The sequence below is a fragment of the Carcharhinus amblyrhynchos genome, chromosome 27 (genome assembly GCF_965287045.1).
Source record: "Carcharhinus amblyrhynchos chromosome 27, sCarAmb.v2.hapA, whole genome shotgun sequence".
Taxonomy (NCBI): domain Eukaryota; kingdom Metazoa; phylum Chordata; class Chondrichthyes; order Carcharhiniformes; family Carcharhinidae; genus Carcharhinus; species Carcharhinus amblyrhynchos.
In genome coordinates, this window is record NC_137350.1 from 38,132,115 (window position 1) to 38,204,203 (window position 72,089).

Below are 72,089 nucleotides of genomic sequence, written 5' to 3' on the forward strand. Positions count from 1 at the left end.
CCAGTCTGGTTGAGACTTCCTCGAAAAACTCTATTAGTCAGGCATAATTTCCCTTCCATGAAGCTGTGCTGACTTTGCTTGATAAGATCATGATTTATCAAATGTGCTGTTATTACTTCCTTAATTGATTTTCAAGAATAGATGTGAGGCTGACTGACTTAGAGTTACCTATTTTTTGGCTTCTCCCTTTTTGAATAGGAGTGTCACATTGGCAGTTCTGCAATTCTCTGCTACTCCCTTGATATTCAAGGATTTTTGGAAAATTACAATCAATGGATCCACTCTTTCTATAGCTATTGCTTTTAGGATTCTAGGATGCAAGCTATTGGGGCAGGGACTTATCTGCCTTTAACCCCATTAGTTTGTCTAATACTATTTATACTACTACATACATATTATTTAAATGCAGTTAAATTCATAACAACCACCACCACCACCACCACCCACCCTGCGCTGTTTAATGGTAGAACTGTGGTGTGTCAGGATGGAATCCAATCTCCCAAATTCTAGTATCCCTTGGAGCAAAGAAGATTTAAATTACACACCCCACCCACATCCTCCCAAACGACACTGGCTGCAATAGGTTAATTCCTCATAGGCTGGGTATTCAAGCTGTCTGACTCAGTTTCAGTGTCCCTGGGATTATGCCACAGTACGATACTTGAGGGTGAGTGAGAGATGATAGTTCTTTTAAAAGCATAGATAAGGTTGAAAAGGATTCTTGAGGTAGTTTTATTGAACCAAGGCTCCATGTGCACGTGTCTGTCTCTTTGTATCTTTCCTGTTTCAGATGAATATGGATCAATCTTACAAACTGCAAGCAGTCCAGTGGTGAGTACCAAGAACTCTAGTTGGCCTCTGCTGTGACATTTCTGTTTTCTTCCTTGTCGGAAACATTCCGGCACTACAACTTACAGTTTTGACCTCAGCTTAAAACACAATCCAAGACGTTTCCTGCTGGTTTGCTGTGTAAATATCTTTTCCAAGACTAAGCAATGTTCACCTGAAAACTCCTTCATTTGAGTTCCATCGTGTGCTGAACAGGCTGATCTATCAGGTGAAGTGCTGGAATTTGGGTTGGCAATATGGAGACACCCTAGGTGGGAAGTTAGGGAGCAGAAATTTTCAGCAATTATTCCATGGATGCTGTGGTCCTGAAAACTAAATACAAGATCATCTCTCATTTCTTTCTTGTGGGTCAGGAGTTACATATCAGCCAGACATTAGTGAACCAGATGGATTTTTACAACAGTTTCATGGTCATCCAGGGTTTTCATTAAATTCAAATTTCACCACCTGCTGTGGTGGGATTTGAACCTGAGTCTTTGGATTGCTAGTCCAGTGACAATACCACTACGCCACCACCTCCCCTCAGTAACACATCCCTCAGTAATACTCTCACTTTTCTAAAAACAGCTGATTCATTCTGAGATGCAATTCCATACTTTAAGAAGGATGTCAATGCCTTCAACAGGTTACAGAGGAGATTTACCAGAATGATGCCAGGGATGTGGGTCTTTAGTGAGGGGAGTGCTACCGAGGGGAGGCGGTGGCATAAGGGTAATGTTGCTGGACTAGCAATCCAGGGACCCAACTTTGAGATGAAACTCCAGCAGAAGTTGGGATTATTCTCCTTGAAACAAGGTAGTCCGTTAGAGCTGTTTAGAACCGTAAAGGCATAGTGTAAATAGGAGGAACTATTTTCAGTGACAGAAGCATCAGTAACCTGAAGAAATGGACTTAAAGTGATTGGCGACGGAAAAAATGGTGAGATGAGATGAATTATTTTTTACGCAGCCATTTGTTGCAGACTGGAATGCGCTGACTGAAAGAGAGATTCCAAACAAACCTCTCAAAGTGGAATTCAATAAATATTTAAAGAGAAAACATTTAGGTCTTTGGGAAAGATGAGGGGGAGTGGGGATAATTGGATAGCTCTTTTGAAGAGCCAGCACAGGTCTAATGGGCTGAATGACCTCCTTCTATACTGTACTATTCTATGATTCTATAAACACCAACTGTTCCCTATCGGTGAGCCGAGTTGGTGGAAGATTTAGTTATGGGGGGGGGGGAGGACCCTGAGAGCTGAATTCAATGCTGCTTTCAACTGATCTCTGAGGCATTTTCCAGGCACTGACTAATAATCAGTAATAAGAACTGTGTTTGATTCTCCTCCCTATGTCCTCTAACCCCCGCCTCCCCACATCCCCCCCACCCCGCATCCCCCCACCCTGCCCCCATGCTGCCCTCTCCCAATTCAAGGGCAGTAAAGCTTAGTGCTTTCTCTCATTGGCCTCCCAGGATGAGATTAATTAACTGAACACAGGTCATGGATTGAACAAAGGGCCTTATATGTCCATAAGGGTTAGTTTGACACTGAATGGGCTGGAGTTTCATCCTAAAGATTGGTCCCTGAATTGTTAGTCCAGCAACTTTACCAGTATGCCACTGCCTCCCCACAGTAGCAAACCCACAGTGGCACTCACACTTTTCTGAATTATTTCTGGGTGGCATGGTGGCACAGTGGTTAGCGTTGCTGCCTCACAGCACCAGGAATCTGGGTTCAACTCCCAGCTTGAGCCATTGTCTGTGCAGAGTCTGCGCATTCTCCCTCTGTCGCATTGGGTTTCCTTTGGGTGCTCTGGTTTCCTCCCACAGTCCAAAAGATGTGCTGATTAGGTACATTGGCCATGCTAAATTCCCCCTCAATGTACCTGAACAGGTGTCAGAGTGTGGCGATTGGGGAATTTTCATAGTAACTTCACTATGGTGTTAATGTAAGCCTACTTGTGGCACTAAAACATAAACTTTAGATGTGGATCATGTATAGCTGGAAAGGAACTTGGAAGCAATGGTATTCACATTGCCTTTTGTCCTTGTCCCCTTGTTGTGGAGGTTGTGGCTTTGGGAGATGCTATTCAAAAAATATTACAAAAAGCTTTGTATTGTCAACTCGTGTCTATAAAAATAACTACCTCGATAAGCTATCTTAATTAAAACTATAAACTGTGAACATGTTAATTCTGATTTCCTTAATTGTCTGTTCTCTTATTCTCTCTTCATCTGTAAAATTCATGATTTTTAATAATACTTTTCTTTGCCTAACCTAACCATGCTTTCAATCTGCTTGTTTGATTCCCCTGCAGTTAGTGGCACCTTCAGATGAATGATTTTTTAAACATTTGTGTTATGTCCCAATCAAATTTTGATAACATCTGGGGCAACTGAACCTGTTTACATTTAACATTTAAATATTAAAAATGTCCCAGAGACCCATGCAAATACAGAAATGCCCCCAGGGACCACCTTTACATATTGAAAACCCATTAGGGATGTCCTATATATAGAACACACTCCTCAGACCCTCAAACACTAAGGAATTCCTGCAAATGTTTGCCAATTGGAAGATTGAACAGGTCAATCTTATTTCCCTATTTCAGAAGTGGAAGAACAAGTATGCTCATTGGAGACTTGCAAAAAGTTACAAAAGTTAAAAACTATCCTTGCAAGTTGTTAATTAAATGATTGAACTTTTGGAAAGTCCACAAGTCCAGTTGGAGATGACAAATTGTTAATATTCAGCTCATAGTTTAGAAACATAGGAGAAAGAAAAGGGAACCTAGCCCCATGACTCTGTTCCACCATTGATCTGTATCTTAATTCCACTCTGCTACCTTGGCTCCATATCTCTTAGTAACCTTGGCTAACAGCAGTCTCACATTTAGAGTTATGGAGTTAGCAGCTACTGCTTTTTGTTTTTTGTAGTTCGTCGGGCAGCCGCTCAGTTTGGGTTGAAGGAGGTGGGTGACGATGAGGAATGGACTCTGTTCTGGACTGATTATTCAGTCTCATTGGACAAAGCCATGGAACTGAAACGCTACCAGGTAATCAGCCAACTGTTTATCTGAGAAGGAGAAATGACCATTTCACAGGGAGACCCAACATTTACATTTCAGTCTGTGGATGGCTCAGTTGATAAATAGAATAACAGTGTGACTTTGGGTGAGAGTTGTGAGCTGTGGATTTGTTGGGAACACTTTTTACTTCTTGGGGCAGAATGTTATGGGTTCAAATCTCACTCCAGAGACTTGAGCACATAACCAGGTGCCAGGACTGAGGGAGATGTTAAACTAAAACTTTAGTCAGGCAGACATAAAAGATCCTATTTAGAGAAGAGTAGCACTATTCTCCCCATTGTCAATTGGAAAGTTAATCCTCGACTTAATAACCAAACCACAGATTATCTAGAACATTATTGTTTGTGGGATTTTGCTGTGTACACTTCCTACACCATACAAAGTACTTAACAGGACACAAAACACTTTGGGATGTGCTGTGATTGTGAAAGGTGCTACAGAAATTGGAGTCACAAAGAAGTAACAAGATCTTAATCAGTAAGTCTCAACAATGACACCAGTGAGACTAAATTGGCCACAGAACCTCTTGCTTTAGGTGAACTACAACATTCCAGGTTCCAGCTCTGGAAATGAAATGACTGCTGCTGAAAGGATAAGAGGTTAGATATAGGATCGCAGCCCCCGCCATGATAAATTAACTGGCTGGGAGAGTCATTGATGAGGTGCTGGAGGGCGGCCAGCAGCTGTTGGACCTTCACCCGAATTAGTCAGTAGAGCAAAAACTATGACACGTGTTATATGCAACCTGTGTGCCATCAAAGAGGACTGATAACCTTTATCATTATACAGAAAATTAATCATTTTCCTGGAATGAATGAGATCTGCAGGAAGGATTTGCTGGCTCGCAACCTAAATCGGATGTTAAAGCTATACCCAAAGGATTACAACATTTTCCCCAAAACGTGGTGTCTGCCATCTGAGTAAGTTCAATACAGGCCAAGGAGTGAAAGTACTTCATGGCACAGTAATAATAAACTAAAGCTATAATGACAGGACATGGAAACAGATACTGGGCATTGCAATGGGTTAGAAGCTGAATTCTCACCTCTGGGACTTGCATTCAAGTTCAAATGAAATGATGATTCCTCTGCCTGTTCCCCACAAGATCCCAAGTGTTTGGAATGTCTGAGTCTAGTTCTTCTTAGATTAGAATCCAAAAAAAATCACAAACTTACTCTGAGAGATCATCATCTGGACATTTTTGGAGCTAGAAAACAAATGGTTATATTAATGCAGTAGTAGTATTAATGGTCTTCTATGGTTGTGGTTAAGGAACATTGTTGGAGTAGATTAAGTGCAGTAGAACATTCCAGATGTTAATGGGCTTTGCCAGTTACTTATGTACCTGCCGGAACCCTACCAAAGATTCCAAATGATAAACGTGGTTATCTTCACCTCTGAATACGGACAACAGAAACTTTACAGCACAGAAGGAGGCCATTTGGCCCACTGTGTCTGTGGCATCAATGAAAGAGATATCCAGCCTAATCCTATTTTTTGCTCATTGTCTGGTGCCTTTTAGTTTACTTCAAGTGCATATCCAAGTATTTTTTAAAATGCAATGAAAGTTTCCACCATTATGACCCTTTTCAAGCAGTGCGTTCCAGACCCCTGCCATCCTCTAAATAAAAACATTTCTCCTCAACTCCTCTCTAATGATTGGATTCGGAAAGACATGCTGGTTAGGTGCATTGACAGAAACAGGCGCTGGAGTGTGGTGACTAGGGGAATTTCACAGTAACTTCATTGCAGTGTCAATATAAGCCTTATTTGTAACAAATAAATAAACATTATTTTACTCCTTAATCCCTCCTACAATTACTTTAAATCCTTGTCTCTTGGTTATTAACATCTAACTAGGTTGTGGTGTTAAATTCTGCTCCACAAAAGCCAGGCTGACACTCCCAGTGCAGTATGGAAATGGCCCTGCGCTATCAGAGGTTCCACCTGTGACATTACACTTTGAACTGGAGCCCTGGCTGGCCTCTCAGATGAAGTGAAAAGATCCCACTGCTGCCACATTGAAGAACAGTTGGGTTGTTCTCTCCAGGGTCCTGGCCAATATTTACCCCTCAACCAGCCTCACTAAAAACAAATTGTCTGATCAACACTGTTGCTTGTGGAAGCTTGGGGCAGAATTTAATGCCCACACCGTGGCAAGTTTAGTGCCTATAAGACTGGGGAATTAGAGGGGGGGGCAGTGCAGCATTTAGTCAGGATGGTGGGAAGGGACCCATCCATCTTCTGCCTCTACCCCAAATTAAATCCCTAGCAGGAAGGCCCCATTGCCAAGTCCAAAGATGTGCGGTTTAGGTTGATTGGCCATGCTAAGAAATTGCCCCTTAGTGTCCAGGGATGTGTAGGTTAGAGGGATTAGTGGGTATAATATGTGGGGGTAGGGCCTGGGTGGGATTGTGTTCAGTGCAGACTCAATGGGCCGAAGGGCCTCTTTCTGCACTGTAGGGTTCTATGATTCTAAGTGGCCACTCAAAGCTTCATTTCACTGCTGCTGGCTTTAATCCAGCAATAGGAAGTTGGCTCGCTGTGTGATAATCTTAACCAGCAACCCCATGTCGAGTTACACGGGGACTCCCAGGGATGTACCTCATGTCAGGCTGCTCGGTGCTTGATCAAGTGACCTGGCATTGGGAAGTGCGGAGTGAGGGGGGTACTTGCTGAGAGCCACCCCCTGCCTTTCTTGCCAACCTCCCTCCTATGCGACAACCACCCTCCTTCCCTGTCCACCAATCTGCCATAACTCATCTGTGGCCTGGGATCCAAATATAATCCTGGGAGGGGCGGGGGGGAGGAGTTTTCCTGTCCCACCTACCACGGAGTGAGGGGTGGATCATGGAGAGGTCCGCTGACCTCGGGCGGAAGTTTCCAGTTTCAGGGCGAACACGGTTGAAAAACTCCACCCTCGGTCTCAGGTGGGTATCATTCTGCCAACAACCACCATCTCTCTAGCGGCACTGTTATTTAACAGAGCTGCTAGTTTCTGGTCAGTAGCTCCCAGTGGGTGGGACTTTCACCACAGACTCCTTGATCATGGGGAAGGCCCACCAATTCCAGTTAACTAGGAAGGCTTCGGGCCTCCCTGAAATTAGGGGATGTGGGGCTCTGGCCAGTTCTCCAGCCAGCGGGCAACAATCCCCATCACCTCCATTAAATACCGCGATTGCTGCAGACAAATTATGGGCACTTTTCCGACATGACAAAAGTGTGTAAGCTCCAAAAATACTTAATTGGCTGTAAGTTTGCATCACATGGTTGTGAAAGGTGGTTAGAAGTGCAAGTTTTTTCTTTTATATGCTCTCTAGTTTGTCTGAAAAATGCTTCTTTTTGCAGGTATCATGAGTTTATGGTCTACAGCAGAGCGAGGAAATCCAAGACTTTTATTTGCAAACCTGATTCTGAATGTCAGGGACGTGGCATCTTTTTGACCAGGAACACAAGTGAAGTTAAACCAGGGGAAGACATGGTTTGCCAAGTGTACATTCCAAAGGTATTTTATCCAATGCCACACAGTTTCCTGTTACATTCATGTTAATACATGGACATTCATAAAGGAAAATTCTAACTTTATGACATTGGTTTGGATAAAGAACTCCACTATAAACATGATTTGACAAGAGGATTGAAAAAAGCCATTGCTAGGACCTTTGTTCTGCAACAAATCCCTTCCGCATTTTAAGAACTCTGCCAGGTTAGATCTGGACATAGTCTGCTGGTGTAAATTAAGCCAATTTTCATCTCTCCCCATCTTTATCCACCTTGACCTTTAAGTCCCAGGAAATTCACAACATATATTCCTCGCTATTCACATGATGATTAAAACTTCAAGGTGTCTCCGCATCATTCCTGCTCATTCCACAACCTGCAATCAATTAGTTTTCAGCTTTTAATGCAGTGTCAGAAAAGTATATTCAAATAAACAGAGATAAAAAGGATGACTTTTATAAAAGATTGAGGAAATTTGGGCACAGCATAATTATCATCATTATACATATGAACTCTACCTTGATTTTGACGGTGGGGTTTTGCCTTGTTCCTCGATTGTTGTGCCTCAAATTTTACCCCATTTGGCAATAATTGTTTGAACGAAACACTATCAAAATGGGGAGTTGGGTCATCAAGTTGAAGCCAGAATTTGGCTTGGCTGTGATGCACTGTGTGGCTGAATATCCATCCTGTTTACTGCCCAGGCCTCAGGCATGAAAGGAGAGCATCACTTGGTTAGCATACCCCAGCGGGATTCCATCCATGCATGGTTTGCCAGGTGTACATTCCAACAGTATCATCTTATGCCACACTATTTCCTGTCATATATTAACTTCAATATGTGGACATTTGTAAAGGAAAATTCTTACCTTTATGACATTGGTTTGGATAAGGAACTCCATTATGAACATCTGACTGGGAGAGAGCCATTACTAGGACTTTGCATGTCATTAACACAGCATCATATTATCTCCTGTGAGAGGCAAAAATAACACAGACAAAATCTGCCCCAACCCCACCAAAACTAGATACTGTGCCCAATGTTCCTCCTAAGCTGTACGAGTGCACATCTGTACAGCAATCTGAAATGTCCAGCAGCAGTGCAACAAACAGGGCAAACAAAATGAAATAAATCCTCGGGCTGGTGTCCCTTCACCAGGCTCCCTTTATTTGCAAACTCTATTTGACTCCTAAAAGTGGAATAGTACAAAGTCAGAATCTAGATTGGACAGGCAATCGTTACCAATCCTTTTGGCCAACCAAATCAAATTAATAAGGGGCAAATTAAAAGGGGCGGCTCCCAAAAGGAGGGGAACTGCCCAAAACAAAGATCAAAGTGGAAAAGAAACTTAAAACATCAAATCATAATGTGTACCTGCCCAGCAGGTACAGAAGGCACTAACAGTGCCCTCAGACACTGCATGCTCCCTCTCCAGGGATACCTGGCCATGTGGAGGGACAGACATTCAGGTTTGATGACCGCAGGCAATCATTATCTCAACCAGGGAGCTCATACTCAAAGAGCCAGTCTCATCGGCCTCATTGAGGTCATTACACAAAACAAACAAAGGTTAAGGGAATATTGACCATAAGCCTACAATCTGTAAAGATGCAACAGCAATGTTTACGATGCATTTAATCACCCTTGACTTCCTGTGCAGCCTTTCATCTTGGATGGGTTCAAGTTTGACCTAAGACTCTATGTTTTGATTACTTCCTGTGACCCTCTACGAATATATTTCTACGACGAGGGCCTGATCCGTTTTGCCACCACAAAGTACGCTGAACCCACTGATAGGAATCTGGTAAGTAACCCTGTTGGTTTGTTAGTTAAAGCTGAAAGAAAATTGAAATGTTAAATTGTATAAAAATATATAATATGTTTAATTTCCAATGGGATGATTTTAACCCAATTTGTCACGTGATGATCCCAAAAGTTTAAGTGAAATGTTGGTTTTGCATCTTCAAAAAGGATTGTCAACCATCCAGCATTGTACTGGAGTCTCCAGCAATTGAAGGTGGGTATTGTGGACAATGCTGCCAACATCTTATGAGAGTGTTAACATGGAATTCTGTGTTTTATTCCCATTTTGAACATTTGTGTTTATTCGCAATGCTAATACTTGAGATGATCAGAAAATGCTGTTTGACTGGAATGGTCAAAAACAAAGCAAAATACACATCCTATTCATCTGCCATCCCTTTATTTTCCATCATGTGAAGTTACCAGCGTTGGATTGGAGTGGGTACAGTAAGAAATCTCACAACACCAGGTTAAAGTCCAACAGGTTTATTTGGTAGCACGAGCTTTTGGAGCACTGCCCCTCCCCCAGGTGAGATAATTTTCCATTATTATCTCCCCTGACTCACTTTCTATAGGAACAATGCTTTGTTAATTCTTTTCTTATTTCAATCGATATAGAAGCTCCTACAGTCTATTTCTATATTCATAGCTAGTTTTCTCTCATACTCTGTTTCATCCCTTAATAGTCTTTTTATCATTCTTTGCTGTTCTTTATATGCTGTCCAATATTAAGTGAGTACTGATAGGCTGGTTTAAGATGCATCACAGACAAGCTCAGTCCTGTTCCTGGCCATTCACAATCAGAGGTAGGACACTGGGTGATGAAAGCTCTAGGATTATTTGCAACCAGGGTTTGCAATCCTGCAGGCTGCTCAATAATAATCTTCCTTGAATTCAAGATTGCACAGAGGATAATATAGCATTACACCTGATTCATCAGCTTCCTGCTCAGAGGGTTAGGCTGAGGTTGCCACCTCACTATGTCACTGATTCCATCTTTCATTTGCACTTTTTAAAAATGGGAACACAATAAATCAATGTTCCTGTGCTTGGGAAGATTAAAATCACCCAGGGTTCCCAGACAAGTGATCTCAATGGAACATTCTTGTGTGGGAACAGCTTATCTGTGATGCACCTTATGGTAAACCAGCTTATCAGTACTCATAGAATTTTGGACAGCATATAGAGTACAGCAAAGAATGACAAAAAGATTACTAAGGGATGAAACGTTCGAGTATGAGAGAAAAGTAGCTACAAATATAGAAATGGACTGTAGGAGTTTCAATATTGATTAAAATAAGAAAAAGTGTTAACAAAGTGAATGTTGGTCCTATAGAAAGTGAGTCTGGCGGAATAATAATGGAAAATAAAGGGATGACAGATGACTTTAGATGTTTTGTATCTCCTCTGCACCCCCTCCAGTGCCAGTATATCCTTTCTCAAGTAAGGAGATCAAAACTATACACAATACTTAAGGTATGGCCTCATCAGCACCTTATACAGCTGCAACATAACCTCACTGTTTTTAAACGCCATCCCTCTAGCAATGAAGGACAAAATTCCATTTGCCTTCTTAATTATTTGCTGCATCTGCAAACCAAGTTACAACATTGGCAACACTCAAACAGTACTTCATTGTTAGTAGAGTACTTTGGGAAGTCCTGAGGAGAAGGGAGCTACAAAATCGCAACCATTCTTCTTTTCTAACCACTGTTCATTCCCCAGTTACACATACCTCAGCACCTGTGAGTCTATTTCTCCTCTCTGCTCATAGTGAAGTTGTGTTAATAGCAATTGCATTGTGACACTCAATGTAGCTGCAATTCAATATCATGACTGAAGGTTATTTCACTGAGAGACCAAATCTTTTGCCTTCTGTTGCTCACAGGAGGATATCTGTATGCACCTCACCAACTACTCTATCAACAAGCACAGCAAGAACTTCGTCCGGGATGAAAACAAAGGTAGTAAAAGGTGAGGCACACGGCAGCAGAATACCTGTATATGGTTTTCTTATGATGCAGAATGGGCATCCCTTTGTAAAAGTGCAGTAGATGCGAAAGATGGTCAGTGCAGCAGGAGAGATGGTACAGCCCTTATTCCTTATCACAATAGCTCATTACCTCCTCCTGTTCCCCCTCTTTTTTAAGACGTTTTATTTTTTTCCCATTTTTAGGTCTCTCTTTGCCACTAGCCATCTCCCAAGCCAAGATGGCTGTCAGGCAATTCGCTTCCAGGCCTCTATTAAGCTGTCTGTGAGGAGGTCTATATCAGCCTGAGGTGAGTTGCCCATTCAATTTCTAATTTTTACACCACTCCACTCCGCCCCTGTTGCAGGAGATGCATGATCTTCTGAGTTTTTGAAGTCAGAATGATTATGGGTATTTAAACCCTACAAATTATTCCCTCACCACCTCCCAACCATTGAACATTCTGAGTCCTCATCAGACTTAAAGTTTCCCATGACCTACAAGATCTCCCTGTCAGTTGCTTGTTCTACTCTTCAGTGACCACCCTCCCCCACCGCCCAGTTTTCCTCTTCTGTCAACCCAGATTAGGGCAATGTTGCAACCCCAAAAATACATTATTTGGAGAAAGGATTCATCCTTCAAAACTCCTGTGATGTGTCCCATCCTTGAAAGATTGAAGGGAATCAGTGGATCAAGTATTCCAGAAAGTGACCAGCTGTGAATCTTAGTCCCATGGGATCCAATGCTAAAACCTATTGGATTGTCTCACTCAGATTTTTCAGGAAAGATTCTATGAAGGGAAAACTCAGCCATGTACTGAGAAGAAGAAGAGTCATCTTTGACTACAACCGTTAACTCAGTTTCTCTCTCCACAGATGCTGCCCGACCTGCTGAGTTTTTCCAGCATTTTCAGTTTTTATATTTAAAAAATGTGTGTTTATAAGTTTTATTTGAATATTTCCATGCATTAGTTATAAATTATTGATGATGGTAAATTATGACTGACAATAAGAGCCATCCACTTGGGGAATAGAGAGCCTGTTGACTTCCTAATTAAATGTAGGTTGGTGTTGTCTCACATGACTAACATGTTGGGTGAATGTGGGAGGTTGGGGAGTGGAGGAGGGTTGGCGAGGGGGTGGGTGGAGGATGGTCGGCAGGGGCTGGGGGGGGTACATGTGATGAAACCTCAGTCTAGGGAAGGGAACAGACAAAGTTGGCACCCTAAGATCCTGAGGTAAGTCTTCAAGAGGGTTGGACAGGCATTCCAGTGGGAGGATGGAAGGGAAACTCAGCACAAAGAAGGCCCAAGCTTCCCACGTGGTGCCCAGAGCAGCACTTCTGACCCACAGGGAAGTTCATAAAGAGAGGAAAAAATGAAATTTAGCTTTCTAGATTCTTTCTGACTCTGGAACCACTTCCCACTTGGCTTGGTAGGAACACCACCAATGTTCACCACTCAGACCTCACTTTAATATTCCAGACAAGCCACGATGATGGCAAATATGTAAACTTAAGAAGGATCCCATTGACTTCAGTTTAAAACTGCCCTCCTCTGAACACAAAGCATGGCCAGAGCCCAAAAGAATGCTGGTGCTCATGGGACTAACAAGGATTCAGAACAGAGAAGAAAAATTGTAACTATCGATCACTGCAGTAATAAAGGTGAAAATGTGATAGCCTCTTTAATCGATTCACTCTACTTTTGACTGTGTGCGCTCTCACATGGATACAAATTAATTATGCTTCAAATTAGATAAGACCATCTGACAAATAAATAATGATTTACAAAAGTTTATTGCTGATTGGTTTGTAAAATATTTTCTTCTAGAAAGCTATCTTTCTTTAACAAGTACATGGAGAATAACGCCTATGATTTGGAGAGGTTGTGGAACAGCATTGAAGACGTGATCATCAAAACTATCCTGGCGGCATATCCAGTTCTGAAACACAATTATCTCACGTGCTTCCCCAACCATATTTCTGGCAGTGCTTGCTTTGAGATCCTTGGCTTTGATATCCTACTGGACCAAACTTTGAAACCCTGGCTGCTGGAGGTACAAAGATCTTTGAGATAAATGTACATGCATTAAGCAGATATTCCGTCAATTGCATAGAACAAGTAATCATACAATCATACAGCGGAAAAGGAGGCCATTCAGCCCAATGTGCTGTATGAGCTCTTTGGAAGAACAATCCTGTTAGTTTTACCTCTTGTTCTCTCCACATTGTGGAGATGCCGGTGTTAGACTGGGGTGGGCACAGTAAGAAGTCTCATAAACCAGCTTAAAGTCCAACAGGTTTATTTGGTAGCACAAGCTTTCAGAGCACTGCTCACCTAATGAAGGGGCAATGCTCCAAAAGCTCTTGCCACCAAATAAACCATTGGACTTTAACCTGGTGTTGTGAGACTTCTTACTGTGCTTTCCACATTGACCAGCTAATTCTCTCTCAAGCCTTTATCCAAAATCACAATTGAATCAGCTTTCGCCATCTTTCCTCATGTGCATCTCAGATCACAATAACTTGTTGCCACTTGTTGGGGTGGCAGAGTGGCATAGTGGTTAGCACTGCTGCCTCACAGCGCCAGAGACCCGGGTTCGATTCCCGACTTGGGTTACTGTCCATGTGGAATTTGCACATTCTCCCCGTGTCTGTGTGGGTTTCCTCCGGGTGCTCCGGTTTCCTCCCACAGCCCAAAAGTGTGCTGGTTAGGATGCATTGGCCATGCTAAATTCTCACTCAGTGTACCCGAACAGGCGCCAGAGTGTGGTGACTTGGAGATTTTCACAGTAACTTCATTGCAATGTTAATGTAAGCCTACTTGTGACACTAATAAATAAACTTTAAAAATAAATTCTCATCTCCCCGCGGGCTATTGTGCCAATTATTTTAAACCTGTGTTCTCTGTGTAGGTATCTGCTTATTCTAGGTGTAAGTGAGAATTTATTCAGTCAAAGTGTCCCTTTAGCAGTAATTTTTTTTAAACCAGTGTGCTTCTAACTTGAACTACAAAGATGATTGCATTAGCTGCATTTCTTCTCCTATTTATTCTCAGATGTATTTTACTGTGACTATTTTACAAAGATGATTGCATTAGCTGCATTTCTTCTCCTATTTATTCTCAGATGTATTTTACTGTGACTATTTTAGGTAAACCATTCTCCAAGTTTTACCACTGACTCCAAACTTGATCAAGAAGTGAAAGATAACCTTCTTTACGATACTTTATGCATGATAAATCTTGGTGCTTGTGACCGGCGGAAAGTTCAAGAAGAAGAGAGGCGTAGAACAAATGAACGACTTCTTCACATCTACAAATCCCGGGAGGACAGGTACTGTGCGGTGGAGAGACAGTGTGAAATATTTCAATGAACCAGTGGAATATAGAATATAGGAACTGGAGTAGGCCATTTAGCTTCTCGAGTCTGTAACACCAAGCCAAGATTATGGCTGATCTGTGACTATAAATTTATACACCTCCCTATGTCCCATATCTGTAAAAGCTTTTTGTTAGCAAAATTCTATCAATTTCATATACAAAATTGACAATTGATCTAATATAAATTGCCACTGATACAACAGGGGGAATTTTCCCATCCCCGGCCATGGGCATCATGGTGAGTTGGGGGTGGGGTGGACCATGCAAAGGTCCATTGACCTCAAGTAGGATTTTCCAGTTTTTGGGGTGAGTGCAGCTGGAAAATCCTTCCCAACAAGTTCCAAACCTCCCTTACATTTTGCATATAGAATTGTTTTCAAATTTCACTGTCGCAGAGATTACAAACCTAGTTTGTAATCTCTGTTTATGCTTTAATCTCTGGATTCCAGCTATCTAAGGGGAAGCAATGACCTAGTGGTATTATTGCTAGACTATAAATCCAGAAACTCAGCTAATGTTCTGGGGACCCGGGTCAAATCCCACCATGGCAGATGGTGGAATTTGAATTCCTTAAAAAATGGAATTAAGAATCTACTAATGACCATGAAACCATTGTCGATTGTCATAAAAACCCATCTTGTCCACTAATATCCTTTAGGGAAGGAAATCTGCCATCCTTACCTGGTCGGGCCTACATGTGACTCCAGAGCCACAGCAATGTGGTTGACTCTCAACTGCCCCCTGAACAAGGGCAACTAGGGATGGGCAAAAAGTGCTGGGCAGCCAGTGACGCCCATGGCCCCGAATGAAAAATATGTCTTGTATACCTACATTGCATTCCCTCCAAGGCCACTTGAAGAATGGTATCCAGAACTGAACACAATACTTTGACCAAGGCTTTGAGTGAAGAGTGATCAATGATAGAAGTGTGAGCATTCGTTTGTTAGAAATGTAAGGTCCCAGAATAGGTCTAACCCCGGTTTATTACTATTTGTCCATTATTTTGAAAGAATTGAAAAGTTTGTACTTTTGACCCTCAGCTCTCTGTGACACTGCTTCACACCCAGAGAGAGAATGAAGAAACAAGGGCCCAATTCTAAAATCAGAGCTAGGCGGAAACAAATTCAGGAAGCACTTTCCTCACATGACCCATGGTAGAAGTTTGGAATTCTCTCCCTCAAAATGTTCTGTGAGCCTTCAAGACTGAGATTTTGTTAGTTAAGAGTATCAAGGGACATGGAGCAAATGTAGATGAATAGTTTTGAGATGGAGATCAGCCAGAATCTATTTGAATGATGGAGAATCTCAAAAGGCTCAATAGGTACTCCAATTTCTAATGTTGCTATGTGTGAAAGTTTGCAGAATGATAAAGTAATACTTCAGTAACAGCTAAATTATCAAGAAGGCCACTTGACTCAACTGGTTTGTGTATTTTTATGCTCCGCACAAGCCTCCTCCCACCTGTTACATCCAATCCTATTTACATAAAATCTCTACAGTGCAGAAAGAGGTCATTCGGCTCATCAAGTCTGCAGCAACTCTCCATAAAAGCCAGGCGACCCACCCTTTCCCCGTAACTCAGTGCACTTACCATGACTAGTCCAGCTGACCTACACACCTTGGACACTAAGTGGCAATTTAGCATTGCAGGTCTACCTGACCTGCTTATCATATCAGAACATATCATTCTACCCTTTCTCCCTCATGTTTTTATCCAGCTTTCCCTTAAATATATCTCTATTATTCTCCTCAACCATTGCCTGTGGTTTCAAGTTCCAAATTCTCGCCACTTGTTGGCTAACGAGGTTTCTCCTGAAATCTTCATTGTAGCTGAAGAAGGAGGAAAGGGCAGAGATTGGATAGTAATAAGCAGCTGATTCAAGAACAATAAGTCTAAAGATTGCCTCGAGAGTAAAGCACAAAGGTAATAATTGGTGCCTTTCTTTTCTAATTAGGGCTGATGAAATAAAAAGTAACCAGGCTGCCTGGGTGGAACAGATGGAAAAATATGAAGATGAAAATATGGGAAACTTCAGAAGAATTTATCCTATTACTGGTTCAGAAAAATATGACAAATTCTTGAAATGCAAACATTCCCTTTTCCAGGAAACTATTGCTTCCAAGGCCCGAGAAGAATGTGCCAGGTAGATTTTATTTGGGTTTATGACAGTCTTCTTTATTTCTGGAATAAAATGGATATTTCACTGCCCCTCCAGTGGCACTCCACTGCCCTGCTAGTCCCCCTGCATTGTCCCTTCAGGGTCCCTCCAGTGCCCCTCTCCCTTTATATTATTTAGATTCCTGGAGTCATCTTATTTTGTTCAAAAGAGAACACTGGGTTCCTTGAAAGTCTCTCTGGCTAAATGTGCCACCTGAGCTGGAACTGAACCATGCAGACAAGACAGATTCACAAATGAATTTGTGTTCTGTACTGAGTTAGCTGAACTTGATTGGGCAGTGCTAATTGTCCCAGTGGCCAGGTATCATGTACTAGTGGAAAACTTAACAAGGTTCCCGGCCTCCAATCTCTACCATGCTACCTGTGAAAACTGTGGGAGTGTGGACATCGGAACAAAGCAGGATTCGGATCTGTTCTGATGCTCTGTCTCTCCCACCAGCCATTAGCACACTAGCACTCATTCACTGTAGGGCCTCACACTTCATTATAGGGTGAACTAACAGTCGAGTTGCCTGTGCCCAGGGTCAGGGGAGGTGGGGAGCACTCCTTTCAGAACAAAAGGGTAGAAAATTGAAAGGCTGTGGTGGGAAAATATTCTTACTGAGCAATTTTCACCTCTTGATAATAGGCAGATGCGCCAGGAGATCCGACAGAAGCAGGAGCAGAAGGAGTTACTGCTGAAAGGGCGGAAATACCCGGAGAAAAACCTGAGGGGAGAGTTCCAGAACCAGAAGAGTCTCTCGTCAGCAGTTTTGATGAAGCAGAAGCTGCAAACATCTTCACCCTTAGTTCCTGTAACTACCTCACTTTGCTTGCTGTGCTATTTTGTTTTAAGACTAAAATCAATTCACTAATAAACCACTGGGTCTCTGCATGGTTCAGTGGAATAGGCCCTTACCTTTACGTCAGGATCTCGGGGGGTCAAGCAACCCTCCAGAGACAAAAATCCAGGCTGACACTTCAAGTGCCAGCAGTGTGTTAAAGGTGCTGACTTTTGGATGACAGGTTAAACTGAGGCACCATCTGTCCTCTCAGGTGGAAATGAATGGATCCATGGCATTGCAGAAGAACAATAGGGAAGTTGTCCTAATGTTTGCCCAATATTTATCCCTCAACCAATATTCCTAAAAAAACACATGAATAACGATCATTATCATATTGCTGTCTGCGCAAGCTTGCTATATGCAAATTGTCTTGCTTTAGTTCCTAAATTTACAACAGTGGCAATGTTTCAAAATCTATTTAATTGACTGAATAGTGCTTTGCTCTGTCCCGAGGTTATGAAAGGGGCTGTCTGTGAAAGCCCTTTGTGAAAGTGGTGAGTTCATAGTGTTTTAGGGATAGTCTCTTAGTTTTGGAGCCTACAAGAGAACAGGTTATACTGAACCTGGTATTGTGCAATGAGAGAAGATTAACAAATGATTGTAGAGTCAAGGCATCTCTAGGTATCAGTGATCATAATATGATTTAATTTAACATTCAGTTTGAAGGAGAGAAGAATAGTTCCAAGATTATATTAAACTTAAATATGGACAGTTGAGAGGGCAGAAAAAGTCTGAACTAGCTAAAGTGAATGAGCAAATGAAGTTAAAGGTATGTCAATATAACACTTAAACAAATATTTTACAACACTCAGAAGAAAAATTCCAAGGGGCAGATCAACCAACTGTGGTTAACAAAAAACATTAAGATGATATCAAACTTAAAGAACAAGTATATCATTGCACAAGGATGGGTGGCAGGTAGAAGACTGGACAGATTATAAAAAATAACAAAGAAAGACCAGAAGAGGGAAAAATGAGAGAGAAAACCAGCTAGAAATATAAAAAACAGTAAGAGTTTCAATAGGTATTTAAGTAAAAAAAGAGTTAGTAAAATGAGTGTTGATCTGATAGAAAGTGAGTCTGGAAATTAATAATAGAAAATAAGGAGATGGTGGATGAATTGAACAGGTATTTTGCATTGGTTTCACTATGACAGATACAACTACCATACCAGAAGTAGCTGTAAATCAGGAATTGGAAGAGAGAGAGGAACTTCGGAAAATTATAATTACCAAGGAGATGGGATTTAGCAAACTGTTGGAACTCCAAGCTGACAAATCCCGGGTTCTGATGGACTTCATCCTAGGGTCTTAAAAGAAGTGGCTAGCGAGATAGTAAATGTGTTGGTTTTAATTTTCCAAAATTCGCTAGTTTTGGGGAAGTTGCCATTCGACTGAAAAATAGAAAATGTAACTCTTTTATTTAAAAAGGGAGGGAGAAAGACAGCAGGAAACTACAGGCCATTTGGCTTAATATCTGTCATTGGCAAAGTGTAGAAAAGGAAGAGTGTGAAATATTAGATACAATAGGCACAATGAGAAAGGAGGTACAAGAGTGACTGGCATCTGGAGTACTGTGTACAGTATTGGTCTTATTTAAGGAAAGATGTAAAGATGTTAGAAGCCGTTCAGAGAAGGTTTACTAGACTAATACCAGGAAGACGTGCATTGTCTTATGAGGAAAGGTTGGGTAGGTTAGGCTTGTATCCACTAGATTTTAGAAGATTAAGAGGTGACATGCGTGGAACCTTTAAACTCTTGAGGAGTATTAACAGGGTTGATGTGGAGGGGATGGTTACACTTATGGGAGAATCTAGAAGAAGGGAGTTTAAAAATAAGGTTTCTCCTTTAAGACTGGGTTGAGGACAAATTTTTCTTGGTCCTCCCTCATTAAGCCTATTGTATCTCACACTCCTACTCTTTAATCATAATATCCAAAATATCCCCCTCCTTAGTGAAGGTAAAGACAAGGTGTTCAATGAGAACCCTTCCCACATCTTCTGAATCAATACATAAGTTACCATGTACACATTTTTCCTTAATTATTCTGTTGCTGTTAATGTATTGGTAAAATATCTTAGTGTTTTCTTTGGTTTAACCTGCTAATAGTTTTTCCTGAGTCTTTGAAATTCCCTTCCTCAAAAGGTGGTGGAAGCAGAATCTTTGAATATTTTTAAGTAGACGTAGGTAAATTCAGGATGAACAAGAGGGTGAAAGGTAACCAGGAATAGGTGGAAGGCTCCAGTCAGATCAAACATGATCTTATTGAATGGCAGAACAGATTCCTGTTCCTAATTTGTATATACGAATATAAATGTAAATTGCAAGTGGCAAGGTACCTGCCTAATATCAGCATGGGACCTCTTTAAATTAAAATATGATGGGTCCTGACCTACTAATTCAGTGTTAAGCCTGAGTGGGGGAGATCATTAATGGCTTCCTCACCAGGATCAAATCTGCCAGGATCTGAAGAGGGGTAAACTTTCAGAATGTTATTTTTTTTATTCATTCATGGAATGTGAGCATTGCTGCAAGTTCGGCATTTATTGTCTGTCGCCAATTGCCCTTGAGAAAGGTGATGAACTGTTATCTTGAGCCTATGCAGTCCATCTAGTGCAGGTGCACCCACAGTGCTGTTAGGGAAGATCGTGACCCAGTGATAGCGAGGGAACAGTAATATAGTTCCTCATCTGAATGGTGTTTGACGTAAAGGGGAACTTACAGTTGGTGGTGTTCCTATGCATCTGCTGCCTTTGTCCTTCTGGGTGTCACTGGTAAAAGTCACAGATTTGGAAGTTAATGTGGAAGGAACCCTGGCGAACAGCTGCAATATATCTTATAGATGGTACGATATGTATTGTTTTGATTGGCATGTAGGCACCAAAAGAAGGAGGAGTGGATTCTTTGGGCCTCCCTGACTCCCAGTCTTTTCTTGTCTTAATTCTTCCACCCAATACCTCACCTTGCTTTCTGGAATCTTGTGCCAGGCCCCAAAACTCTAGAGACCTCCCAACAGTCACCTGTTTCCTCCTATATTGCGGAAAACAATACAACTAATTTGAGAAAAGCAAGATCCCACAAACATCAATGAGGTTATTAGCAGTGTTTTGGGATCAGCTCGGGGGAGAGGGGAGGCAGGGTGATGAAATTTGACAAAAAAAACTCAAGTGACCCAGTGTTCCAGGCAACCTTTTCAGATCACAAAGTCAGTTTTATTTTAATTTGCTAATTGACTAATGATTCAAAATTGTCTTTGGAGGAGTTCCAAGCAGTTTCCCTAAAGACTGTCTGAGTTTCAAAGGAAAGTCAAAGCAATCTGAGCTAGAGGAGGGAAAGAGCATGGTTTCTATCTCGTCATGGCTAGTCAGTGATTCCTGTTTGAACTTATTACATGCTTTTGCATGTGTGGGCATGCTGTGAGCAAATGATGAGGTGTGTGACTGCTGAGCATCTCTGACTCTCATTTACCAGGCCCACTTGTGAAGGAAGGCCAATAACTGTGAAGAATGTGAGGGGTAAGTGATGCCCCTTATTCTGCAGCAGAAGCAGGGAGACATTTGTGTGTCTGATTGGGCTGAGTTGTGGAAAAGGAAGTGGTGGAATGATGCATAATAACTCCTTGTAATCATAGAATCATAGAATGATGAAGCACTGAAGGAGGCTATTTGCCCCATTGTACCTTTGCCAATTCCTTACAAGAGTTATCAGTTAGAGTTGTTGAAAGATCAGGAACAGTAGTATCATTGCAATAATGACCTTAAGTTATTGAGTTAAATATAACTGTTTTTCCATTCCCTCCCCCGATATTCTGATAAATCTCCTCCGTACCCTCTCCAAGACCTTGACATTCTTTCTTGATGCAAGAACCAATGATAATGAGTGATTCTCACGCTATAAATTTTTACAGAGCTCATCTGGCAATGGCTGCAGAGTTTGTATTTATTAGTTTTGAAAAACGAAATCCATCTTTAAAGCTCCGTTTTTTTCTTCTCAGACCAGCCTAGCTCCAGAAAGAGTGACCAGTCCAAGCCAGGCAACAAGCGAGACTGAGAAAGAGGATGTGGAGAATAATGATGAAGTAGCTTCAGGCAGCACTGACGTTGATGCAGGACTGAATATCATGCAGCAAGTTCATGGAGCCTGTGTGCCGACCACAGTCAACACTCACGGAGCCTCAGAAAACCACAACCAGACTCAATCACAGGCAAAGGAATTGGATCAGTTAGAAGACCTGGTCAAGTCTGAAACAGAGGCAATTGGTGAATCTCAGCCAGATGTCCCACCAGAGGTTCAGGAAGAGGCTGAACTGGAGTTCCAACCTCAGCCAGAATCTCAACCTCAGAACCACGCCCAGGCAATGGTTTCAGAGGACAGTCAAGGCAAGGTTCAGTCAGAGTTCACAGACCAAATTCATCCAGTTGTTCAGGAGCAAGTACAGCAGGAGGCCCAGGAGCAAGCTCAAACAGAGGATCTAGGTCAGGCTGCAACAGGACCATTGGACCAGGACCAGAATCAAGCTGAGGCCTGCACTCAGGCTCAAACAAAGGCCCACAACCAGGATCAGCAACAGGCCCAAGACCAGACACACCATGAGGCCGAGGTCTGGGAGCAGGCTCAGTTACAGACACAAGAGCAGGCTCAAGAGGAGGCCCAGGAACAGGTTCAGGCTAAGACCTGGGATCAGATCCAGTCTGAGACCTGGGATCAGATCCAGTCTGAGACCTCGGACCAGGTCCAGTCTGAGACCTGGGATCAGGTCCAGTCTGAGACCTGGGATCAGGTCCAGTCTGAGACCTGGGACCAGGTCCAGGCTGAGACCTGGGACCAGGCTCAGCATGAAGCTGAGTGCAAAGCTCAGGAACAGGTTCAGTCAAAGGACTGGGACCAGGAGGACCAGGGCCTGGACCAAGGTCAGTCAGAATCTTGGAACCAGATACAACAGGAGACACAGGACCAGGCCCAAGCAGAGGCCTGGGACCAGCCCCAATCACATGCCCAGGACCAGGCTCAGCCAGAGGTACAAAAAGAAACCCTGCCAGAGGCACAGACATTGAGCAATGAGCCATTAGATATACAGTCAGAGTGCAAGTTAGATGCTCAATCCCAGTCAGGAAGCCACATCCAACCAGAAACCCCAGCAGAAAACCAGTTCCAGGCAGTGGACAAAATCTGTGGAGAGATCATAGAAGAGGACCACGAATGGATCCAGTTTATACCCAATTCAACTCTGGAGAATGCAAACTGTGTAAGTATAGAGGATATTTCACCAAGATCTTTTTTCCATGTTGGTGTGATACATATGAGTGGCTTGCTAAGCCATTTCAGAGGGCAGTTAAGAGTCATTCACATCGCTCTGGGTCTGAAGTCACAGCTAGGCCAGCCTTGGTAAAGACAGCAGATTTCTTTCCCAAAAGAGTATTAGTGAACCAGATAGGTTGTTACGCAAGTCCAGTAGTTCCATGATTTGAATATTGGCGAGTTCTGGCCATCACATTTTGGAAAGATATGAATGTCTTGAGAGGGTGTAGAGATACCCAGGATGGTTTTAAAGATGAGGGATTTCAGTTACAAGGTTAAGTTGGAAAAGCTTGGGTTGTTCTTCTTGGAGGGGAAAGCTGATTGAGATGGACACAATTATGACAGGTTTGGATAAGGTGGACAAGGAATCCAGTGGTACAAGGACCAGGGGACAAGGATTTAAGGTTTTGGGCAAGAGGAGAATTTTTTGATGCAGCAAGCGTCAAGAGCTGGAACTCTCTGTGCCTGTGAGGGTGATGAACAATTTGAGGAGGAAATTGGATGTGCTCTTGAGGGAAATAAACCTACAAGGCTAATGGGAGAGATCAAGGGGAATGGGGACTGACTGTTTTGCTCTGCAGAGAGACGGCATGGATTCAGTGGGCTGAATGGCCTCTTGTGCTGTAAATGATTCTGTTGATTATTAGTGAGACTAGCTTTTTATTCTGGATTCATATGCAGTGTTTTCATTTTCTAGATGATTTGACTTTTCTGCATTGAAACAAGCTTATAAGTCAAGTGACAAATGGTAAAATAATGAATGGAACAACAAATGCTGGGAAATTCTCAATGGGGAGAGAAAAAAAATAGAGTTAATGCTTCCACTAGGAGATCTGGTGAGACTCCAATTCTGTATCAGTCTCCACAGATGCTGCCTGACCTGCTGTAAATTTCGGGGGTTTATTTCAGATTTGCAACATCCACAGCATGTGCCTTTTGTTCAAATAGTGAATTGCAACTTATCATCTTGTAATCCACTAACTATTCTGTTTTAGCTTCTTTTTATACTTCCTGACAAAGCCAAATTAACTTAATCTGATAATTTGATCTGAATCTGTATTTTTTTTTAGCAAAAGATTCTTTGAAAATCCCTGCTAAGTTACCGATGTTGTTCGGGGCAGGAGATGCTTGGGCCGACAGGGCATGTGTTAAGGGGAGTGAGTTGATACTTATCAAGAAACATTGAACAGGCTGTGGCTCTTCTCTCTTAAAAATAGAAGACTGAAGGGTGACCTGATAGATCATGAAAGGGTTTAATAGGCTAGATGTGGAGAAAATGTTTCCAAATATGGGCGAGACCAAAGCCAGAGATGGTTATGAATAAATCAAATAGGAATTCAAGAGAACCTTCCTGACTCAGAAAGTGATGAGAATGTGGAACTCACTACCACAAGGAGTAGATGAGATGAATAGCGTAAGGGGAAGCTGGATAAACACATTCGGGAGAAAAGATATAGAATATGACCATACTTACGATTATGGCACAGGAACAGGCCATTTAGCCCAACCGGTCATAGCTGGCTTTTATGTCCCACACAAGCTTCTCTAGTGACTGCAGGGGGAGAGATGGTAGCAGTGGCCACATTTCATGGCTCATTGTTGCTATTCTTTGCAATGAACAGATTGGTATTCACAGGACACACGTAATAACCTGATTTCTGAAACCATGAGTTAAGTCCAAGAGAAGCAGAAAGCCCTGTACAAGTTGAGGCCTGGATTCTGACATACATGTAACAGAAAGGTACAAAAGCTAAAACGTCAATATTAATTGTGATAGAAACTGGGGCAGAGAGCAATCTGCACCAACATGCATGTGGTTAGACACAAAAAACATCCAGAACACACATCCTTCCAAAGGCTGTGGGACAATTATTTTTATTACTGGGGTTAAAAGAAAACAAAAGAAATTCAAATAGGTTTGAGGAACCAGGCTGAGGTCCCAGACTCTGGAGTAGACAGATATACCACAGCCCCTTCTGTGAATCCCTCTGCAATGTCTCAACTTCAGGCATGTCTGTGATCCTGATGAGCTACATTTTCTGAACTGGTTTTATCTAACCATAAGGAAGTGTTCTCACAAATCATCAGTTTCTGGGAGAAATTGCTGAGTTCTTTCCACTCATTTTCACCCAGCATTTTTGTTTTCTGTACATTTGTACAGCTCACAGTTTACCACAGATCCTTGGTCTCTCTCTTACTCCCTGATCTTCAAAACAGGCAAAACTCCACCACATCCCCCTGCCTCAACTGCATTGAGCAAAATCAACAACTCCATAAGCATATAAATAGATATTGGATCCTCTGAAAGATTCTCTTTGGTACTTTAGCTATATTAGCCTCCAGCAGCTAGAATGTTTCCTAGCAAAATACAATTCATTTTAAAAGAGCTTAGTGGGATGTATACATACACGATTATTTAGAAAGACACACACTTTGGGATGAGTGGAGGTTCATGTGGAGTATGAGCATCGGTATTGATTCGTTGGACTGATCCTGTGTGGAAAATGCAATGGTCAAAACTTCGCTGTCAGACCTGCAGCAGTTGGGACAGGAAATTTGGTGGAACATGTAAAGGTCCGTTGACTGAGGCGGGAATTTCCCATCTTGGATGCGCGGTGGAAAACCGTCCTCCGATGTGATAACCATTTGCCATAAAGGGGGTTGGTACTAACGCAGAAATCCCCATTAATGTAACTTAATTTTATGGGGTTGGAGCAGAGATAAACAACTGCTCCTTCCCCTCCACATCCCATTTCATGCTGTGAAGAAGAATTCTTGCTGCAAAATAAATTTTAAAAATATCATTTTAATTTACAAAAGTATGATGGGGGTTTAGTGGTGAAGTTGGGGTTGTTCCCCTTCAAGTAGAGATAAGTAAGAAATTTGATGGTTGTGTTTAAGATCATGAAGGTTTTATACAGTGAATGAAGAGAAACTGTTTCCGATGTCTGAAAGGTGAATAACCTGAGGTTACAGATTTAAGGAGATAAGCAAAATAATCCGTGGTGACTTGAGGAAAAACCTTTTTATGCAACGAGTAATTAGGATTTAGGAATGCACTGCCTGATAGGCTGGTGGACACAAATTCAATAGCAGCTTTAAAAAGGGAACCTGATAAATACTTGAAGAGAAAAAAATTGCTTGGCTATCTGGGAAGAGTCAGGGGGTGGACTAACCAGATTTCTTTTTGAAAGCGCTGGTACAGACTTGATGGGCCGAATAGCTTGTTTCTGTGCTGTATTATTCTATGATTCAATTATGAGAGGCTGTCCAATGGTGACTGATCAGCGTATCACTCTCCTAAATAGACAAGTCATTATCAAGAGGATTCCCCTAATTTATCTGCACACGCACTTATTTAACTAATCTGAGTCAGATCTAGTACAATTGTCTGTGGGTAAACAGTGCTTAAAGTTGATCAGGATCCTGGTCTTGATCCATTAAGTGGGTTGAACTCTTCAATGTGCATCATTATATTTATAAACATGCTTGAACAGTGTGGACTAATAGTAAACCTAATTGTATTTGCTTTTATTGTGTGGGGTACAATAATTTATTGTTGTACAATAATTTATTGGGGTACAATGGTGTTTATTGTGTGGGGTACAGTGATGCATTGTATCTCTATGTACTATGGGTACTGTTATGTAATGTGTTTGTTGTATTGCTGGATACCAAGCAATGATTTTGTTGTAAACCATTCACACAGCAAGGAGGTTTCCATGGTTAAACTGGCAGTAAGAACTTAAGAGCATAAGAAATAGGAGCAGGAGTAGGCCATCTAGCCCTTTGAGCCTGCCCCGCCATTCAATAAGATCATGGCTGATCTGAAGTGGATCAGTTCCACTTGTCGCCTGCTCTCCATAACCCTTAATTTCCTTATCGATCAGAAATCTACCCGTGACTTAAAGATATTCAACAAGGTAGCCTCCACCACTTCAATGGGCAGAGAATTCCAGAGATTCACTACACTCTGAGAGAAGAAGTTCCTCCTCAACTCTGTTCTAAACTGCCCCCCTCCCTTTATTTTGAGGCTGTGCCCTCTAGTTCTGGTTTCCTTTCTAAGTGGAAAAAATCTCTCTGCCTCTATCCTGTCTAGCCCCTTCATTACCTTATACATCTCTATAAGATCCCCCCCTCAGCCTTCTAAACTCCAATGAGTACAGGCCCAATCTACTCAATCTCTCCTCATAAGCTAACCCCCTCATCTCTGGTATCAACCTGGTGAACCTAGTGTTGGAAAGGATGATGTGCACTAAATTTGATGCCATTGTTAAACTGCTCCAAACCCCATCACCTACTTACCTCAGTCCTGAACATAACTTCAAATGTTTACTTTTCCGTCAGAGTACTCTGCTGGAGATCCAGGAAGAGCTGGACAGCCAGAGCGTGACATCACTCGTCAATGAGGAAGATTCCAAGGACACGTGCAGCATCGTGTCACTAAAAAGCATGGAGCAACTTAAATGTTCAAGCCAATTCCAACCGGAACTCCAGGCCCATCTGAAGACCCTGTTCCATTCCCAGGGCCAAACCCAACCTGAGATCCAGAGCTTTCTCAAAGGTGGTTACAAAGCTAGGAAAGGCATTGGAGGAAATCACTACTTTACGTCACAAATGATCAAAAGGGTGTCTATGGCTTTGAAACGCAATCGTAATCAGGTGTGCCCCCCAACTGATGTGAATGACTCTGTGCAGACTGATGGCATGGAGACTTCAAGCAAAAGTCCCAATATGATGGAGGAAATTCCCAATTCAGCTGGAGACCAACATAATTCCAATTGCATCTGTTGGAAACGGAACGCAAGTAAGTGCAACTAAAATTTGTATTTTTTTTTGTATTGGCAAGACTCATTAGGAAAGGGTCAACAAAATATAGATTAGTGGATCTACCTTGTTAGGACTGAGTGTAGCAAGAATATCCCCAGGTGGACTGTCCCAGTACAAGGACACACACGGGATTTTAACTCCTGCATGGAAAAACATGTGAGAGGCATCCAGGTGGTATTTCCAATGAGAGATGATGATGGATTTAACAGTCAGGTCTCAGTAATATTTTATCAGTCAGCTGCCAGCCGAAAGAAACAGAAAGATTAACGAGTAATTAAAAACATAAGAAATAGGTGTCGACCATATGGCCCCTTGAGCCTGCTCTGCCATTCAATAAGTTTCTGTCTGAACTTTGTCAATTCAAATTTCCCCCACTAGCCCCAAAACCCTAGATTTCCATTGTGTCCAGAAATTTATTGGCCTCAGTCTTGAAGGTACTTAACAACTGAACTTCCACAACTCTTAGGGGTACAGAATTCTAAAGGTTTCAACACTCTAAGTAAAGAAATTTCACCTCATCTTAGTCCTAAACCTCCAATCCCATTTCCTGAGACTATTTCTAGGACAGGATTTTATGAGAAAAGTTGTAAGTGCCCAGCTAGTGTGAAAACAGGAGAGTTGCAGATCCATTTTTTGGGTGAGTTTTTACCCCAGTCTTATGCACATAGTACATGAAAAATGGGCCAGACTGTTTCCAATTATCACAGGCAGTGGGTGAGATTTAATTCACCAGCCAGCAGCTGAGGGAGCTATTGCACATGTGCAGACCTCTGTATCTGCACATGCGCAATTCCAACAGCAGAAGCCTGACAGAGAGAGAGAGAGTTGTCAGGTTTCTGCTGCTGCAGCCAGCCTGAACCTAGTTCCCCCCACCTGCTGGCTCAGAGGCCCACAGCCAATCACAAGTCATACACCACCCGCAAATGTAGCCCTCAATGCCCCTCACTGACCAGACTGATTGATTGCACCCCCCACCAATCACAGACAGAGTGTGCAGCAAGCCTCCCGCTTGCCTCCCCTCCCCCCATTCCAATCACATTGCATAGCGGCAGCAGACCCCCACCAATCGCAGGCAGAGTGTGCAACCTTGCCTTTCTGATTGGGGTGCCCTGGCCTGGCCCTCCTCCCATAGACCCCACTCGCCCAGGCCCTGCTTCTATCGCCCACCTTCAGTCCCACCCCCTGCACTGCCCAGTGAGCAATACCAAGATACCTAGTAGGCACTGCCAGCGTACCAGGCTGGCAGTGCAAAGGCCTGGGCTATTGAGTGCCGGGCTCGCTAAACACAAGCAAATTCTCATTTATATACATTTAAATCTCTTACTGGAAATGGTCGAGAAGTTGACCTTGTCAGAAATCCAATTCTGGTAAGATTGTAGGAGCTGAGAAATCGGGCGTGACCCTAACTTCTCAGCTCTTGCTTGATTTTACCGGTTGTGGAGCAAACCAGTAAAATTCTGCACATTGACTCTCCAGCCAGCGGGAAACAGTCTCTCTTCTTCTACCCTGCTAAGCTCTCGAAATGTTTTGTACATATCCATGACCTCATCTGTCATTCTTCGAAACATTTAAGTACATACTTTCTTCATTTACAGTAATTCTCATTAACATACCAGTGTTCACCTCTGACTTTTTTTCCAGGCTTAGATTTGTATCTGATAGTGCAAGTTGTTATTGGTCTGAAATAACTTTTACTTCTTCCCCATGTATATATGATCATATACAACTGCTCATGGTCCAATGCTACTCCAAAATTGAACACCTTATAGGTATAGGAATGAGAGTTGAAGCAGTAACATAATAACTCCAGGAGTCAGCTGTAAAGGGACAAAGAACAAAGACCAATACAGCATAGGAACAGGCCCTTCAGCCCACCAAATCTGTGCTGATGCAAATTCCTTTCTAATCTAATATTTTCTTGCCTCTATGTGGTCCATATCCCTCTATTCCCTGCCTATTCATGTATCTATCCAGATGCCTTTAGAACATTGTGATAGAATCTGCTTCCACCACCTCTCCAGCAGCTCGTTCCAGGAGTTCACCACCCTCTATGTGAAAAACCTCCCCCTTACATCTCTTTTAAACTTTCCCCCTCTCATTTTCCACTTGTAGTTGACCCTTCGAATCTGGAAAAAAGATTCAGACTATCCACTCTATCCAAGCCTGTCATAATCTTATAAACCTCTATCAGGTCCCCCCTCATTCTCCGACACTCCAACGAAAACAATCCAAGTTTGTTCAACCTTTCTCCACAGCCCATATCCTCCAAACCAGGCAATATCCTGGTAAATCTCTTCTGCATCCTATCCAATGCATCAACATCCTTCTGGCAGTGTGGTGACCAGAATTATACACAATACTCCAAATACGGCTTAACCAAAGCTTTATACAGCTACAACAATATTTTCAATTCCTATACTTAACGCCCTGACCAATGAAGGCCAGCATACCATACGTCCTCTTGACCACCTTGTCCACCTGAGGGATATGTGGATTTGCACACCTAGGTCGCTCTTTATGCTAATATTTCTCAGGGCTCTACCATTTATATTTTCCTTCTGCATTAGACCTTCCAAATCACATCACCTCACATTTGTCTGGATTAAATTCCATCTGCCATCTCCGGCCCAGGTCTCCAGCCAAAGAACAAAGAACAAAATCAGCCCGGGAAACAGGCCCTTCGGCCCAACGAGCCCGCGCCGCCATCTCAACACCACCAGTCCCCCTCTCCACCCACGACCCCTGCCTAATGTTTTATGGCCATCCAGATTGAGGGAATCTGATTTAGGGACAATTTATTCCTGCCAGTCAGCCTAACAGCACATCTTTGGGGTGTGGGGGAAACCGGAGCACCCGGAGAAAACCCACGCAAGCATGGGGAGAATGCGCAAACTCCCACAGACACCGGTCCAAATCCATGTGTCTGCACAGCAATCAGCGATAGTCACTGAGCTGTCTTCTTGCCCAGTATCTGGTCCAGTTTAGGCACACACTAACGACATGAAGCACTAGGCCAATCTCGAACAACCAAGAGCAGCCCCAGTACAACCCATCGCGTGTATGCCCCTCGTTGGACACGAGGTGGACCGACTTGTATCCTGCTGTATCCTCTGACAATCCTCCTCACTATGGGCTATTCCCCCAGTTTTTGTATCATCTGCAAATTTACTAATCAGACTACCTATATTTTCCTCCAAATCATTTATATATAAAACAAACAACAGAGGCCCCAGCACTGATCCTTGTGGAACACCACTTGTCACAGACCTCCAATTAAAAATGTACCCTTCCACAATTACTCTCTATGCCCAAGCCAGTTTTGTTTCCATCTTACCAGCTCACCTTGGATCCCATATGACTTCACCTTCTATACCAGCCTGCCACGAGGAACCTTATTGAAGGCTTTATTAAAGTCCATATATACAACATCCACTGCCCCGCCCTGGTCAATTTTTCTTGTCACTTCTTCAAAGAGCTCAATCAGGTCTATGAGGCATGACCTCACCTTCATAAAACCATGCTGCCTATCGCTAATAAGCCTATTCTCTTCCAGATGTGAATACATCCTGTCCCTAAGAATCTTCTCCAATAATTTCCCCTCCACTGATGTAAGGCTCACAGACCTGTAATTTCCCAGGTTGTCTTTTCTGCCCTTCTTAAACAGAGAAACAATGTTAGCTACTCTCCAATCCTGTGGTACCTTGCCCATGACTAAAGAGGATACAAAGATTTTGGCCAAGACATTGGCAATTTCTTCCCTTACTTCTCTCAGTGTTCTGGGAAAGACCTTATTTGGACCTCAGGACTTGTCCACCTTAATGTTTTTCAAAACCTCCAATACCTCCTTCCTTTTTACCTCAACATCTCCTTTCTATACTCCCTATCCAACACATCCTTCTCTTTTGATGCAAAGTACTCATTAAGGACTTCACATGCCTCATGTAGCTCCACACACAAATTCCCTCCACTGTCCACTGGATCTACTCTTTCCTTGGCTACTCTCTTCCTCCTTATATGTGCATAAAACTTAGGATTCTCCCTAATCCTGTCTGCCAAGGACATTTCGTGGCCACTTTTTGCCCTGTTAAGTCCCTGTTCAAGCTCTTTCCTGCTACCTTTGTGTTCTTCAAGAACCTTATCCATTTTCAATTTTCTGAAATTTACGTGTGCCTCCTCCTTCTTTTTCACTCAGCTCATAATCTCATCATCCAGGGTTCCTTTATCCTTTATTTTTACAAGGACATACTTGTCCTGAATTGTTAACAACTGACTTTTAAAAAACTCCGATATATCAGATGTGGATTTACCCTCAAACAGCCACCCCCTCAGTCTACATTCTCTAGCTCCTGCCTAATACTGTCGTGGTTAGCCTTCCCCCAGTTTGGAACATATCAGTTCCTTCACTTCATACTGGCTGTTGGGAGGTCTGTAGTAAAACCCCAATCATTCTGGGGTCTATCCTTTTCTACAAGTAATATGAAACTTATAGAATTGTGATCAAAAATGGTTCCCCATTGAGACATCAATCACCTGTCTGTGCTCATTTCCAGAACCAGATCTAAGATAGCCCCTTCCTGAGTTGGACTATCTTACATATTGCTTCAAGAAGCTCTCTTGGACACACTGAACACACTCTGCCCCGTCCAAGCCCCTGACACTAATGGAATCCCAGTCTATGTTGAGGAAGTTAAAATTGCCCATCACAACAACCCTGTTTTTACATCTTCCCATAATCTGCTGACATATCAGTTCCTCCACTTCACACTGGCTGTTAGGAGGTCTGTAGTAAAACCCCAGTAGTTTGATTGCACCACTCCTGTTCCTGAGTTCTACCCATATGGCCTCATTACATGATCCCACCAAGGTGCCCTCCCTTTGTATAGCTGTGACATTCTCCCTAATCTGTAAAGCAACATCCCCACCTCTTTTGGCACCCCCTCTATGTCATGTGAACAGTGCTTTATTGTACAAAATAAAGCTAAGCAAAACCACAAGCCTGTGGTGAACATAAACAGATCCCAACTGGGACAATGAAATAATGGATCCACTCAGGGGCCTGCTTTATTTAGGAGTCGGTATATAAGCTCCAACCATGAGGGAACTTGTATTCTAAGAGTCCTACAGGGAGGTCAATCAGTGATTCCCCATGGAAGTCTTGGGGGTTATCACAATTCCATTAGTGACAATAGGGTTGCCAACTTTGGACATATTACTGGAGACTTCATAACGTAACTTACAGCCTCCTATCACCTTGTCCCCATATTCTCAACACTGGTGACCTGATCTGTCCATCTGCAACACTTTCCTGCACCAGTCAGAATGTGTATAATTCTTCATCACACAATTGAATGACTTTGCTGTTAGTCATATAATCTTGAGTCCCATGTCTGAGATTTTCTTTGGCAAAGAGTTGTGAGACTGTGGAACTGGCTACCACGCAGAGAAGTTGAGGCAAATGACATCAATCTATTTAAAGGAAACTACTTGAGCACTTGTAGGAAAAATGAATAATGGGATATGATGATTGGGAAGAAGGCTTTGTGCGAAGTATAAATATCAGGAGATGCTACTTGGGACAAATGGCCTGTTTCTTTTTCTGTACTTTTTGCAATAACTTCAGTGGAGATTCCTACGCAGTGAGGTGAGAGATCACAAAATCTCCTTGGGATTCCAGGTGCATGTACATAGTGATGGGTGTATACTCTGAATTTCACAACTCCATGATAATTATTTAATCTTGGTGTTCAATTATGTGAATCAGCCACGTTCCACCACAAAACAACAAGCCACGTACTGCAGATGCTGGCGATCTGAAATTAAAATAGAAAGTGCTGGAAACACTCAGCAGGTCTGGCAGCATCTGTGAAGAGAACAACAGAGTGTTTCACATACAATACATTAAGTTTTGAAGGAAGATCACATTAGACTTGAAATGTTAATGCTTTCCTGAAGTATGGGTTTAGGAGTGACGTTGGAAATGGAGCAGGGAGAGGTTAGCTTTGCTAAATATTGTTGCAGGTGTGTGGCAGCCTTCTTCTCGTTAGATGATGGCTTGTGCCATGGTGGTAATCTCCATGCCATGGTGGTAATCTCCATGCCATAGTGGTAATCTCCGTGTTACATGTTGCCTGGTGTGGCTCAGGAGCTCTACTCTAGCCTGGCAGTCTCTACCACATTTGCTGCGGGTGAAGATTTTAATACAATAAAGGGAATTAGATTCTCAACATCTTTAAACAACTAAACTTTGCTTGTGCCACAGACAGAATCTTCTGTATGGGCCGATTACTTAATGATGACTCGAAATCCTGCTTCTCGAATCATCGCAAGCTGCAGAGAAAGCAAGTTACTGAAATGTTTCATAGCACATTCATCAATCCAGAAAAGGTCATCGAAGATAAGAGCAGACGGAATCTTTGTATTGTGTCTCTCAAGGCCCCCACAATCCAGCGCCTCGGCTGTGCCCATTTCACCAAACCTATGTTAAGACGAAAGGATCTAAACAACATTGGCAGGTAAATGTGCTGCTGATCTCACGCATTCTTTCTTGGTTCCTGTAATCTCTTAATGACAATAACCTGCCTGGCTGCCAAATTATGGAGAGTGCTGCTGGAACCAGCACTGTGGGTGAAGATAGGAATAGATATGGATTTGATTATGATGCATGTAGTCCAGTAGCTGATTGATACTATCTAACCAGAAATACAAACACTGAACATCAGGTGAATTAGAGTGGTACTGATGGAATTGTATCCTAGCCTGAGTTAGTGCATTGCAAACAAGATATGAGAACGTGTGTGTCTGTGTGAATCTAAGCGCATGTGAATCTGAGTGGTGTGTGTGTGTGTGAATCTGAGTGGTGTGTGTGTGTGTGTGTGAATCTGAGTGGGGTGTGTGTGTGAATCTGAGTGGTGTGTGTGTGTGAATCTGAGTGGTGTGTGTGTGTGTGTGTGAATCTGAGTGGGGTGTGTGTGCGAATCTGAGTGGTGTGTGTGTGTGAGTCTGAGTGGTGTGTGTGTGCGAGTCTGAGTGGTGTGTGTGTGCGAGTCTGAGTGGTGTGTGTGTGCGAATCTGAGTGGTGTGTGTGTGCGAGTCTGAGTGGTGTGTGTGTGCGAGTCTGAGTGGTGTGTGTGTGCGAGTCTGAGTGGTGTGTGTGTGCGAATCTGAGTGGTGTGTGTGTGCGAGTCTGAGTGGTGTGTGTGTGTGAATCTGAGTGGTGTGTGTGTGCGAGTCTGAGTGGTGTGTGTGTGTGAATCTGAGTGGTGTGTGTGTGCGAGTCTGAGTGGTGTGTGTGTGCGAGTCTGAGTGGTGTGTGTGTGCGAATCTGAGTGGTGTGTGTGTGCGAGTCTGAGTGGTGTGTGTGTGCGAGTCTGAGTGGTGTGTGTGTGTGAATCTGAGTGGTGTGTGTGTGCGAGTCTGAGTGGTGTGTGTGTGCGAATCTGAGTGGTGTGTGTGTGCGAGTCTGAGTGGTGTGTGTGTGCGAGTCTGAGTGGTGTGTGTGTGCGAATCTGAGTGGTGTGTGTGTGCGAGTCTGAGTGGTGTGTGTGTGTGAGTCTGAGTGGTGTGTGTGTGCGAATCTGAGTGATGTGTGTGTGCGAATCTGAGTGGTGTGTGTGTGCGAGTCTGAGTGGTGTGTGTGTGTGAATCTGAGTGGTGTGTGTGTGCGAGTCTGAGTGGTGTGTGTGTGTGAGTCTGAGTGGTGTGTGTGTGCGAATCTGAGTGATGTGTGTGTGCGAATCTGAGTGGTGTGTGTGTGCGAGTCTGAGTGGTGTGTGTGTGCGAATCTGAGTGGTGTGTGTGTGCGAGTCTGAGTGGTGTGTGTGTGTGAGTCTGAGTGGTGTGTGTGTGCGAATCTGAGTGATGTGTGTGTGCGAATCTGAGTGATGTGTGTGTGCGAGTCTGAGTGGTGTGTGTGTGCGAATCTGAGTGGTGTGTGTGTGCGAGTCTGAGTGGTGTGTGTGTGTGAGTCTGAGTGGTGTGTGTGTGCGAGTCTGAGTGGTGTGTGTGTGCGAGTCTGAGTGGTGTGTGTGTGCGAGTCTGAGTGGTGTGTGTGTGCGAATCTGAGTGGTGTGTGTGTGCGAGTCTGAGTGGTGTGTGTGTGCGAGTCTGAGTGGTGTGTGTGTGCGAATCTGAGTGATGTGTGTGTGCGAATCTGAGTGGTGTGTGTGTGCGAATCTGAGTGATGTGTGTGTGCGAGTCTGAGTGGTGTGTGTGTGCGAATCTGAGTGGTGTGTGTGTGCGAGTCTGAGTGGTGTGTGTGTGCGAGTCTGAGTGGTGTGTGTGTGCGAATCTGAGTGATGTGTGTGTGCGAGTCTGAGTGGTGTGTGTGTGCGAATCTGAGTGGTGTGTGTGTGCGAGTCTGAGTGGTGTGTGTGTGCGAGTCTGAGTGGTGTGTGTGTGCGAGTCTGAGTGGTGTGTGTGTGCGAGTCTGAGTGGTGTGTGTGTGCGAGTCTGAGTGGTGTGTGTGTGCGAGTCTGAGTGGTGTGTGTGTGCGAGTCTGAGTGGTGTGTGTGTGCGAGTCTGAGTGGTGTGTGTGTGCGAGTCTGAGTGGTGTGTGTGTGCGAGTCTGAGTGGTGTGTGTGTGCGAGTCTGAGTGGTGTGTGTGTGCGAGTCTGAGTGGTGTGTGTGTGCGAGTCTGAGTGGTGTGTGTGTGCGAATCTGAGTGTGCCTGAATATGAGTGCAAGAGCATATAGGTCCGAATGTGTATGAATGGGTGTGGTTGTGAATGTGTGAGTTTCGGTGAGAATGAATGTGGATGAGAGTGTGAATCAGTGTGGGAATATAAATGTGTGTGGGTATGTAAATGTATGTGTATCTATTGGTGTGGCTATGAGTGTGAATATATGATTGTGTGTGTGTATGAATATGTATGTATGTGTACGAATGTGTGTGTGTGTGTCTCTGTGAGACTGAGAAAGTGTGTGTGTGTGTGTGAAAGAGAGAAAGTGAGTGAGTGTGAGGGGGAGAGTGTGATCGAGCGAGTGTGAGAGGAAGGATGAGAGCAAGCGAGTGTGAGAGAGAGAGTGTGAGCGAGCGAGTGTGAGAGGCAGAGTGAGAGCGAGTGAGAGGGAGGGTGTGAGGAATTATTTTCTTGGTGCTGCTGAATCACTTGGTAAAAAGCAAGTGACTTTGGGCCAGGTGGAAAATGGACCCTGCAAAACGACAGCCCCTCCCTCACCTCTCTGTCTTAAACATGATCCCTCTGTGCTCTGTAACAATGGAAGCTGAGTGGATCCCTCTGTGCTCTGTAACAATGGAAGCTGAGTGGATCCCTCTGTGCTCTGTAACAATGGAAGCCGAGTGGATCCCTCTGTGCTCTGTAACAATGGAAGCTGAGTGGATCCCTCTGTGCTCTGTAACAATGGAAGCCGAGTGGATCCCTCTGTGCTCTGTAACAATGGAAGCTGAGTGGATCCCTCTGTGCTCTGTAACAATGGAAGCTGAGTGGATCCCTCTGTGCTCTGTAACAATTGAAGCCAAGTGGATCCCTCTGTGCTCTGTAACAATGAAAGCTGAGTGGATCCCTCTGTGCTCTGTAACAATGGAAGCTGAGCGGATCCCTCTGTGCTCTGTAATAATGAAAGCTGAGCAGATCCCTCTGTGCTCTGTAACAATGAAAGCTGAGTGGATCCCTCTGTGCTCTGTAACAATGAAAGCTGAGCAGATCCCTCTGTGCTCTATAACAGTTGAAGCCAAGTGGATCCCTCTGTGCTCTGTAACAATGAAAGCTGAGCGGATCCCTCTGTGCTCTGTAATAATGAAAGCTGAGTGGATCCCTCTGTGCTCTGTAACAATGAAAGCTGAGCGGATCCCTCTGTGCTCTGTAATAATGAAAGCTGAGTGGATCCCTCTGTGCTCTGTAATAATGGAAGCTGAGTGGATCCCTCTGTGCTCTGTAACAATGAAAGCTGAGTGGATCCCTCTGTGCTCTGTAACAATGAAAGCTGAGTGGATCCCTCTGTGCTCTGTAACAATGGAAGCTGAGTGGATCCTTCTGTGCTCTGTAACAATTGAAGCCAAGTGGATCCCTCTGTGCTCTGTAACAATGGAAGCCGAGTGGATCCATAAGAACATAAGAACAATAAGAAATAGGAGCAGGAGTAGGCCATCTAGCCCTTCGAGCCTGCCCCGCCATTCAATAAGATCATGGCTGATCTGAAGTGGATCAGTTCCACTTTCCTGCTTTTTCCCCATAACCCTTAATCCCCTTGTCTTAATCCCTTGTCTGTGCTCTGTAATAATGGAAGCTGAGTGGATCCTTCAGTGCTCTGTAACAATGAAAGCTGAGTGGATCCCTCTGTGCTCTGTAACAATGGAAGCAGAGCGGATCCCTCTGTGCTCTGTAATAATGGAAGTAGAGCGGATCCCTCTGTGCTCTGTAATAATGGAAGCTGTGGATCCCTCTGTGCTCTGTAATAATGGAAGCAGAGTGGATCCCTCTGTAATAATGGAAGCCAAGTGGATCCCTCTGTGCTCTGTAATGATGGAAGCCGAGTGGATCTCTCTGTGCTCTGTAATGATGGAAGCCGAGTGGATCTCTCTGTGCTCTGTAACAATGGAAGCTGAGTGGATCTCTCTGTGCTCTGTAATAATGGAAGCAGAGCGAATCCCTCTGTGCTCTGTAACAATGGAAGCTGAGTGGATCCCTCTGTGCTCTGCAACAATGGAAGCCGAGTGGATCCCTCTGTGCTCTGTAACAATGGAAGCCGAGTGGATCCCTCTGTGCTCTGTAACAATGGAGGCTGAGTGGATCCCTCTGTGCTCTGTAACAATGGAAGCTGAGTGGATCCCTCTGTGCTCTGTAATAATGAAAGCTGAGTGGATCCCTCTGTGCTCTGTAATAATGAAAGCCGAGCGGATCATAAGAACATAAGAAATAGGAGCAGGAGTAGGCCATCTAGCCCTTCGAGCCTGCCCCGCCATTCAATAAGATCATGGCTGATCTGTCTTGGCTCAGTTCCACTTTCCTGCCCTCTCCCCATAACCCTTAATCCCCTCTCTTATCAAAAACCCATCAACCCGCTTCTTAAAAATATTTAGCGAGGCAGCCTCCACCACTTCAACGGGCAGAGAATTCCAGAGATTCACCACCCTTTGAGTGAAGAAGTTCCTCCTCAACTCCGTTCTAAACCGCCCCCCTTTTACCTTGAGGCTGTGCCCCCTAGTCCTATTGTCTTTTTTGAGCGGGAAGAGTCTTTCCACCTCTATCCTATCCATCCCATTCATCATCTTATACGTCTCAATGAGATCTCCTCTCATTCTTTTAAACTCTAACGAGTACAAGCCCAGTTTATTCAGCCTCTCCTCATAGCTCAACCCCCTCAACTCCGGTATCAGCCTAGTAAACCTCCTCTGCACTCCCTCCAAGGCCAAAATGTCTTTGCGCAGGTGCAGCGCCCAAAAATGCACACAGTACTCCAGTTGCGGCCTCACCAATGCCCTATACAGCTGCAGCAAGACCTCCCTACTTTTATATTCAATCCCCTTCGCTATGAAGGCCAGCATCCCATTCGCCTTCCTGACCACCTGCTGCACCTGCAAGCTGGGTTTTTGCGACTCATGCACAAGGACCCCGAGGTCCCTCTGCACCGTCGCCTGCTGCAGTTTTTCGCCCCGTAAGTAATAGTCCTTCCTACCATTCTTCCTACCAAAGTGGACCACCTCACACTTGCCAACATTAAATTCCATTTGCCATTTCCTGGCCCATTCGCCCAGCCTATCTAGATCCTTCTGCAGACTCTCCACACCCTCCGCACAATTTGCCGTTCCCCCAATCTTGGTGTCATCAGCAAATTTCGACACTCTACACTCGGTTCCCTCCTCCAGATCATCTATATAAATGGTAAAAAGCTGAGGCCCCAGCACCGACCCCTGGGGCACTCCACTAGTCACCAACCGCCAATCCGAATGGCACCCGTTGACCCCCACTCTCTGCCTCCTATTTGACAACCAATCCTCTATCCACGCTAACACCCTACCCCCAACTCCATGTCCCTTGACCTTCTGCAATAACCTCTTGTGAGGCACTTTGTCAAACGCCTTCTGAAAATCTAGAAAGACCACATCCACCGGCTCTCCTCTATCCACCGCCCTAGACACATCCTCATAGAACTCCAGTAAATTTGTCAGACACGACTTCCCTTTAATGAAACCGTGCTGCGTCTGCTCTATCAAGCAATTCCCTTCAAGATGCCTCGCAATTTCCTCCTTAATGACAGATTCTAACATTTTACCTACCACAGACGTTAAACTAACCGGCCTATAATTCCCCGCCTTTTGCCCGGCACCCTTCTTAAACAACAGCGTAACATTAGATGTTTTCCAATCATCCGGCACTTCCCCGGAATCCAGCGACGTTTGGAAAATAACCACCAAGGCATCCACTATCACCTCCGCCATTTCTTTCAGAACCCTCAGATGCATTCCATCCGGTCCTGGGGACTTGTCCACAATCAGCCCCTCCAGTCTGTCGAGCACCGCCTTTCTAGTAACAGTAATGTCATTAAGACCCTCCAGTCCTACCACCTTTCCATCGCTAACACCCGGCAAATTATTCACGTCCTCCTCCGTGAAGACCGAAACAAAAAAGTTATTCAATACCTTAGCCATATCCCCATCCCCTACCACTAGGTCCCCTTTCTCATCCTCTAAAGGACCAACATTCACCCTAGCCAGCCTCTTCCTTTTTATATATTTATAAAAACTCTTGCTATCCTTTTTTATATTAAGCGCTAGCCCAGCTTCATAGTTTCTCCTACCCTTCCTTATCAACTTCTTTGTCAATCTTTGTTGACATTTAAACCTCTCCCAATCCTCTTCTTGCCCACTACTCTTAGCTACTCTAAATTCCTCCGCTTTTAGTTTAACACTTTCCTTCACCTCCTTCGTTATCCACGGCTTATTACCTCTCCTCCTACTATCCTTTTTGACCATCGGAATAAATTTCTGTTGAGCACCAAGAAAGATCTCCTTAAAGATCCTCCACTGCTCCTCAACAGACCCTCCCTCCAACGTGCTCTCCCAGTCCACATTTGCCAATTCTTCTCTCATCCTACCGTATTCCCCTCTATTCAAACAAAGGACGCGTGTCCGGGAACCCACTTTCTCCTCCTCCATCTGCACCAGAAACTCCACCATACAATGATCACTCTCCCCAAGAGGATCCTTCACCACAAGGTCCCTAATTCTACCCGCCTCATTACATAGCACCAGATCCAAGATAGCTCACTCCCTCGTCGGCTCCAACACACACTGTTCGAGGAAACTATCCCGGCAGCATTCCAAGAACTCTTCCTCAAGCCCCCCACGTCCAACATGGGTCGACCAATCAATATGCAGATTGAAATCCCCCATAACTACGGCCGTCCCATTCCTGCACGCCGCACTTATTTGCGCGTTAACAGCCCGCCCCATCTCCAGATCATTATTCGGGGGCCTATAGACGACACCCACCAGCGTCTTCCTCCCTTTGCTGTTCCTAATCTCCACCCACAACGATTCCACGTTCTGCTCCTTGGCTCCAATATCATCCCTTGCTACCACCGTGATGCTATCCTTAATCAGCAGAGCTACGCCCCCCCCTTTTCCCTCCTGCCTATCCTTCCTAAACACTTGATAGCCCTGTACATTCAGCTCCCAGTCCCTGTCACCCTGCAGCCACGTCTCTGTAATGGCCACCAGGTCGTATCCATTTGTGTCGATCTGCGCCATCAGCTCATCCACTTTATTCCGAATGCTTCATGCATTCAGATAAAGTGCTTTCATCCCAGCCTTCACCTGGACCCTATTTGCCGCAACGCCACCAACTATACTCACGCCCCCTACTCCCTCTATTATTGGGACATCCTCGGCCTCTTCCCTTACATGTACACTCTCCTTAACTTTAGACCTCGTAAGGTCACCTACCCTCGCACCCTCCCCCCCCCAATTAGTTTAAAGCCCTGTCTACAGTCCTCTTTACTCGATTCGCCAGCACTCTGGTCCCAGCACGGTTCAGACCAACCCCATCCCGCCCGAACAGGTCCCACCTACCCCAATACTGGTGCCAATGCCCCATAAATTCAAACCCATTCCTCCCACACCAATCCCTAAGCCACCCATTCACTTCCTTAATCCTGTCAACCCTACGCCCATCTGCACACGGTTCAGGCAGTAGCCCAGAGATAACCACCTTGTCGGTTCTACTTTTTAATTCCATTCCCAGCTTTTCATACTCCCTACCCAGATCCTCAGTCTGCATTTTGCTTACGTCGCCGGCACCCACATGAACCACAACGACGGGATTCTCACCCTCCCACTCCAGGTTCCTCTGCAGCCCAGCTGCGACATCCCGGACCCGAGCACCAGGCAGACAACACACCCTTCTGTGCACTTTGTCATTGTGACAAAGGACAGTGTCAATACCCTTCACCCCACTATCCCCAATCACTACTACGTTCCTTTTCCCTTTCTCTTTGCCTATGTCCTGCTGCAGCACTGTACCGTGTGCAGCTTGCTCACCAACCTCACCTGCCTCGTACTCGTCCAGCCTGGAAGCAAGAACCTCAAACCTGTTATGCAGATTAAGAGGCTGAGGCCTCCGCTCCTCTCCCCCTTCCTCCTCCCAGCAGCCCCCTCTTGTCCCTGACCCTTAGAGTTAGCCAGTTTAGGGGGGGTGGATGTCACTTGCACCCCATTGACAATGGCACCCTCCCTCCCCCTGATGAGCCTCATTGTCTGTAGCTCAGAGGCCAGCTCATTTACCCTGAGCTGGAGCTCCTCTAGCAACCTGCACTTACTGCAGACATGGTCACTGGGATGAACCCTAGGGTCCACCAGTTCCCACATCATACAGAAACCACACATCACATGCCCCTCCATTATTCACTGTAGTAGTTTTGAAAAAAAATTTTCTGTGCTCTGTAATAATGGAAGCTGAGTGGATCCCTCTGTGCTCTGTAACAATGGAGGCTGAGTGGATCCCTCTGTGCTCTGTAATAATGAAAGCGGAGCGGATCCCTCTGTGCTCTGTAACAGTGGAAGCTGAGTGGATCCTTCTGTGCTCTGTAACAGTGGAAGCTGAGTGGATCCCTCTGTGCTCTGCAATAATGGAAGCCGATTGGATCCCTCTGTGCTCTGTAATAATGAAAGCTGAGTGGATCCCTCTGTGCTCTGTAATAATGAAAGCCGAGCGGATCCCTCTGTGCTCTGTAATAATGGAAGCCGATTGGATCCCTCTGTGCTCTGTAATAATGGAAGCTGAGTGGATCCCTCTGTGCTCTGTAATAATGAAAGCGGAGCGGATCCCTCTGTGTTCTGTAACAATGGAAGCTGAGTGGATCCCTCTGTGCTCTGTAACAATGAAAGCTGAGTGGATCCCTCTGTGCTCTGTAATAATGGAAGCTTCATTTTGTTCTCTTCAGGAGATAATCGGACCATTTTGACATTGAGCTGCAGGAGATGAACTTCAGCAGGCTATCCATCATTACTGCAATATTCAGATGCTTCTGCCCGTAATGCCCCAATCTTCAGAGTGAGACTCGACAACCTTCAACCCACTGTAACCTTGCTTTAACTTGAGGAGAATGAACTGTATGACATATTGTTTAGTAAGTGGAATTTATTAGTCATCTATCCAGTGCTTTTGGAAATGTATCTGTTTACAAAACTTATTAAATATATTTAAAGAATAAAAAAACTCACATTGTTATATCAATTTGTTTGCAAAATATTTAGCGTTACTCTTATCTGTTCACATCTTTAGCTGAGGAAATGGGAACAGACTCAAACCACTTTATGTCTCCCAGATGTTTCAGTTTACCTTCCCCCTCACGTCTGTTTTCTCCTCTCCTCACCAAATATCACTTTCTCATGATGAGCATTACAGATAACCCTTTGAGATCTCTTTATTCTGTGGGGGAATGGACAGTGAGTGCCAGTACATTATTCAATAGGTTAAAAATTACATTGACTGTGGAGCCTTTTCAAAGATCTTTAGGATGTGATAAGGTGCAATAGAAACACCATTTATTCTGGAACAGCCTCAGTACTGGCAGTGGTAGTGATGTGTTACACTTCACTCTGGGAGTCTGAGTTGCTCTGGCAACATGGACTTTTACAAGCATGTTGTCGTCTGGTGTTTTGCATAGCAATGCTGGAGGCTCCAACTTGTTTGGCCCAGTTATGAACTCATCTTTTTTGGCCACCAAGTCCTGGGGTTGGACTCGAATCTGGGGTTTCTGGGTCAGGCAGCGATGCTATCCACTGCACCACAGAACCTGCCAATACTTGGCAATTAACCTGGATTATGTGCTTATGTCTCCAGAAATGAATGGTGCTTTCCCTATTATAAGTTGCGTTCAGTCCTGTTCTCCTATCACTGGCTACTGGTGTTCCGATCTGAAGCAATGACAGATGACATCCTGTGCATTAGAATTGTAACATCCGACCCAATGCTGCTCCTGCTGTCATTGGCTGTTAAAAATCACCCCCTTGCTACACAGTTGACTAACTTTTTTTTAAAAGAAAATCAAACAACATTTTATTTGACTGCTGCAATGTCAGGAGGATTAATCTTTAGTTGCTGGAGACTCTAAACCAAAAATGTGGGGTTGCCAAGCCGACAGTATGTCAATGTCTTATTAGCCTGGGCCAGCTACAAGTGGGGGCAAGACCAAATTGATCAATGAGGCTGGAGGACCAGTTTGCATCGATCCTAAAGCTAGACACAGTTTAATTTCTAGGGCACCATGTGGCTTCAGTTGTAGCAACTTTCAACTTCTGATTGCCAGACCATTTGAAAATTGGACACTGAGTTCACCAACGTTACCTGTTAAAATACATTCTTAAAAAAGTTCCCTTGATGCAATGAAGGCTGATCTCAGCCTCACAGTACAAGAAACCCCACAGGTTACCACTGTGCACTTCATGCTGGGAATTTATCTTCCCTTCCTCTTCTTATGCTCCCACAGTTCTGGGCTGCCCCCACAACACCCCCTTTTACACACACTGTGTCCCCACTTATCACAAAAGGTACATGGAGAGGAGAGTCACAACTGTGTCCTGAGGGTGGATTATTTAGCAGTGTTGTCCACCTTAGCACTAGCTTTCAAACTGCAGATGTGACAAATTGCATTTCTGATCAATAAATTAGCAATTATAATAGGCTCACTACTGGGCTATGATCTCAATAATCACACCCACACTGTGTTATGTATGTGAACTGTAACACTTTTAGTGCATTTGTTGAAGTAGTGAGTGTATAGATCTGAATGAATTTACTTCCTTGGTTGCTGAATGGTGGAAGATGTTTGTTAAATAAATAAATATGAAGTTCATTTACCTGCATTGTCTGAGAGTATGTAAGGTGTTTTCTGCTAACATTAGGACATGGTTAAATGATTAACCACATCTTTGCTAGTGAGTAATTTCTATTCAGAAACACTTTTCTGGTACACTTCAAATCTACCTCAAAAGCATATGGGAAAATTTGGACATTTTGCACATGTCTGATACAAGACATGATGATAGTGAGCAGCAATATACAGGTTAGCTGTTGATGGGGAACATTTGGCTGAATGGTCAGGAAGGCAACAAATTTGGTGCCTTGTCTGTGCTGTACAAAGATTTCAGGCAGTTGAGTAGTACAATTAACCATCAGTTAACTATCAGTTAACCATCAGGAGGGGAAGCTCTGTCGGGATTCCAGATTCTAATTGTTATCCAACAAACTCTTGAAAACTAATGTGTGTGTTTGTGTGTGTGTGTGTGTGTGTGTAAGCATAAATGTGCTTGCATGTGTATATGAATGTGCACTCTCATATTTATGCATTTGTGCATTTATTTGTGTGTTTGAGTGTGAGCATGTATGCATATGTGTGTGTGTGCATGTGTGTGTATTGAGTAAGAAAACATGCTCCTTAACCAGATTCAGTACTGGGAAGTGAACAATGCCCATGGCGTCATATCAGAATGTAACAAGTTAGGGGAATCCATTCTTCCCACAGCAATAAGAACTCTTTTATTTTGGAATAACCTCACAAATTTTAGATTTATTTGCATTTTTAAAATGTCACAAATGTGTTTGTTATTAGTTTAAAATCTGTTTCACCACTGAGGCAGGGAAGGGTGATTCAGGCAACATCTGTTAATAAAATTACCAACAGCCAAAGATTCAACAGAAACAAATCAAATAAGGTCAGTGCGTAAAAGGAGGGAGATGTCTGTATGAATGGCCTGACTTACATGTTAACAGGCTCAGAGCATTGATTCCCATTTGTCTCTTTGATTTAGGAGATGGAATTCCTGACACTCAGATGATTAGGATACACAGGCAGTAGTTATCCTCACACATCATTATAATCTTGAATTAACAAAGTGTTTTTGAATTCCTTCCTCAATTAGAAACTCAACCACAGATTGTTTGCAAATGGGAAAAAAAAACATAATTGTGTGTAAATATCTTTCTTTTCAAGTTGATTCTTAACTATTTTAGAAAGGGTGTGTGAGCTGTTTTATGCTTATTGGAGGTTCTGTGTAAGAGATCAGCTGTTATTATACGGACCAGTCCACCTCCTCAGCTGTTACATCATATTGCATTGAGGCACAGATTCTAGTTTGAATTTTGGTAAATGTTGCAAAGCCATCTCAGAATGTTGCATCTCACCTTCAACAACTGTCAACCCAGCTTTCTCCAGCCAATTTTTCTCCCCTGCCTTTCAGAATCCTTTGAGCTGTACTCCAGCAAGGAATCAAAGTTATAACCTGCTGAAACAACAATTGAGGTGTGAATCTTTATATTAAGTATTGACAGGCTATTTGATCATTGAGAACATCAGCCAAACTCAAGCCAATTCAAGTGACTTCCAGCAGCGTTCAATGGGTAACATCAGATGCAGCAAACCTGATTAACCTTTTGCTTAAACCAGATTTTCTTGAACGATTGTTGCCTCCTAGCTTTGCCCAGTAGAGGTCAGCTAACTCATTGCAAAGTGTTCATAGCCAATGAAGTATTTTCTGAAGGGTGGTCACTGTTGCATTGCAAGTAATATGATGGCCAATTTAAACCCTGCAAAATCCCACAAACATCTACGTAATATACGGGTAATCAGTTTTAAAAATGATGGTTGAGTTATAAATATTGACCAGTTTCTTCCGAAAATTGCAGAAAAGGTTTACCAGGATGTTACCTGGTATGGAGGGTATTAGCTATGAGGTGAGATTGAGTAAACCAGGGTTGTTCTCCCTGGAAAGATGGAGGTTGAGGGGCAACCTAATAGAAGTTTATAAAATTATGAAAGGCATAGATAGGGTGAACAGTTGGAAGCTTTTTCCCAGTTCAGAAATGACAAACACAAGGGATCACAAGTTCAAGGTAAGGGTGTCAAGTTCAATACAGATATGTGGGGGATGTTTTTTACTCAGAGGGTGGTGAAGGCCTGGAATGCCCTACCAAGTAAGGTGATTAAGGCAGACACACTAGGATCATTTAAGACTTATCTAAATAGCCACATGAATAGACTGAGAACAGGGGGATACAAACGGATGGTCTAGTTAGGAACAATGATCGGTGCAGGCTTGGAGGGCCAAAGGGCCTGTTCCTGTGCCGTATTGTTCTTTGTTCTTTGTTCAAAATAGTGATGTGGGGGTCTTATATGTCTATATGAAGGAGTGGCAGTGCCTCAGTTTAACATTATTGTTAAGAATCCCACTGATATTACCAGCAAGAGTGTCTCAAAACATGACTTGAAACACTTCTTCATGGTGCATATTTGTTTGCAATAATGCGAGGAACAGTATATAACCCAGTGAAGAACCAGTCCTTTTATTGTGTAAATAATTAATAAAAAGTATTTATTGAAGTAAAAGAAAAGAACACACAATAAGAAACATACACTATTATACTTAACTATATTAATAACTAAACACACTGTCCCAAATTGTCTGGCCATTCATGCCAGCAAGAATCTCTGGTCCTGCTGCAATGAACAGAGATTTGGTTGAGCTCCAGAGTATCCCTCCTTCCTTGTAGCGCCGGCAGGGCGTGAACCACCAGAAAAGTCTGCCCACTTTCTTATCCGAAATTACCTCTTATTCCCAAATAACATTCACTTTAGTAACTCTAAATATCAAATCCAACTCATAGTTACCACACAATACAGCTGAGGTGACCAAGTCTGGGAAAACGTCTTTTGGTGATTCAGTGAAGGTTCAAAAACTGTCTCATTTAGAAAAGAAAATCTGCAAACTCCTGTGTCTCTAAATGTTAGATAGGACAGGCATCCATGGCCCTGATCAGAGATTGAACTGGTCTCTCTGAAGATCATGGCCTATCTAGATGTTGGTTGGAAAATTAGCCTCCTTCTCCAATGAGGGTGTTAGCAGTTATGTATTTAGCCACTTTGATATTCCACCCAGTAGATTTGATTGTCTATCTCTCAAATTCCTTGCTTTAGAAGTTATCCTCTTGTATAGCCACACTGACCTAAGCAGTGTTTCCAATATGGCCATTTTCACCTTAATCTCTCTCGACACCTGCTTATTCTGTTACTGGATACATCACGTTTCAGTATTCCTCTAGATGCCTGCTAATCTTGTTACTTGTCTGTTTTTTTTATCTCAAATTCACTGTTAACCTTGTTAACTTCCAAATTCCTAACATCACATCCAAAAGGCCATATCTCAGGCTGTGTAGGATTACCTCATGCTGCACATCATCTGTGCAATGATCTGGGCTTGTTTTGATTGGAGATGGAGTTTGGAGAGGAATTTCCCAAAAGTATAAATGCAGAAAGGCTCTCTCCCCAGGCTACTCCCTGGTTCCAGAACCAGAGAATAGGGAACAAGCCATTTGGGAGCTTGGTGAATCTTTGGAATTCTCTACTTTAGAGGCTGTGGAAATTCAATCATTGAGTATGTTCATGGCATAGATCACTAGATTTCTAGATACTAGTGACATCAAGGAATAGAAAAGAGAAATGATGTTGAGGCTGAGAAGCAGCCATGAGCTAGCTGAATGGTGGAGCAGGCTTGAGGGGCTGAGTGGCTGACTGCTGCTCCTACCTTCCTATGTACAGGGAGAGTCAACCTAGATTTTGTGCTCAAGCTGCTGGAGAAGGACACCAATCCTTCATCTTCTGACTTAGAGAAATAATTTGTACTAACTAAATACATAGCTGATTCAGTGAAAAACTTAAATTTATCACCTTAGTAACAAATGTTATATGACATAGGTGTAAGTGGAAAAAACAGGAAGTGATAAAGAAAAAATTTTCAATTAAGAAATTTCTATAACATCCATGTTGTAAATGTGGCCAGTGGCAATCCAGCTTGACATCGTTACCAAGCTAGAAGGTTTACTTAGGAAGAAAATGGAGACATTTTATAGGCACTGTTGTATCGGAGAGGCAGTTCAAACTCCCTCCCAAGTTAAACTAACTGCAACCTTAATTTCAGTCTGAGAAAGTCAAACAATGATTGAAGTATAGTTCCAGACAGTAGGGTAGTTTGAAAGGAGGCCGACCACGGAAGTAAATCTCCGCTTTACCTATGAAGTATTATCTTTATTGTACATCTTTATGTAGCCCTTAATGCAAACAATTGGAGAGAACTTCTGAAAGGATCATATAACAGAACCCAGAAGCCTGCAACAGTTAACAAATTCTTTGTAGTTAACCTAGTATCTGATTTACTGAGCATTTAGAGCTCTAGACAGTACAATGGGTAGTGGCCAATTTCTACAGAGTCACCTCTTGGTTATTGGTTTGCCTAGTTTTTTCTCTCTCCTGATGTGTTTCCGTATAATGGATGCACCATTTCAGGTGCTAGCCACCCTCTGCGATCTCTCCTAGCTAGATTTTTCCAACATGTGAACAATGGCACTAAGGGCCAGGAGTGCATTTCACTCTGTCACCCTTGGGTTTGCAGATTGTGAGTTCCTAAGAACCATAGAATCCCTACAGTGCAGGAGGCCATTTGGCCAATTGAGTCTGCAATGACTCTCCAACCGAGCATTATACCCATGTAATGTAAACTGATACTCCCAGGTAATACTGAGATGAGTGCTGCATTGTTGGAAGTGCTGTTTTTTGCGTGAGATATTAAAACAAGGCCGTCTCTGCTGTCTCAGATCAATGTAAAGATCCCATCATTTTGAGGATGAACAAAAGTGTTCGCTCTAGTATTCTTGCCAATATTTAAGCCTCAGTCGGCATTACTTAAACAGATGATCTGCTCATTTTGTCTCACTGCTATTTGTGGGACCTTGCCATGCACAAATTGGGAGGTCCAACCAAGCTGAAAGCCATTATACTGACCCGATCAGTATGTGGGCTAATATCAGCCCTATCAGCTGCTCTGATAGCCAATGTTTGCTTGGCTTTGGATGAAGGTTCTTTCGAACGTTATGAGACACAAGAGTTGGTAGTGCGGGTGGGAGTTGTTCATGTGAGTTTGGATTTGAACATGCCAAACCAAGTAAATTTGCCTCAAAAGATTTGCTCTCCTATAGGCATTTCACAATAAGGCTCAGACATTAACAATAGTTTTTTCATTAATCCAACAATTCAAAAAAATGAAACAAATGCAAAGTAAGAAATGGCTTTGTCTGATAGGGCAAGATACGCCTTTTGAAAATTCCCTTCACAATTTCTAGACATTCAAAGGAACTTTTGCAGCCAATTAAATATATTTGAACATTAATTACTTTTACTGTGGAAAAAGTGGTGCCAATTTATGCACAGCAACCTTCCAGAAACAGAAAAGAGATCATGAAAAACAAAAGAAAATACTACAGACGCTGGAAATCTCTAATGAAACCAGGAAATGTGGGAAATACTCAGTAGGTCAGGCAGCATCTGAGTTAAGGTCGTTGACGTGAAATATTGACCCTGTTTCTCTTCCCAGATGTGGCCAGATTTGGGGGAGGCCGTTGCACAATGCTACTGTCGCTAGACTAGTAATACAGAGACTCAGGATAATGCTGTGGGGACCAGGGTTCAGATCCCACCCTGCACATTAGTTCTACTCAAGTATGTGTTCATTTGCCATGTGGAAGTTGCCATGTTTGCACCATGCGCACCCCCTCCACCCCACTCTCACCATTGCATGCAATGGGTTCTAGATCTTAACAATCTTCTGATGACAAAATTACTCCCATTTTCCCTACTAGTTCTTCTGCTAATTATTTCAATATCAATGATCTCTGGTCACAGACCCACTGACCAGAGAAAATAGCTTGTCACTACTTGCTTTACCAAACCTTCTCTCAAATTTTAATACCCATCCTAGGTCCACCCATGTGCTCTGAGTGGACCAGGCCTCTCCAATCTCTGTAATTTATTGAACTCTCTCACAAGAAATAGGAGCAGAATTTGTGCATATGATCTCTCAGATCTGCTCTTTTATTCGACAAGCATCTTTTTTTCTTTAGCTTCTCCAGAGCATCTCCTCTGATCTCTCCAGGATGTCTCACTTATGCTCTTTCCTGGACTTCTTCTTTATTCTGGGGATTGTGGTTTTATGTGCTCTATAATTTAAAACAAAAATAACGAGCCAGCAACACTGAAGGAGGTTTGATTCTTTTCTCTGGTGCACATGTTTAATAAGTGCCTAAACTAAATTACAGTTTTCATATTTTTAATAAGGAGAAAATGAAAATAATACTTTCAGTAATCATAAAATTCTCCCTTGAAAGAGCATAACAACTTACATTTACAGGATTTATGATTAATTAGTATTTTGCTGTGGTTTAATTGGAGCATAATTTCACTTTACCATTTACGCTGCTGTTTAATCTGTTCACATGTTGAGCTGTTGTTTTCCGCCTACTTGAGTGTATGGCCCTAATTGCATTTGTGTCAGATTTTCCTCACACATCTGTTTGCTTTCTGCATTCAAAGATCAAGGAAATTTACTGCAACTAAAATCAGGCTGTGCAATGTTAATAAACATAGTCATATGGAATTGCTTTATCTTTTACCTCCACTCTCTTTTAAAAATAGAGAAAAGATGAATTTCTACAAACAGCAATGCGTTTGGTACTAGTATAATGTAATCCAATTCCCAGTCACAAGTTAACCAGAAACATCTATTTTGTTGGTTCTCAAAGACAAACTCATCTAGGGGCCCACCAGTAAAGTGAGGTTAGTTTCCAATCCAAGTAATGAAAAGATTTTGCAAAAAGGCTGAGAATGACAGAATAGAAGTCTTCACAATTAGGAATGATGAATCAATTCAATAGATATTATTTTTCCGTGATTAGAATGTGAAACTTGCCACTCATTATGGACTGGTGGAGGCATTTGGCATATATGTTATTAATGGGCAGTTAGGTAAACACCAAGATGAGAAAGGAATAGGAGGATCTGAAAATAGGATTAGATGAGACAGGCTGGAAGGTGACACATGTGCAGCATAAATACAAGGATGGACCATTTGGGCAGAATGACCTGCTTCTGTGCTGTTAAGTCTATGTGAATATTCAGTGATTGCAAACATTTACAATTTTGCAAATCAAATATCATCAAAACCATCTCAAAGAAAATGTAGCTGGTCTGATTAGCAAGTTTATGGGTGATATCAAAATTGGCGGAGTTGCAAATAATGATGAAGATTGTCAGAAAATACAGCAGGATATAGATGGGCTGGAAAATGACAGATGAATTTAATCCGGACAAATGCGAGGTGATGCATTTTGTTAGGACCAATTCAGGTGGGACTATAAAATAAATGACAGAACCATCAGGAGCACAAACAAACAGAGATCCTTAAAAGCGGCAGCACAGGTGGAAAGGTGGTGAAGAGAGCATATGGCCTGCTTGCCTTCGTCAGACAGGACAGCAAGTATAAAAGTTGGCAAATTATGTTACAATTGTTTAAAACATTGGTTAGGCCACATTTGGAATACTGTGTCTAATTCTGGTCACCACACTACCAGAAGGACGTGGAGGCTTTGGAGACAGTTCAGAAAAGGTTCACCAGGGTGTTGCCTGGTATGGTGGGTATTAGCAATGAGGAAAGATTGAACAAACTGGGATTGTTCTCCCTGGAAAGACGGAGGCTGAGGGGCGACCTGATAGAACTTTATAACATTATGAGGGGCATTGATAGGGTGAAGAGTTGGAAACTTTTTCCCAGGGCAGAAATGACAATTACAAGGGGGCACAAGGTCAAGATAAGGGGGGAGAGTTCATTAGAAATGTATGGGGAAAGTATTTTATACAGACAGTGATGAGGGCCTGGAATGCCCTGCCAAGTGAGGTAGTTGAGGCAGATATGTTAGCGACATTTAAGACTTATCCGGATAGACACATAAATAGATGCGGAATAGAGGAATCCACGCTAGATAGGACAATATGATTGGCGCAGGCTTAGAGGGCCAAAAAGCCTGTTCCTGTGCTGTCTGTAATTTGTTCTTTGTTCTTTAGTTGAACATTACTGAAAACTAAGCGACAGGTATAGGGTGGAGGTATAGAGGCAGACTTTGACCTTTGGAAATGTTTCATATCAATCACAGGGTATGTGGCCATAGCAGTGGCTTCTCTTTATATGTGAGCATCAATAACAATAATTATTCATTAAATGTGATCAGCTTGTAAAATATGTGTAAACAGAGAAGCAATATATTTATCATGGCTACCCTATTTCATTGCTTCATTTTAATATTAATAAATATAAATGTAATAATTACCTGTGTGCCATTGCATCCATGTTACACAATAAGAAATGGTTTAATAATTGATACTAAATGATTAATAATACACCTGCTTTACTGATACATTAAAAGGCTGCTATTACAGGAGTAAGTAAATGGATCTCAATGGAAAGCAGTGCTCCACGGAAGCATGGGCCAGAGACACAGCTACAACCCTGTGGTAACCATTCTTTGACTTGTGTTCCTCTGGAGTCTTGAACCCTTTCGGAAGCATGTGGATCAGTACATTTATTCTTTATTATCTTTTAGTTCAAATTCGTAACAAATATTCTGCTATTTGGGATGGGGAGAGGTAGAGATTTAGGGAAGAGTTTCCTGGGACTGGGGCAGCTGAAGGTACAGACACCAGTGATAGGATAATTAAAATTATGACTGCATCAGGGAATGGAATCAATGGTGTGGGAGATCACTGAGGTTGTAAGGCTGGAAGAAGTTACAGAAAGAGAGAGGAGTGAGACCTGGAAGTGTTTGAAAATAAGAATTGTAAAATTGAAGCTTTGCCGTGGGAAACCAGCGTAAGTCAGGGAGCACAGGAGTATTGGGTAAATGGAATTTAGTGCATGGAATTACATAGAATTTTACAGCTCAAAACAAGTCTAATGAGTCCTCGTCAGTGTTTATACTCTATACAAGCCTCCACCCTAATTCATCTAATCTTTTTATTCCTTTCTACCTCATAAATGTACTCCTCCAATGTATCTATATTATTCACCTTAACCACTCCACCTAATATCCTAGCATAGATCATGGATTTGTTTTCAGATTTTTGGACTTGAAGACGGTGAGTTATAATGATTTTACACATATAAATGAACACATAGATTCCATTAAAAAAATTCTCTCTAATAAATTCAGAAATACGTTTTTCAATGAAGATGTATGTACACTATAGCTATTGTATCCATATGAAGCCAGGTTGCAGTTGTATGTAATTTAAACTTGAATCAGGAGCCAATGACCATCTTGACTCTGGAACAAAGTCAAGTGAAACATTCTGGACGAGACATCTTGCACTGCTTTGCTTCCTGGTTAAACTGGACTTTCACATCTGATTTACATCAAATTAGGGCAGAACAGTTTAAGCTTCACACCAACATTAAACTTGTAGAGTTGAAATGTGTCATAAAACATAGATTATAAAAAACAGGGGAGAGCTGATAAACAATTTATTAAGTGTTGCTCACAAGCCATTCTTTAACAATTAAAATATAAACCATTAGCAGCTATAAAATTATTTAAAGGTTTCTCTTTTTATTTACAATATAAATGACATTGGTAATTTCCTGTATTGCTGAGAGGAGATCCAGGACCTGTTTTTATTGCTGTAGACATATTAACCATTGTAATCTAATGCAGTGTTGACACAAGGCTCGTCTAGTACATATGTGCCAATATGCAACAGAAATAAAACTCAAATCAGCAGTTTTTAATGTTGCGCCAATACATTTTTCTGTGATACTTACACTAAATTCAGATTATTTCCACAATATTTTGTCTAAATGCAGTAAAACTGAAAAGATGTTGCAACCCACATTTGTGGAAATAAAATCAAGGTTAATACTGTTTGATATTTGCAGCATGGACACTATAATGAAAAGTCACATGTCCAACATTAAATGCTAGTGAAGGCCTGGTGACAACACTGTAAAGTGCTTTACTATTTTTAATGGACAGATCAGACCCTCTTTCCACAGTCAGTTCTTTCACACTGGTGATAAACCCTGTTATTGGCGGTAAAACTACAGCTGACCATTCTTTACAAACTGACACTGTAAAGCATGTATTTTTCCAATTTCACGCTGACAAAATAAAATCATCCCTGGTTTCAATCATTTTGTCCCTCCTCTGTCATCTGTTACCTCATCCATCCAATCTTCATTTTTATTGGAGCCAGGAACATTATTGTTGAAATTACGACCTGTGATATTATCATGTAAAGGTGCCATTTGTACTAACTGCACTTATCTCATGGAGCAGACTGGCTAATGGACTACCATAAGACTTACTGCTAGCTCCAATCATGTTCAAAATATAAACAAATAACCTGCTGACAAGCATATCCCACAAACTCATTTATGCTGGTGACATCTGTTATGCCATCTTATCTCCATCTTCTGCCCTTTGGACCAGATCCTTAATAAAGACATTGCAAAGGACACTGCAGGACATGGCGTCTCATGTTAAGTCCCTCTAAAACCATATCTGGTGTATTTCACCTCCACATTGCCAAAAAGAATTTCATGGCATGGTGGCACAGCATTTAGCACTGCTGCCTCACAGTGCCAGGGACCCAGGTTCAATCCCAACCTTGGGTCTTTGTCTGTGTGGAGTTTGCACATTCTGCCTGTGTCTGCATGGGTTTCTTCCGGAAGCTCCGGTTTCATCCCACACTGCAAAGATGTGCGGGTTAGGTTGATTGACCATGTCAAATTGACCCTCAGTATCAGGGTAAATAGGTGGGGTTATGGGATAGGTGGGATTGTGGTCAGTACAAACTAGATGGATCAAATGGCCTTGTTCTGCACTGTGGGGATTCTATGATTCTATGGATGGTCAGAGACTAAAGCAAGATTCCTACCCAACATGCGTGAAAGTGCCTTGCAACAAAACTTTGTCCTTCCAGGAACATTTGAAGAAAATAGCAACAAAGGTCAAAATGAGAAAAAACCTACTAACCAAATTTGCTGGGTTGATGTGAGTTGCTGCTGACACAACACTCCAGACCTCAGCTTTTGCCCCATCACACTCCACAGCTGGGAACCCTTCATCTGGTTTGCAAAGGTCAACACGTACACATCTTACTGACACTCAACTGAAGACAGTCATCATAACAGGAACTCTCCGCTCAACACCCCCAGCCTGGCTTCCTGTCCTTGCCAACATCATTCTGCCACACTTCTGCCAACCGGCAAAAACCCGTTGGTTGAAACTATCTGTGCTGCATCTCACTCACCCACTCCATGATCATCTATTCAACCCACCTACTAACTGCCCTCCGTCTTGGCACCTGCCAGCAACCATAGGTAAATGCCAATAGATTCAACAGGAACAAATACATGATGAGGAGCGGGCCCACAACCACTGTCACTGCCAACAAGGGTGGTCGCAACAGACACCAAGTGATGGCGCAATGAAGAATTGGTTCAAACTGAACAACACTTTACTTTCATTGACAATCTCTTTGTCTGTAATGAGCAGCTGGTCATCCCAGTTTCCCTTCAGTCAGAGATCTTTCAAAAATAGGACAGGGCTACCTGAGGATCATTGAGTGCAGGGCATGGATCCATCCACTGCCTGATGGTCAGGTATATTCAGGGTGACTGAGGACACCATTCAAACTCTCATGTGTGTGCACTACACAGGCAGGACCAAAGAGAGAGCCCCTCATCCTCACAGAGTTTCCTACCTATTTGTCTTCATCAGTCTTCACTGCAGAGGATGCAAGTACCATCCCAGAATCAGCTATAATCCAGGGAATGGAAGCGAGGGAGGAACTCAGGAATACTGCAGTCACCATAGAAGTGATAACAGATTGACTGTACAACTGATTAGTGATGCAGGACAACACCAACAGCACAAGTTCAATTCCGGTACCAGCTGAGGTTATCCATGAAGTACCACCTTCTCACATTTGCTCCTTGCCTGAGGTGTGGTGATTCTGAGGTCAAATCACCAAAAGTTAGCTCTCTCCCTCAAAGTCAACAGCAGGCTATGGTCAGCTGGGATTATGGTAACTTTATCTTTACTAAGTAAATTGTTGGAGCTGCAGGCTGATAAAAGCTTAGTCCTGATAGACCTTGGGTCTTAAAATAAGTGTATAGTAAAATAGTTGAGGCACTGAGTTTAGATTCTGGAAAAAGTCCCATTAGATTGGAAGAAAGCAAATGTAACTCAACTATTCAAAAAGGGAAAGAGACATAAAGTGGGAAACTATAGGCCAGTTAGCCTAACATCTATCATGGGAAAATTTAGAAGTTATTATTAAACAAGTTATAACCACAGCTATTGGATAAGGTAATCAGGCAGGGTTAACAGGATTTGTGAAAGGGAAATCATTATTAACCAACGTCTTTTAGGAAGTAACCCATACTTTGAATAAAAGGAATAGATAAAGTCGCCCTGGCTCCAGAAGACCATAGGCCAGTCGATGTACTCAGATTTCCAGAAGGAATTTGAAAAAATGTCACATCAAAGGTTCTTGCAAAAAAAAAGCTCATGGAGGTAACATATTGGCATGGATTGAAAGCTGGCAGACCAACAGGATGCAGAGAGTAGGCATAAATAGGTATTTTACAAGTTGTTGTTAAAATGTAATGAGTGCTGTGCCACGGGGATCTGTGCTATGGCTTAAACTGTTTACAATTTCTATGAATAACTTGGATGGAGAGATTGAAGGGAGAGTTGCCAAATTGGCTGATGATACAAAGAAAGGTAGCAAAGTAAGTTGTCAAGAGGATGCAATGACCACAAAAGATATAGATAGGTTAAATGAGTGGGCAAAGATTTGTCAAATTAAATATAATGTGTGAAAATGTGAAATTGTCCATTTTGGTAGGAAGAATATAAAAAGAAGCATATTATCCAAATGGTGAGAGATTGCAGAGCTCTGATGTACCGAGGCATCTCAGTGTCCTAGTACATTCATCACAACAGATTAGTATGCAGCTGCAGTAGTTAGGAAAGCTAGCAGAATGTTACTTATTGCAAGGGGAATTGAATGCAAAACTAGGAAGGTTATGCTTCAATAGAATCACACCTGGGATGAAACATTTCATCCTCACACTAATGCCAAAATAAAAACTGTTGGGGTCTAGTCAAGCCCGCGACAATTCCTGTGGTGGGCAGGACAGTAAAATTTCCTCCAGCATTTTGTTTTAGTACAAAGGAGGAGGCTCCAGGCACAATGGAGAGCTGTGCCAGAGGGGAAGAATAGAGAAGGCACATTTACTAGGAGCTATGGGAATAAAACAGTTAAAACAGAAGAAGGGGTTAGAGCAGGAATTGTGAATTGAACAATTCACTGTTTTGCTTCAGTTTTGCCAGAGAAAACCAGACCTTTCAATGAGGTTTATTAATGGATTAAGGAAATGGCATGCTGACCTTCATAGCAAGAGGGTTTTAAATATTGGAGTAAGGATGTCTTGCTGCAGTTATACAGGGCCTTTCCAAAGCCGCACCTTTAGTATTGTGTGGAGTTTTGGATTCCTAGTCTGAGGAAGGACATTCTTGCCAATGAGGGAGTCCAGTGAAGGTTCACCAGACTGATTCCCAGAATAGCAGGGCTGACATATGAAGAGAGATTGGATTAACTGGGCTTCTACTCACTGGAATTTAGAAGAATGAGGGGGGATCTCATAAAAACATATAAAATCCTGATGGGACTAGACAGACTAGGTGGCCGAAGAATGTTCCTGATGTTGGGGAAGTGCAGAACTAGGGGACACAATATAAGAATAAGGGATAAACCATTCAGGATTGAGATGAGGAAGAACTTCTTCACTCAGACAGTTGTGAACCTGTGAAATTCTCTACCACAGAATGCTGTTGGGGCCAATTCATTAGATACATTTTACGAGCGAACTGGACATGATCCTTGTGGCTAAAAGGATCAAGAAGTATGGAGAGAAAGTGGGAGTGGGATACTGAAAGTGCATGATCAGCCATGATCATATTGAATGATGGTGCAGGCTCAAAGGGCCGAATGGTCTACTCCTGCACCTATTTTCTATGTTTCTATGTTTCAGCAAATAAGATTTCTTTTTTTTGGCTATATTTCCTTGTGAAATTAGCATGTGTACCTTAGAGGCTCATGTCTTTGTTGAGAGAGCTGTTCTGATTTGCAGAGATGTAAAACAATTGTGAAAAGATGATTTACAGATGAAGCAGTGCAAATGGGAATGAATGTAAGATCAGGAGCTAAGGATGGGATCCTTGAAGTTTTCAAGATGTACCTGAAGTTTGAATAACTTCATTTAGTTTTTTTGGGGGGTAAATTTGATTATTTTGATTTATCCTATGGACTATTACTTACGTGGCGAAAAACTGCAGCAGGCAATGGTGCAGAGGGACCTCAGGGTCCTTGTGCATGAGTCGCAAAAACCCAGCTTGCAGGTGCAGCAGGTGGTCAGGAAGGCGAATGGGATGCTGGCCTTCATAGCGAGGGGGATTGAATATAAAAGTAGGGAGGTCTTGCTGCAGCTGTATAGGGCATTGGTGAGGCCGCAGCTGGAGTACTGTGTGCAGTTTTGCGCGCCGCACCTGCGCAAAGATATTTTGGCCTTGGAGGGAGTGCAGAGGAGGTTTACTAGGCTGATACCGGAGTTGAGGGGGTTGAGCTATGAGGAGAGGCTGAATAAACTAGGCTTGTACTCGTTGGAGTTTAGAAGAATGAGGGGAGATCTCATAGAGACGTATAAGATGATGAATGGGATGGATAGGATAGAGGTGGAGAGACTCTTCCCGCTCAAAAAAGACAGTAGGACTAGGGGGCACAGCCTCAAGATAAAGGGGGGGGTGCGGTTTAGAACGGAGTTGAGGAGGAACTTCTTCACTCAAAGGGTGGTGAATCTCTGGAATTCTCTGCCCGTTGAAGTGGTGGAGGCTGCCTCGCTAAATATTTTTAAGACTCAGGTTGATGGGTTTTTGATAAGAGAGGGGATTAAGGGTTATGGGGAGAGGGCGGGAAGGTGGAACTGAGCCACGACAGATCAGCCATGATCTTATTGAATGGCGGGGCAGGCTCGAAGGGCTAGATGGCCTACTCCTGCTCCTATTTCTTATTTCTTATGTTTCTTAGATCACAACAAGATGTAATGGGAAACAGACTACAGATGTAGGCGACAATTATATGGGGAAAATAACGTGGGAGAATTGTATTAACAATGCTTGCTAATTGTATTCATAATATTTAATTACCTAATTTAAAAATTGGGCAATATTTTTATTACCTGATATTATTTTAAAACGATGAATCATAGAAACACGAAAAGATAGTTTAATCCTTGATGCCATTAAATCAGCCAACAGCTCATTTTACTTCAACTCTACTGCCGATGTTCACTTCATATTATTCGATGTCCCTACCTAACAAAAGGCTATGAATCTGAGTCAACAAACTCAGAATTTACAGACATTTGGGGCGGGGCAGCTGGTGCGGGGGTAGGGGGGATAGGAAGAAATTCAGATTATCACAACCCTTTGTACGAAAAAAATGCTTCCCAATTTCTTTCTGAAATGACCTAGATCTAATTTTAAAGTCATACCGATGCTCCGAATTGCTCAGGACTCCCAAACCAGAGGAATGAGTTTCTCTAGATTAATCCCATAGAATCTCTTATCATTTTATGGATCACAATTAGATCGCCCTTCAACCACTAAAACGCCAAGTTTATGCATAAACTCGCCCTAATTTAGTCATTTATATCCTGGTGCCATTCAGGTCAATCTATACAAAAATTAACACAACAATCTGCCACCTTCTTCACATGCGCTACCTCAGGACTATTTAGTCACAACCTAATTTCAACGTTGATACTATCTGATTTTTGTAGTTCGACGGTTGAAATGGATATAAAATCCGCTGAAAGAGGGTAAGTTGGGGGAGGTGACCGTGGAAAGCATAAATCTAGATACTCTAACCAAAGGGAGGAAGTTAATGGAGCGAATATGACCAAGCTGATAACCAAGCCCAAAATAATGGGCACTCCAGTATCGAACAAGACAGGAAAACATTAAATGACAAGTTCATCTTTCAGTCCCCGTTGCTCCTGTCCCACGTAACACGGCAACTATGTTTACACAAACATTAATTTACAACGTTCAAGATTGGATCAGTGTCATCTCTCGGCTGCAGTTTGAAACAGGAGTTTCCGCTTTGACGTTTGGAATCCTGTATAAAATGTGAAAAAAAAATCTCACCAAGAAAAGCAACACAGTTCACATATCCCTTGGGTGCAAGAGTAAGCGTTTAACTCCCACGTTCAGTCGTAATACAACCCCCCCCCCCCAAAGCTGTGTAGAAGAATGTATTTTTGAAAAATTCCTCGAAATAAAGGAAAGGGACATGTAACGACTGGTTTGGAAGAGATAATTATTCTATATATCACCAGGACTCCATTGTACTCGTCTGGCCTGGACAGGAAAGCTCTGTCTGATGGTTTTATTTGAAAGCTGAATTGTACTTGAGACTAATGGGCACTCCAGCAGACAGTGGATTTGGCTATTTTTTTCCCCTTTGGCTGTGTAACCAACGTCTCAGTTAATGTCAACACTGTGCCTGTGGGGAGAGGCCAACATCATTGCTATCAGTACAGTGAGATAACACTTTTGAGCTTTCTGCAAATAAGCTTGACAAGCAGATTCTAACTCAGTTAGTGACTTAAATAGCTCTGTCCTTTTACAGTTATTGCTCACTTTTAATAAACAAATAGCTCATTTACTCCTAATGATTCATACCATAAAAACACCTAATTTGCAGATTGCCTTAACTCCTTGTTTGATTATTCAGGTAGAGATTTAATACGAACAACAGCGGCTGCTGATAACAACGCGGTTACACTTTTGTAAATGAGTAGCAACTCCAAGCAATATTTGGTGGTGTTTTATGTGGCGTAAGATCGCAGAGCGGCCACGATCTCACTGAATGGCAGCGGGACAGGCTCGAAGGGCTAAACGGCTTGAGCCTTTTCCTCTGTCTCTCCGCGCCCGCCCGCCCCCCCACCCCCAGCCCCCGCACCCATGTTCCTATTTTGTAAACCGTGTTTGATGTGATGACCGTGACAAGAGACTTCCAGCGTGGAAGTTTTGTTTAGACGGTGGATTGTGAAACTGGTTTCTGCGATGGATTTATGCGCAGTTTGATGAGATATTTGGATTCTGAATATAGGAACCAAACATTGAAATTCTGCATTATTGGATGAAATTATACGATTCTGCGCTGAAGATGTGTGAAGTATCTCTGTGAGCGATTATCCCGGCTATACTGGGGGGAGAGCAGAAATCGCAGTTACCTTTAATTATCAACCTCTGAATTTCAGCATTTCTGAAGTTAAACAGTGAGATTATCCTCCAAAGTTTTCTCTAAAGAACGGTGCAGGGCTGACTGAAACGCCGGAAGCATTGACATTTAAATAATTTGAAGTTTACGCAACATTTTTTGTTTTTATCTAACATTTAAAGTCCTGTTGCAAATTCCTTTGTTCTATTCATCGCCTTTAACTCACTCAATCGTTGTAAAGTCAACCACAATGAAATCTGAAAAAACATTTCCATCTGAAGGTTCTGGATTTTCTAAACTGTCAAAAACACTGGTGACAGTAAGCGTGGCCGAATTAACTTCCCAATGAATCCATGTGGGATGGTGTTAATTCAGTTCAAAGGGGGAAAAAAATCACACAAGGATGACAGGAACTAAATCGCATTTAATTTCAACAGTGTAAGAAAATCCTGAACATTGCTATCTCGTTAGATCATAAATAACACTGTCAGAATCAATTTCCATGCGATTCCTTTCTCCTCTAAAAGATGGTTAGTTTCGCCTGCGTGAATTACCAGATTTTTTTTTACGAACGTGCAGGGAGTTTCGCTTCAAGCGTGACTTCCAAAAAATATTGATATACTTGCACCTTACTGTTTAGCATCCTCACTTTATCTCACAGGACATGAGGCAATTGACACTGACTTCCACTATTCATATATTTCACATCATCTATTTTGATCCGTTTAACGTAATCGAGCAAAACAAGCGACATTTTATCAAAATTAACAGCAAAACATCTGAAATCCATTCGGTTCCTTGGTTGTGAATGTGAGGGGAAATGATAAGACCTGCGTGTGTTCGTGCAATAAAAACATCAGACTGTTTACTTTAACTGATGGTTGTTCGTTAAGAACAGGAATGATTGGACTGAATACAGTCACGAGAAGAAAGGTTAATGTAAGACTTTGCAGCTTTCCTATCCGCCTCTAACCATGCCCGCTAGTTTAAAAGTATTTAGAACATGAAGAACAAAAAAAAGTACAGCACAGGAACAGGCCCTTCGGCCCTCCCAACCTCTGCCGCTCATGATGCCCAAACTAAAAAAAAACCTTCTGCCTTAACTCGGTCCGTATCCCTCTATTTTCTCCCTGTTCAACTATCATCTAGATGGCTCTTAAATGTTGCTAATGTACCTGATTCCACCACCTTCTCTGGCAGCGCGTTCCAGGCACCCACCATTCTCTGCGTGAAAAACTCCCCTCTCCTATCTCCCTTAAACTTTCCTCCTCTCACCTTGAACCTGTGCCGCCTTGTAATTGACAGTTCCATCCTTGGAAAAAACTCTGATAATCCACTTTGGCTATGCCTCTGATAATTCTGTAGATCTCTATCAGGTCTACCCTCAGCCTCGGTGTTTCCAGTGATAACAATCCCAGTTTATTCAACCTCTCCTCATAGCCAACATGGTCGAGACCAGGCAACATCCTGGTGAACCTTCTTTGCATTCTCTCCAAAGCTTCCACCGCCTTCTGATAATATGGTGACCAGAACAGCACACAATACTCCATATGCGGCCTAACCAAGGTTTTATATAGCTGTAACATAATTTCCCAATTCCTGTACTTAATGCCCCAGCTGATAAAGGCAAGCATGCCATATGCCTTCTTAATCACCTTGGCCATCTGTGTCGCCACTTCTAGGGAATTGCGGACTTGCATGCCTATATCCTTCTGTATGTTAATGTTCCTAAGCAGTCTGCCATTTACAGTATAATTCATACCTAAATTTGATCATCCAAAATGCATCAAGTTGCATTTGTCCAGATTAAACTCCATCTGCCATTTCTGCACCCAAGTCTCCAATCTATCTACATCCTGTTGTATCCTCTGACAATTCTCAGCACTATTCAGCAACTCCACCAATCTGCGTGTCAAGCGCAAACTTACCAATCAGACCAACCACATTTTCCTATAGATCTTTTATATATATGCAACAAACAACAGAGGCCCCAGCACCAATGCCTGCAGAACACCACTAACTACAGACTTCCATTCTGAAAAATACCCTTCCATCCCTATTCTCTGTCTTCCATGACCAAGTAAGAAGTCTCACAACACCAGGTTAAAGTCCAACAGGTTTATTTGGTAGCAAACACCACTAGCTTTCGGGGCTCAGCCCCTTCACCAGGTGAGTGGGGAGTTCTGATCACAAACAGGGCACATAGAGACACACATTCAATTTACAGAATACTGATTAGAATGCGAGTCTTTACAGCTAATGAAGTTTCAAAGATGCAGACAATGTGAGTGGAGAGAGGGTTAAGCATAGGTTAAAGAGATGTGTATTGTCTCCAGACAGGACAGTAAGTGAGATTTTGTAAGCCCAAGCAAGTCATGGGGGTTACAAATAGTGTGACATGAATCCAAGATCCCAGTTGAGGCTGTCCTCATGTGTGCGGAACTTGGCTATCAGCCTCTGCTCGGTAACTCTGTGCTGTCGTGTGTCGTGACGGTCACCTTGGAGAAAGCTTATCCAAAAATCAGAGGCTAATAGTCCAATGCTGGCATCTCCACTTCAACGACCAAGCCAGTTCTGTGTCCATCTAGCCAGACAACCTCGAATCCCATGTGATTTTTTTTAACCAACCTGCCATGTGGTACCTTGTCAAACACCTTACTAAAGTCCAAATAAACTACATCCACAGCCCTTCATCATCAATTATCTTTGTCACCTCTTCAAAAACCTCAATCAACTTGATGAAACATGACCTTCCCCATACAAAATCATGCTGTCTATCACTAACTAGTCTATTTTCCTCCAAATCTGCATATATCCTGTCCCTCAGTATCTTCTCCAAAAACTTCCCCGCCACCGATGTCAGGCTCACCAGCCTATCATTTCCTGGATTATTCCTGCTTCCTTTCTTAAACAAGAGAACAACATCGGCTATTCTCCAGTCCTCTGGAACCTTGCCCGTGGTCAAAGCAGATATGAACATATCTGTTGAGTCCCCAGCCAATTCTCTCCTTGCCTCCTGCAGTAACCTGGGATAGGTCCCATCCGATCCTGGGGACTTAATGCAATTTAGGCTACTCAACACTTCCTCGTTTGATATATTGATGTTCTCAAGAGTGTCCACACACCTGTCCCTGACCTCAACATCTGTCCTTGGTGAATACCAATACAAAGTACCCGTTAAGGAGTTAGAATCATAGAGCCCTATAGTGCAGAAAGAGGCCCTTCGGCCCATCGAGTCTGCACTGAACACAATCCCACCCAGGCCCCACTCCCATATCCCTACATATTTTACCCAGTAATCCTTCTCCCCTACACATCCCTGGACACTAAGGGGCAATTTCTCAGCACGGCCAATCAACCTAACCCGCACATCTCTGGACTGTGGGAGGAAACCGGAGCACCCAGAGGAAACCCACGCAGACACGAGGAGAATGTGCAAACTCCACACAGACAGTGACCCAAGCCTAGAATTGAACCCAGGAGCTGTGAAGCAGCAGTGCTAACCATTGTGCTACGGTGCCGCCCACTTCCCACCTCCTGTGGTTCCACTCATATCTTCCCTCCATTGTCCTTGCATGGGCCTATTTTTTTCTCTTGCTATCCTCTTGCTCCTAATATATGCATAAAAATCCTTGCGATTCTCCTTGATCCTGTTTGCTAAAGACATTTCATGGCCCTTTTAGCCCTCCTAATTCCACGTTTAACTTCCTTCCTACTTGCAATATCGTCAGTTTTAGATTCCTAGACCTATGGTATACTTCCTTTTTCTTTTTGACTGAGCTTACAATTTTCCTTGTCATGGTTCCCGAATCCTGCCATTTCTATCCTTCATTTTTGCCTGTCCTGCACTTCAATCAACCAGCCTTTAAAAACCTCCCACATCTCAGATATGGATTTGCCCTGAAATAGCCGCTGTCAATCCACATTCCCCAGTTCCTGTCTAATTTGGATATAATTGGCCCTCGCCCAATTAAGCACCTCACCTGAGGTCCACTCGTCTTTATCCATGGCTACCCGAAATCTTATGGAGTTATGGTGGCTAAACCCAAAATGCTCCTCCACTGATTAGCAGCTATGCTTCACCTCATTCTTTTGATTTTAAAAAAAAATTATCAGATGTCCAGGGGCAAAAATAAAAACACAGGTAGAGCAGAAAGGGTAGAAATTGGAGAAATTGAGCAGAAAAAGAGAAGGTGAGTTATCAGACTGACAGAAGGACCTGGGAGAAGAAGCCAATTTAGAAAATGATGCTGGAAATGTATCTTGATTGACTTTGTGCAAAATGAACTGTCAAATCCCGGGTTACAATCTTTGGTTCGGATGTGAAGTTGGAATGTTACAGCGCAAGTGAAGAAAAGTGAAAAGAGTCATCCCAGAAGAAAACTTCAATCTTTACTTTGTCCTCCATTAACTATGTTGCATAAGCTAACCGATTTTTAGATGTCTTGCATCTGGCGGAGATTTAGTAAATGCTATGATGTAAGCCGGTTCAAAACGAATCGAATTCCCTTAGCCGTTCATTGCGCCCAATATTCCTGAAGACTTTGATGTGCCGTTTGTTTGAAAAATCTGATATCTAGAGTCCTTACAGTGTAAAACTTCTCCTCGTTTTCTGGAGCATGCACTTTCTCCTCATATTTATCTGTACGATGGGCACAGTGTCAGCTCTCTAATTGTAAAAGCAACGCCTTTTCTCAGGAGGAATTGTAAAACAAGGAGATAATTCACTATTAAGAAGCATCAATCGTCACATTTCGTAGCCCCGTTTAAGGACAGAATCGGACCAATCCCCTCTTATCACACGAAGTGGATCCAATGTTTTAATCTTTGTCAGAGGATTCGCTTACCTTTCACAATGATCTGCCGACTGTAAACACAGCCTCAACATACGAACGGTACATGGAGAGAGAGCGGGACGGTGGCCGGGAAGGAAACAATTCAAAATTCGAACACCAAAAGAGAAAATGCTGGAAAATCTCAAGAGGACTGGCAGCATCTATAAGGAGAGAAAAGAGCTGACGTTTCGAGTCCAGGTGACCCTTTGTCAAAGCCTTTGACTTTGACTCAGCTCAGCCCTTGATTCAGCTTTGACAAAGGGCCATCTGGATTCGAAACGCCAGCTCTTTTCTCCCCTTGTAGATGCTGCCAGTCCTCCTGAGATTTTTCTGCATTTTCTCTTTTGGATTCAAATCCCAGCATCCGCAGTCATTTGCTTTTATCAAAATTCAAACACGTTACTTTACAATTGTCCAATTGCTTTCATTTCAGATTTTCCCTTTGAAAAATTGAACTTTTTTTTTAAAAAGAGAAAACTCCCCATTTTAAGCTAAACGTCCAATAATTAATTAAATAAAACCTAGCGATTGAATAGTGTAAAATGTAAACACATTCCCTTAATTGCACTGGCATAACATCCAGGGCTACCGGCCAAGTATGGAAATTGGGATTGGTGTAGTCAGGTGGACGGGGTGATGTAGTGGAATTGTCAATGGACTAGTAACCAGGGACCCAGGGTAATGCTCTGGGGGATCTGGGTTCTCATGAATATATTGTACTATGAAATTTAAATTGCAAATAAAAATGTAATGATGATTGTTAATGATTGTCGTAAAAGCTTACCTGGTTCAGTAATGATGAAAGATCATCCTGACTGCAAACACTAGCTCTATTCTCTCTCCATAGATGCTGTCAGACCTGCTGAGATTTTCCAGCACTTTCTGTTTTTATTTATTTTCAGATCTGCCCTCCATACCTGGTCTGGCCTGCATGTGATTCCAGACCTGGTTGACTCTTAAGTGACCTCTGAAATAGCCTAGTAAACCACTCAGTTCAATGGTAGTTAAAGATGAGCAATAAATGTCCACTCTGAATGAATAAAAGAAGATCTTAGTTGACCATGCATGGAAACAATTGGTCTGTGAACCAATGAATAAGGGCCTTAACAATTATTTCCAGTATTGAACTCAACCTAAAATTTCAAAATTCATTTAATGGCTTCTTTCATAAACATTCTAGGGATAAAGCATTTCTTCACTAATGGAATTTCATCTGTTGTTTTTTCAGATTGTTTTTGTCCCAGTGATGATTATTTTTCTTTTCCATTCTGCCAATCATCTTCTCTTGCTATGAGGTGAGAATTACAAGCCGACTCACTTCAAAACTTTTATTCAAGTAAAATATTTCCATTATTTGTGTATTTTATTTTAATACCAAGAATGGCTTGGAGATTCAAGTTTTCTGTTTAACTTTCCTGATATTACTAAACAAAATGGTTGTTTTTTTTTCTAATCAGATTTAAGACAATAAGAAATAGGAACAAGAGTAGGCCATTCAGCCCATCAAACCTGCTGCATGATCAATAGGGTCATGGCAGATCCAGCATGCCTCATGTACAATTTCCTGCACTTTCCCTGTAATGTTTGATCCCATTACTGATCAAAAATCTATCCATCTCAACCATAAATATACACAAGGACTCTGCTCCACAGTTCTCTGTGGCAAGGAGTTCCAAAGACTCACAAACCTCTGAGAGAAAAAATCCTCCTCATCTCAGTCTTGAAGTGATGCCCCTTTACCCTAAAGCTATGTCCTCTGGTCCTACACTCTCCCATGAGAGGAAACATCCTCTCAGCATTTACCCTGTCATGCCCCTTACAAATCCAGTATATTTCAATGAGATCGCCTCTCATTCTTCTAAATTCCAATGAGTAGTGTCACAAATTATTTACCTTTTGTTCATAAGACAATCTCTCCATGATTTACTCTGGTAATCATCTGAGTAAACTTTCCCTGAAATGCCTCCAATGAAATAATATATTTCCTTAAATAAGGGGACCAAAACTGCTTTGAGTCCTCCTGATGTGGCCTCACTAGTGCATTGTACAGTTACGGAAAGATTTTCCTGCTCTTACACTACAACACCTTTGAAATAAGAGCCAATGCTCCATTAACCTTCCTGATTACCTGCTGCACCTGTGCATTACCTTTCTGTGTTTCATACACAAGAATCCCCAAGTCCCATAGTGTTCAGGCTTTCTGCAGTTTTTCTCCATTTAAATAATTCCCTGTTTTCTCCCTCCCTTCTAAAATGAACAACTTCACATTTTCCCACATTACACTGCATTTGCCAGACTGAATGCCTCTCGCAACTTGCATTTCCACCTGTTTGTATGTTGTCTGCCTATTTGGCTACGGTACATTTGCTTCCTTCCTCAAAGCCATTAACATATATTGTAAACCATTGCAGTCCCAGCACTGATCCCTGTGGAACCCCACAGATTACAGGTCACCAAGTTGAAAATGAACCCCTTATCCCCACTCACTATTTCCTTCCCATTGGCCAATTCACTTATTGCCAACACGACCCCCAACACTTTGGATTCTTACCTTATGACTGGGGGGGACTGGTAGTATTAAAATGGCGGCGCGTGCTCGTTGGGCCGAAGGGCCTGTTTCCCAGGCTGTTTTTGTTCTTTGTTCTTTTCTTTGTTGTCCATCCCTAATTGTCCTTGAACTGAGTGTCTCGCTTGGCCATTTCAGAGGGCAGTTAAGAGACTTACCCTTTTGTGAGGTACTTTGTAAAATGCCTTCTGGTAGTTCAAATGCAACTCATCAACTAGTTTCCCACTATCCACTCTGGTTAAGACTTCCTCGAAAAACTCCAACAAGTTAGTCTGACACAACTTCTCCTTCAAGAATGCATGCTGAATCTGCTTGGTTAGACTATGATTATCCAACTGTATTCTTCTGGCTAGAGAAAAATTTCATGGTCCAACCTTCAATTTTGTTATTGATTCAGGGGATGTGGGCTTCACAGGCAAGACCTGCATTCATTTCCCATCTCTAATTGTCCTTGAAAGAATGTGGTGAATTACTTTCTTGAACTGTTGCAGTCCATGTGGTGCTGGTACACCCACAATGCTGTTAGGCAGGGTTTTCCAAGATTTTGACCGAGCAACACTGAAGGAATGGTAATATACTTCTAAGTCAAGATTGAAAACATCATTCAATGCATACTGCAAGTTCGTCTCCAAGTCAGGATTGTGACTTGGAGATGAACTTGCAGGATGCATTGAACTATGTTTTGCCATACATCTGCCCTTGTCCTTCTAGAAAAAGCAGTGTGCTTTCTAAGGAACATTGGTGAGTTTCTGCAGTGCATCTTGTAGATAGTACACACTGCTGCCACTGTGCATTGGTGCTGGAGGGATTGAATGTTTGTGGAAGGGGTGACACCAAATGGGTATTTTGTCCTGGATGTTGTTGAGCTTTGTGAGTGTTGTTGGAACTGCAGTCACCCAGGCAAGAGGAGAATATTCCATCACATTCCTGACTTGTGTTTTGCAGATGGTGGACATGGTTTGGGGAATCAGGAGGTGAGTTAATCACTCAGGATTCCTAGCCTCTGACTGCATTTGTAGTCATGATATTTATGTGGTGAGTCCCATTGAGTTTCTGGTCAATGGTAATGTGCAGGATATTGATAATGGAGTTTCAGTGATGATAATACCACTGAATATCAAAAGGAGATGGTTGGATTCTCTATTGTTGGAGATGATTGTTACCTGGCACCTGTGTGATGCAACTGTTGCTTGCTACTTCCCAGCCTCAGCCTGGATGCTGTCCACATCTCACTGCATTTGGAGAAACTGCTTCAGCATCTGAGGAGTCACAAATGGTTTTGAACACTGTGTAATCATCAGCGAACATACCCATTTCTGATCTTATGATGGATGGACGGTCAATGTAAATTGGCTATAAGTGATTGGGCCTCGGACACTGCCCTAAGGAACTCCTGCATTGATGTTCTGAAACTGAGATGATTGACCTCCAACCGCCACAACCATCTTCCTTTGAGCCAGGCTTGACTCCAACTGTTGGAGAGTTTTCCCTGATTTCAGTTGCTTCAAGGTTGCTGGGGCTCCTTAATGCCACACTTGGACAAATGCTGCTTTGATATCAAGAGCAGTCACTCTTACTTCAACTTGGAGTTGAACTATTTTGTTCCTATTTCAATCAAAATTGTAGTGAGGTTAGGAGATTAGTGATCCTGGAAGGACCTAAACTGAGTGTCGGTGAGCAGGTTATTGCTAACCAAGTGCCACTTAGAGTCCTCTTGAAGATCCCTTCCATCACTTTACCAAGGATTGACAGTAGACTGAAAGATGGTAATTGGATTTGTCCTGCATTTTGTGCACAGGATACACCCGGGCCATGTTGCACATTGCCGAGTAGATGGCAGTGTTGCAGCTGTATGGAACGGCTTGGTTAAGGATGTGGCAATTTTTGGAGAACAAGTTTTCAATAATATTGTTGAAATTTTGTCAGGACCCATAGCTTTTCAGCATCCAGTGCCTTCAACCATTTCATGATATCACATGGAGTGAATTGAATTGGCTGAAGACTGGCATTGACGATGTTGAGGCCTTCTGGAGGAGGCAGTGATGGATCATCCACTCAGCACTACCTTATCTTTTGCGCTGATGTGCTGAGCTCCCCCTTCATTGAGGCTGGGGATATCATTGAGACACCACAGTGCAGAAGGAGGCCATTTCGCTCATCAAGTCTGCACCAACAACATCCCACCCAGGTCCTATACCCATAACCCCACACGCTTACTCACTAATCCCTCTAACCTACGCATCCCGGGACACTAAGAGGCAATTTAGTTGGGCCAATCTACCTGACTAGCACATCTTCGGA

At 42.8% G+C, this 72,089-nt stretch overlaps 2 protein-coding genes across 2 annotated transcripts; both read left to right on the forward strand.

The window, feature by feature from the left end:
• Positions 1–798: 798 nt before the first annotated feature.
• LOC145359155 (tubulin polyglutamylase ttll6-like) lies at positions 799–16,722 on the forward strand. The gene is made up of 9 exons (XM_080213577.1): positions 799–831; positions 3,766–3,884; positions 4,707–4,837; positions 7,266–7,422; positions 9,080–9,223; positions 11,111–11,196; positions 13,024–13,249; positions 14,346–14,527; positions 16,530–16,722. The coding sequence occupies exons 2-9, from the start codon at positions 3,864–3,866 to the stop codon at positions 16,720–16,722; spliced, it is 1,140 nt and encodes a 379-aa protein (XP_080069703.1). The 5' UTR covers positions 799–831; positions 3,766–3,863.
• Positions 16,723–17,385: 663 nt separating this feature from the next.
• On the forward strand, positions 17,386–43,288 carry LOC145359029 (uncharacterized). The gene is made up of 5 exons (XM_080213383.1): positions 17,386–17,547; positions 21,571–22,821; positions 27,222–27,681; positions 33,964–34,216; positions 43,104–43,288. Exons 1-5 carry the CDS (start codon positions 17,386–17,388, stop codon positions 43,108–43,110), a joined length of 2,133 nt encoding a protein of 710 aa, XP_080069509.1. The 3' UTR covers positions 43,111–43,288.
• Positions 43,289–72,089: the final 28,801 nt, after the last annotated feature.

Coding starts and splice junctions, on each gene's coding strand:
- LOC145359029 (XM_080213383.1), top strand. CDS start 17,386: ATGCGCCAGGAGATCCGACAGAAGCAGGAGCAGAAGGAGTTACTGCTG. Junction 17,548..21,570: donor CATCTTCACCCTTAGTTCCT/GTAACTACCTCA, acceptor TTTTCTTCTCAG/ACCAGCCTAGCTCCAGAAAG. Junction 27,682..33,963: donor CTGTTGGAAACGGAACGCAA/GTAAGTGCAACT, acceptor CTTGTGCCACAG/ACAGAATCTTCTGTATGGGC.
- LOC145359155 (XM_080213577.1), top strand. CDS start 3,864: ATGGAACTGAAACGCTACCAG. Junction 7,423..9,079: donor GCCAAGTGTACATTCCAAAG/GTATTTTATCCA, acceptor CTTCCTGTGCAG/CCTTTCATCTTGGATGGGTT. Junction 9,224..11,110: donor AACCCACTGATAGGAATCTG/GTAAGTAACCCT, acceptor TGTTGCTCACAG/GAGGATATCTGTATGCACCT.